The sequence below is a fragment of the Lathyrus oleraceus genome, chromosome 6 (assembly GCF_024323335.1).
Source record: "Lathyrus oleraceus cultivar Zhongwan6 chromosome 6, CAAS_Psat_ZW6_1.0, whole genome shotgun sequence".
NCBI lineage: Eukaryota > Viridiplantae > Streptophyta > Magnoliopsida > Fabales > Fabaceae > Lathyrus > Lathyrus oleraceus.
The window spans coordinates 423628718-423700806 of NC_066584.1; the positions used below are offsets into that span (position 1 = coordinate 423628718).

General features: G+C 36.1%; 2 protein-coding genes across 2 annotated transcripts; both read left to right on the forward strand.

Annotated features, from left to right (window-relative positions):
* The first annotated feature begins 29670 nt into the window (after window positions 1-29670).
* On the forward strand, window positions 29671-31449 carry LOC127097597 (transcription factor VIP1). Its single transcript, XM_051036099.1, has 4 exons — window positions 29671-30156; window positions 30470-30602; window positions 30798-30882; window positions 30996-31449. Exons 1-4 carry the CDS (start codon window positions 29708-29710, stop codon window positions 31364-31366), a joined length of 1038 nt encoding a protein of 345 aa, XP_050892056.1. The 5' UTR covers window positions 29671-29707; the 3' UTR covers window positions 31367-31449.
* Window positions 31450-50264: 18815 nt separating this feature from the next.
* LOC127097598 (uncharacterized) lies at window positions 50265-52244 on the forward strand. The gene is made up of 4 exons (XM_051036100.1): window positions 50265-50764; window positions 51077-51209; window positions 51395-51479; window positions 51556-52244. Exons 1-4 carry the CDS (start codon window positions 50301-50303, stop codon window positions 52023-52025), a joined length of 1152 nt encoding a protein of 383 aa, XP_050892057.1. The 5' UTR covers window positions 50265-50300; the 3' UTR covers window positions 52026-52244.
* The last annotated feature ends 19845 nt before the right edge of the window (window positions 52245-72089 follow it).

The window sequence follows — 72089 nt, forward strand, 5'->3', positions numbered from 1 at the left end:
CATTATTAATTAAAATAAATTACTTGAATAAAAAAAAATATTTAACATGTATTTTACATTCATATATACACCATAATCAATATTTTTTTTAATTATCCAAATTCACATACAAGAATAATTTATAAATTATACATATATATAAATTTATGGCACATGTTAAATTTAACATAAATAAATATTTTTTTCAACATATTTTACATTGATTTAAAACATCATATAAATGACATATTTATTTAATATAATTATGTATCTTTCACCATGGATATGAATAAACAAAGATGTATGTTTATCTTTCACCATCATTGAAAGTTGTTATCATCTTCTTTAAAGTTACATAGTTTAATAAAGTATGGATCAAAATCGAAAATCAAACCTAAAGAAGAAGATGAAAATGGTATGATAAAATTTGCACAAAATAAATTTCAAAGTGTGTTTTTACAGTAAATTTTAAGTTCAATTCGTTCTCACAAATTTAGATAAATTGGATGCAAAATTTAGACAAATTGGATGCAAATAGGTAAGCCGGTGAATCCACTTCAAGATATTTTGGAAACTTTAACATGAATCGCATATTCACATTAAACACATCGATCAACGATATTTTATAATTTTCGTGTTTTTTTATGTCTAACAAGTGTCTATTTATAGAAAACCTGAGGAGAAACAATGTTTTATATGGTTTCTAGATAACGTTCAACAATATTATGAAATAGTTGATTGATGTCTACACCACATAATCATCTATGATTTAAATGATTCATAAAATCAATTTAATCATTATTATTTATCAATTAAATATTTTGAAAATTTCTTCAACAAGGAGTTATTGAATCTTTGAACCCTTTAAAGATTCCTTACATGGCCAAAGAGAGGACACATGTAGGAGTTGTTGTGTCTTTGAGATTCCATGCATGACCAAAGAAAGAAGCACTGTTGGAGCACTTAGTGTGATTAGAAAATAAAATGGGTAAAGTTAATCAAAAGCATATAGTGAACCTGAAAATAAAATCATAAAATGGGTAAAGTTAATATTCAAATCAGTACTTTAACGTGATTAGAGAGGACAACTATAGTTATAATAACTTCAATATAAAAATCCATTTTATAATATTAATCAACCAAACAATTACCTTCCTCACACAAACCTGTTTCTCGTACTACTCCATTAACCCAAAATAATACCATAGTTGTAGTACAATTAAAACAAAGCATGATTGCCCAATGCGAAACTCATTATCATTAAATCTCAGTTGCTAAAATCATGATTGTGAAATGTGAAATTCATTATCATTGAAGACTAAATATAAAGGTCAACTTAAAACTATAAGTCAAAGCTTAACACAAGATAGTTAATACAAAAAAAAAATAGAGCAAATTAAAAGTAAAATATAAAGGTATATCTATGTTAGCTAGAAAGGATAAAATATAAGACATTAAGGAACAAATCTTACAGGCACTGACAACGCAAACTGAAAAATGAGAAAATTCAACACTAAACAATTTTCTATGAACTCTATTATCTGGTGTTCTAGTTCCCTCGTCATACTCTCTCCTTTCTATAAGATACCAGCTTTTAACAAATCTTCCAAAGACTTTTGACACGTCAAACAAGTGTAAACGAATTCTACAACATCCTTATTTCTACATGGCCACCAAAATATTTTGTTAAGAACTTAATAAATTTTTAGTAGCTCTGGAATGAATACTCAATTCCTCCCGAGGCTCTCTTCTATGATCGTCCTCTTAAGTTTCGCACACTTGTCGTATACTAAGAAATAGATAAAAATTAGAAAATCTGGACGAATGGACCGACCTACTCTGATACCACTATGTAACACCATAAATCCTGAATCTTAATATAAAAGATAGTTTTTCACAATATAGGATGATACTGAAAATAAATCATGCAACTTCAAGAGTATTTCTCAAAGACTTCGAAGCAGAACTCAAAATATCTCAAAACATAAAATAATTATTTAAAGAAAATACTCAAAGAAATAAATTCAAACAACAACTCAAACAAAACAATGCGTCATGTCCCCAATGTTACACATCAGAGCATATAAACAACTAAAAAGCAATAAATGTAAATATAAACGAAGACAACTTCAATGTCATCTTCCAACTTGCAAGCAACTACTCCTGCTGAGTACCTGATTGTCTGTATTCCAGGGGAGTACAAATGCCATAAAAAAGGGGTGAGAATACACCTTATAAATGATAATGGTGAAAATTAGGAACAATATAGTAATTAACAAATTCATAAGTGCATCATTCATACAAAAACACAATCAAAGTAAGATAATGATGCAATACTAATTCCACCATCTCCTCATAAAAAATGCATGTGGTACCGGGTTTTTGGGATCAGAGGTAAGTTACTAATTTACCCATGTCTCTAGTTCCTCTTAAACTGTGTCCCTCTCTGTACGTGAGACTATCATAGTCTCTCTCTGAACCAGGACATCACTGGTTCGAAGTCTTACCTAAATCTAAAATAAGTTCATGCATGGTCATGTACAATGTAAGCATGTAACATCATAAACATCATCAACCTCATAAACATTATAAATATCATCAACATCATAAGCATCATTAACATCATAAACATCATCAAAAACATCATCAGAAGGTTCAACTCTTGAACCTTTAAATTTCCAATCACAGTTCTTTACTATAATCCTTTCGGGTTACTAATCATAAAAAAACGTCAATTAAGTTCGTCACTATAATCTTTTCGGATTACTAAACATAAAACAAAATCAATTGAGGTCATCATTGTAATCCTTTCGGATTACTAAACGTCAAAAATCGTCAATTAAGGTCGTCATTATAATCCTTTCGGATTACTAAACATCAAAAATCGTCAATTAAGCCTGTCACTATAATCCTTTCAGATTACTAAACTCAAAAATATGTTTTAAAAATGTATTTATTTTTCATCAAAAAGAGTAAAGTTATTTTATTACTCAAAACTCTTACTCATCAAAAATTCTCAAAGAAACTCAAAAACAACTTGTCATACGGTGAACTGACTTGGTGCGTTTTGCTTTGGAAAGCAAATGTCGCGGTTAGCAAGAGTCGCCACCGACTTTTATTTTATCCAAAAGGAAAGGACATAAAAGAACAGGAAAGACCTTGATTAGATTTTGGGTTCGGGAGGTACATTATACAAAGGGAAGGTGTTAGCACCCTTTGTATCCATGGTTGTCCATGGGCTCTTAATTGCTGGATCACTTATGTTTTTGTCTGAAAAGGTGTTGGTGGATTGTTTAAAAATGTTTTTGAAAAGAGAGTTTAACTTTGTAATGATTCTTGTACGAATGTATACAAAGTGTTTATCTCGTTTAATTTTGCAAGCTGTTCAGAAAACTGTTTAGAAAAATATAACTTGGCAATGATTCTAATACGAATGTATACCAAGTGGCGATTTTCTAGTAGCTGTTTTGCAAAGTGTGAGGTGTGAAAAGTATTTTGAGTTGTGATTCAGCATTTAAGAGTTATACCTACCCAAGGTCGTTATAGGTATTTCCTGTCCTTAGGAGGGTAAAACTGTCCTTACTATTGAGAAGTAAGTAATTTTATCCTTTGGATGTAAAAGGGTCATCGTAGGGTCATCGATTGGTCATTGAAGGCAACATTTGTAAGGATACCTTAGCATTCGGAGGGACGATCATCATTTAACCGTAAGCTACACCGAAGGGTCATCGAGGGACAAAATCATATATTCGAAGGCAACATCCGAGGGACTATGATTTATTTTAGAGGGACATGATGATTTAATCGAAGGGTCTTGGCTAAGGGTACCCCCACATTCGCGGGACATGACCGTAATACCGTAAGGCAACAAAGAGAGGTCCAAGATCACATATTCAACGGCAATATTTTGCAATTAAGTATTTAAGATGAATTTCCGCATTATGATCAATTAGGATGAATCTCCACATTAAAATTAACTAAGTACTTAGGATGAATCTCCACATTAAAATTAATTAGACAATTAGGATGAATCTCCACATTAAAATTAATTAGGCAATTAGGATGAATCTCCACATTAAAATTAAGTAATTAGGATCAATCTCCATAAGGGTATCCCACACATAAAGTGGAATACCTAGCCGGCCGTTTCCTCGGGAATATGTAAGCCTTTACACAATTCAGCACACGGGTTAGAACATCGAGATAAAGTACAATTGAAAATTGCACCACAAAATAAACACAACAGTCATAAAGTCAGGCCAAATAATGCAGAATTATAATAAATCTTGATTAGATAAACATAAGGCAGAACAGAAAAGAAACAAAACAGCCACTGTCCCGTTCGCTCCTGCTTCGCCTAGCGAAGGCTTAGCGAGGGCTCGCTTAGCGATGTGCTAGCGAACTGCTACGGGTTTTGAGTTTAATAGCAGCATGATCTCCGGAACCCTGAACTTTATGGCATTTAATTACAGGAATAGTATGGACAAACATTCAGGATATTCAGGCATACTTAAATTCACATGTGAAATCAAATTACATATCCGAAAATTTAATCATGATGCCTTATGCATGTAGAGATTACCGATTAAAAGCGTAAAACAGTAGTGATGTGCCAACCTGTTTGCCACTGAGCTGCGATGTTGAAGGGATTGACCACTCTTGGTATCGGATGGAGTTGGGCGGCGGTAACTTCGGTGCGGATGAGCGGCCTTCAGGGTTTCTTTACTCGGAATTCTCTGAGTTAGTCTCCAGGGTTTCTATGCCAGGGTTTCTGTCCGTCTTCGTCTGTCCCTTTTCGTGACTGAAGTGGCGGTATTTATAGTGATTGTGGTGACCTAATGGGCTCAGAATGAAGCCCGAAAATTCTGATATATCGCAAGCTTCGCTAGGCGAAGGAGTTGCTCGCCTAGCGAGCAAGCTATTTTGGGCCTTTTTCTGGATTGGGTCTGTTGCGAGCTGGGCTTTTGTTCTTTTGGGATCAATGCTTTGAAAAATAAGTCGGAGTGCCTAAGAAATGCCTTGTAATATTAATGGGCAAATTTTGGGGTATGACAGCTGCCCCTGTTCAAAATTCTTGAACCGAGAGAGTTAGAATGGTATGTACGTCATTCGTGGTCTGGAGGCGGAAGATTATTGAACACTTAGAATGCCCCAAAAATTTGCACTTGTCAATTAGTCTTGACGGAGACGGGCTTAAAGATGCCATCCATGAGGTTTGATGAGGATATTTTCAGAGTGCGTCGTACATCAGACGATTTCTAAAGACATGGGTGTCATACCGGGTCGTACGCTAGACCGTATGGTGAGTCATCCATTCGGCTGTCGACTTCGCTGGGGAGTCAGAAGGTGTCTTACACTGCTGGGGATAAGGGATCAGAATGGATCATACACTAGATCGTATCTGAATAGCAGAGTGAACCGTCCCTTAGGCTGCATCTGGGGAGGTAAAGGTCCGACTGGATCGTACGCTAGATCGTGTCTGAGTAGCAGAATGAGTTGTCCATTAGGCGGGTGACTTTATTGAGGATGAAATATCAGAATGGGTCGTACGCTAGATCGTATCCGAGTTGCGGAATGAGCCGTCCATCAGGCCGGCGACTCCGCTGGGGATGAAATACCAGACTGGATCGTACGCTAGACTGTATCCGAGCTGCAGAATGGACCGTCCGTTAGGCAGTATCTGAGAGGGGTAGTCGTATGCTAGGCTACACGTCAGAATGTACCGTACGCTAGGTAGTCTCTGAGAAATGAAAGGTCCAATTGGGTCGTAAATTAGACCGTATTGGAGTAGTTGAAAGTCAGAATGGATCGTCCGTTAGATCGTATCTGAGTGGAAGGAGTCATATGTTTAGCTGAATCAGAATGAACCGTACGTTAGACTGTATCTGATCGTATTTGTAGATGCTGTATTTGCAATAAATGGCCGGGATGGGCTTAAAGATACCATCCTTAGGAGGATAATCAACCTGAAAAATAAAGTTAGCTTCATGCCATGTCATGATGCATGAGATGTTTTATGCTTTTGACAATAAATGCGAACAATGTATGCATGCGTATGCTGTGAAATGATGTAATGAAAGAATTGTGCATCTGAAAAGTTCTTCCCGAGGACTCTACTGGGGAAATAAATCTCAGTCTTCTGGTTGGAGATACTGGTATCGGTGATCCTTTCTTAGCTGGGGATACTTGATTCTTGTCTGATGGTAGAAATATTCGACAGAGCCTGGCTGGGGATGGAAGAGATGACCAGTCTGTCTAGTGATACCAATTTCTTCTGGGGAATAACTGGTTTTGTTGAGGAATAGAATTAGCACCCGGATTCATTGGAACGCATGGTTGGACCTTCTCCTCGATCCTGAAGTCTCGTAGTAATCGTTATTTCTATTTTATGCGCACATTTTTGGTAATCATTGATCATATTCCAATGCACATATTAATTCGAATTAAATCAATGGATGTTTATGCAAACAAAACAGAAAAAAGTAAAACAAAAGCATCTTTTGAAATAACATTGTATTGATTTTGAAAGAGGGCCTATAAAAGGCAATTTGTGTACAAAGAGACAGAAATCCTAGTAAGAGGAAATTGTCGAGAACATAAAGAAAAAGCTATGAAGGAAAAGTCCTATCGATTCTAATTCTGCTATTGTCATTATGTCTTCAAGCATCTCATCTCCTGCTGTCGGATAAAAGTGATTGGCTTGTTCAATCCCTTTGACTTGGGTGAAGCTGACTGAGAACGGGACATAGTCATACGCTTTTAATCCCTAATTTCTGCCTGGACCACCTTTTCAGGTTTTCAGTCCACCGGGATACCCTTTTTTGCCCGAGCCGCCTTTTCAGGTTTTCGACTCGTCGGGTGTACCTTCTTATATGTTTATCCCTAATTTTTGCCCGAACCCTTTTGGTTCGCCGGGATGCCCTTACTTTTGCCTAGGTACGTCGACCTAGCGGGTCTCTTTTATGCGTAGTATTTTTTGACTATGTCTGCGTTCACGGGATGCGGGAAGTCTTCGCCGTCCATCGTAGCAAGTATCATGGCTCCACCAGAGAATTCCTTCTTAACTACAAATGACCCTTCGTATGTGGGAGTCCATTTGCCTCTGGGGTCACCTTGTGGTAGAATGATACGCTTGATCACCAAGTCGCTGTTTTGATACACCTGTCTCTTGACCTTTTTGTTGAATGCCTGGGTCATGCGCTTCTGATATATCTGCCCATGACAAACAGCCGCAAGTCTCTTTTCATCAATCAAATTTATCTGATCGAGTCGAGTCTGAATCCATTCATCCTCGTCTAAACCTGTCTCTTTCATGATTCTTAGAGAGGGAATCTGAACTTCCACCGGTAAGACGGCTTCCATTCCGTAGGCTAAAGAGAAAGGAGTTGCCCCTGTCGAAGTGCGTACTGAAGTGCGATAACCATGAAGAGCAAGTGGTAACATCTCATGCCAGTCTTTGTACGTTACTGTCATCTTTTATATGATCTTTTTGATATTCTTATTAGCAGCTTCCACGACGCCGTTCATCTTTGGCCGGTACGGAGAAGAGTTATGGTGTTTTATGTTGAACTGCGTGCAGAGTTCAGTAATCATCTTGTTGTTCAAATTAGTGCCGTTATCAGTGATAACCCTTTCAGGGATGCCGTATCGACAGATGAGATTATTCTTGATGAATCGTGCCACCACATTCCTGGTAACAGAAGCGAATGAGGCTGCCTCTACCCACTTTGTAAAGTAATCAATAGCAACAAGGATGAAACGGTGTCCGTTAGAAGCGGTAGGTTTAATCTCTCCAATCATATCAATGCCCCACATTGCAAAGGGCCAAGGGGTTGTCAACACGTTTAATGGAGCAGGAGGCACATGTACTTTATCCGCATAGATCTGGCACTTGTGACACGTTCTGGCATGATGGTGGCAATCAGCTTCCATGGTAGACCAATAATACCCTGATCTCAGAATCTTCTTGGCCATTGTATGTCCACTAGAATGGGTCCCAAACATACCGTCATGCATGTCTTCCATAATCTTTTCGGCTTCCTTTTTGTCCACACAGCGAAGCAAGGTCGAATCATGATTACGTTTATATAATACTCCATTACTCAAAAAGAACTTAGCGGAGAACTTCCTCAGGAATTTTCTATCATTGATGGATGCCCCTTCAGGGTGTTCCTGAGTTTCTAAATATCTTTTCACTTCGTGGAACCAAGGTTTCTCTTCTACTTCAGCAGCGTTGAGTTCATAACAATATGCTGGTTCATCTAATCGTTCAATAGTGATCCTGGGAGCTTCATTATCCCATCTGACTCTGAACATAGATGATATGGTAGCCAATGCATCTGCCAACTGATTCTCTTCTCGTGGAATATGTTCGAATGTAATCTCTTCAAAGTATGGGATTAATGTCAACACCCGCTCTCGATAAGGGATGAGATTCGGATGTTTAGTGTCCCATTCTCCTTTGACCTGACTGATTACTAATGCTGAGTCTCCGTACACACTCAAAAACTTGATTCTCAGGTCTATAGCAGCTCTGAGTCCCAAAATACATGCTTCATACTTGGCCATATTGTTGGTACAATCGAAACATAGTCTAGCAGTAAAAGGAGTATGACAACCCTTGGGGGAAACGATTACAACACCAACACCATTGCCCAATGCATTAGAAGATCCATCAAAAACCATAGTCCATCGGGATCCCGGTTCGGGTCCTTCATCCGGTCCAGGTTCTTCATAATCAGTAACAAGCATGACATCCTCATCTGGGAACTCAAAATTAATAGATTGGTAATCATCCACTGCTTGATGAGCCAAATGATCGGCCAGCACGCTTCCTTTGATTGCTTTCTGGGTAGTATACTGGATATCATACTCTGTTAAAATCATCTGCCATCTCGCTATTCTTCCGGAGAGGGCAGGTTTCTCGAATATGTATTTGATGGGATCCATCTTAGAAATCAACAAAGTGGTATGATTCAACATATACTGTCTTAGTCGGCGAGCAGCCCAGGCCAAAACACAGCAAGTTCTCTCGAGCAGTGAGTATCTTGTTCCACAGTCGGTAAACTTTTTGCTAAGGTAGTATATGGCATGCTCTTTTCGACCAGACTCGTCATGTTGCCCCAACACGCACCCCATTGAACTTTCTAACACGGTTAAATACATGATTAGAGGTCTTCCTTCAACTGGTGGTATCAGGATTGGAGGTTCCTGGAGATACTTCTTGATTTTGTCAAAAGCTTCTTGACATTCACCATTCCATATCATCTCTTGATTTTTCCTCAGTAACTTGAAGATGGGTTTGCAAGTAGCGGTCAAATGGGAGATAAACCGGGCAATGTAATTCAAACGTCCCAAGAAACCTCTGACTTCTTTATCTGTACGGGGAACTGGCATTTCCTGAATAGCTCTCACCTTAGCCGGGTCAACCTCAATTCCCTTACCACTGACAATAAATCCCAAGAGTTTACCGGATCTTACTCCAAAGGTGCATTTGTTCGGGTTCAATCTCAACTTGTACCTCTTCAACCTCTCAAACAGTTTGTAAAAATGATCGAGATGTTCTTCTTCAGTATGAGATCTGGCTATCATGTCATCCACATATACCTCTATTTCATGATGGATCATATCATGGAACAAAACCACCATAGCACGTTGGTAAGTTGCCCCTGCATTCTTTAGACCGAATGGCATTCCTTTGTAACAGAAAGTGCCCCATCGCGTCACGAACGTAGTTTTCTCCCTGTCCTCAGGCGCCATCTTAATCTGGTTATAACCTGAGAATCCATCCATGAACGAGAATACCTTGTGTTGAGCGGTGTTATCTACCAGAACATCAATGTGCGGGAGTGGAAAGTCGTCTTTGGGACTCGCTTTATTCAAATCTCTGTAATCTACACACATTCACACCTTACCATCCTTCTTTGGCACTGGTACCACATTAGCAACCCATTGAGGATAAGAAGTAACAGCCAGAAAACCTGCATCAAATTGTTTCATAACCTCGGCTTTGATTTTCTCAGACATTTCAGGACGCATGCGACGAACCTTTTGCTTAACAAGACGAAAATCTTCCTTCATTGGCAGACGATGCACTACTATATCAGTATCCAGTCCTGGCATGTCTTCATAAGACCAAGCGAAAATCTCTACATAGTCATGTAACATCTGAATCAATCTTCCTTTGACACTGTTTTCCAAGCCTGCTCCTATTTTGACTTCTTTCTTGTCCACTTCGGTACCCAGATTTACAGTTTCAATTGGTTCCTCATGCGGCTGTATAGTCTTTTCTTCTTGCAGTAATAGTCTAGCAAGTTCTCCAGGTACTTCACAATCTTCCTCACTTCCATCCTCAGCTTGGTAGATCGGATTTTCAAAGTCATAATGAACCGTAGTAAAACTATTATCAACAGGATCCAGAGTGGGTATGGATCTGCAATTTGTTACGTGAGTGTGTGTAAGAAAACATAGCTTGTTTGGAAGATGACAGGAAAGATAAAGAGCGCAACATTTGAATGCAAAAAGTCCATCAATTTATTGAATGTGAATATGCTTATGAAAATGACAAAACCCTTAACAAATTAGCTATTGTGCCCCGGGCATAGACACAACGCCTAAAGAAGTTCAATTGTAAAAATTAAAAATGGCAACACTAAAATAGACAATAACAATTACTCCTGACTAAAAGAAATCGGGATAGTGTCTTCAGCCTTCCAATTATTGAGTCTGTCACCAATTGTTGGGTAGACCCAGCTATCCAGGTCGCAATCGCTGTCAGCATCCTCTATAGCATTAACCTGATCTTTGACTATCTTCTCAGAGTTAAACCCCAGGCCAAATTTATCAGACTTGTATGGCACGTTGATCAGTTGACCCCAGCCAGTACGATTACCATCTTCAACCACGGCTTGAGCGTCCTTCAGAGAAATCATAGCAGGAGGAGCACGAATAACCTTGGGCACACAGGAAGTTGGCTTAAGGACAGGACTAGTCGGAGGAACTACTTCAAATGATTGAGAAGGAGTCTCAAAGAATTCACCATCCATCTCGACGTATCTGAAGGCATGCACACTACTGACAATGTATTCTTCTTCTCCACACACGGTGACAATCTTGCCTTCTATTGGATACCTCAGCTTTTGATGGAGGGACGAAGCTACAACACTTGCCCCATGAATCCAAGGGCGTCCCAGCAAGCAGGAATAGGCAGGACGAATGTTCATTACGTGAAAGGTAGTGTTAAAGACTTGAGGTCCTATTTTGATAGGGAGCACTACTTTGCCACAGACAACACTCTTCGCACCATCGTAAGCACGCACCACAATGTCACTAGGCTTCAATTCAATGCTCTTGCAGTCAAGTTTATCGAGCACGGCTTTCGGTAGCACATTCAAAGAAGAGCCGTTATCGATCAGCACATGAGACAAAGTGATCCCCTTACACTCAACGGAGATATGCAGAGCTTTATTGTGATTCTTTCCGGCTGGTGTCAGGTCAGTATCAGAAAAGCCTAGGCCATTGTCAACAGTCAGGTTGGCAACATAGTTTTCAAACTGATCGACGGATGTCTCCTGGGGTACATGAGCGGTCTTCAGGAATTTTATCAATGCATTGGCATGAGATTCAGAAGATAACAATAAGGATAGCATTGAAATTTTAGACGGAGTATGTCCCAGTTGTTCTACCACGTCAAAATCGCTCTTACGGATGATTTTCAGCACTTCTTCCATTTCTTGTTTGGCAACATCTTCGGTAGTAACTTCGACCGGTGTCTCTGACTGAGAAGGGTTGATTGGTTCCTTTCCTCGGGTTTCAAGGACGGGAGGTGAGATTTCTGGAGAGAAGATCCTTCCACTTCGAGTAATTTTACTAGTCCCAACGATGCCACTAGGATTAGCAGCGTTATCCACTTGCTTCACGCCATGGACGTAAACATCACCTCCATAATTCCACGGAATGGCTTTGTTTGAGGAATACGGTACTGGGCCAGGTGCAGTAATGATTAAGGGAGCTACCTTGGGCTCAGCGGTAATCTTCACAGGTGCCCTAGTAGCGGTAATCTTCACTGGAACTTTGGACCTAGCAATCACAGATATCTCTTCAATAGGGTTCTCCGCCTTGGGAATCTTTTCGAAGAGAATTGTACGATCATCCATCAGTCGTTGAATACCCTTCCTCAACTTCAAGCAATCATTGGGTCGGAGTATGCAGAGATCGCAATTTTCAGCACAACCTGGAAATAAACCGGCTTGTACTAAATTCTTCTTGATGATCAGGAGAGGAGATGCTAAGTCAGCTACATCAGAAATGTGAGAATAGTCATCCACAGCATTAACAGTTTTGTCATGATTAGGCATAGGTGCAGTGATGACGTTAGGAGTCTCCGGAGGCTCAAATTCAATTTCTCCAGCTTCGATCATATCCTGAACCTTATTCTTCAATGACCAGCAATCGTTTGTATCATGCCCGGGGCTATCGGAGTGATATGCACACCTGGCATTGGGATTATAACGAAAAGAAGTAGTGTTGGGTTTCGTAGGAGGATCTCTGAGGGTGATCAAATTTGCCTTTAACATTCCCTGCAGTGCCTGTGCCAAGGTCATATTGATCCTGGTAAACTGCCTTCTTTGCTTGTCTTGTTTGGGCTGGAAGTTTTGAGATGGCGGTGCTGCAATCGTAACCGCTCCAATGGTATGGTCACGATTCTTCTTGTTACGACCCTTTTTACCGTACACAGCATTTGATTCATTCCTCCCCTGATAGGACCTTTTGGTGCTTGCAGAGGTAGCCGCCTGTATCTTTCCACTTCGGATGCCGCTTTCAACACGTTCACCTGTCAATGTAAGTTCAGTGAAACCTGATGAAGAACTTCCCAGTAGATGGTTGTAGAATGGGCCAGTCAGTGTGCCCATGAACATGTCCACTAATTCTCGGTCAGTCATAGGGGGTTTGACTCTGCCAGCCAAATCTCTCCATTTCTGAGCATATTCTTTGAAGCTTTCTTTGGATCCCATAGTCATATTCTGCAACTGTAGCCGAGTAGGCGCTAGTTCAGAGTTATACTGGTATTGTTTATAGAAAGCTGTTGCTAAATCAGTCCAGGTGCGGATGTCAGAGCTCTCAAGCTGATAATACCATTCCAACTGTGTGCCAGACAGACTCTCTTGGAAGAAATGGATCCATAGCTTCCTATCAGTGGTATGCGGCTGAATCTTTCTCACATAAGCTCTCAGATGCATCTGAGGACAAGACGCACCATCGTACTTAGTGAAAGTGGGGATCTTGAATTTGCGAGGAATGGTCACATCGGAGACCAGACCCAAACTTTCGAAATCCAGACCGGGCGCCTTCTGACCCTCCATAGCTAGCATACGTTCTTCCAGCAACTTGTACTTATCATCTCTTGGAGAGTACTGTTCATTTTCATAATCTTCATCGTCATCCTCAGGGTTGGAGAAATCAACATTCTCCTCCTCTGAATCATTCTCCGTCTCCTCCTCTGGACCATTCGGAATTCCAAACTTGACTCCCGCGGCCTGTCTTTTAAGCCTTCTTCCCGTGTTAATGTAACTCACAGCTTTCTTGTCTTTCTTCTGCTCGAGCAAGAGAGCCTTCAGTTCCTCTTGCCCCTTGGATAAGCTCAAGATCATCTCCTGGAATTGAGCGTTCTGAGCCTGGAGATCCTTGACAGTTTGTTCGAGGGCCATGTTTCTGTTTAAGAGGAAGATTGTGAGAATATGATCCTTTAGAGTACCTGTTATGCAATGTTATGTTATGTTATGCAATGCAATGTATGAAATGTTTTCAAGGACTTTTGGAATTTAACTTTGCGTAAACTACCAAAAAGAGAGGAACTTTTATTACTAATTTCTTAATCAATGTTCATTACAAAAAATAATAATAAAAATACAATGAAAACTCAAGTCTCCCAGGGACGACTTCTTTTTGGGCGAAGATATGCATTGAGTCTTCGTTCCTCATTAAGCTGGCTGGTAAATTCTAGCACTTTCTTCCTTTCAGCACAGAACTGGGCTTCAAAAGTATCCCTTTCCTCTCTCAACTGGGTCCAGGATCTCTTCAATTTTTCAACATCGGTAGGCATATCTGGATAAGGAATGATCTGAGGAGTACCTCCTTCAACTTCTGGTTCAACGATCAATGGTCCGACCGCAAGATATGGCATGCCAAGTTCACGAGCTCTGGTGCATACCCATCTGAGATAAGATTCCATAGGAATGGAGTTTTTCTGTCCTAAAGTACTTCTTTTCACCGTGCCCCAAGCTCGTACAAACCTTTGACGGAGACCTTGAGAGTCGTTGTCATAGTCAAACACGGTGCTTTGAAGGATTACTTCATGTGGACCATCTCTTCGAGCATAACCCAACTGACGTAGGGCTAAAGCTGGGTTATAAGTAATACCCCCTCTTATCCCCAGGAGTGGTACGTTAGAGAATTCTCCACAACGGTCAATGATGATAACATTTTCTTTGAGATGAGGACACCAGCGGATGTCTGAATGGGAGAGCGACATTATCCTTTGAGACCATTTCAAATTTTGATCATTCTTCAAGACTGATTGAGGGAGGTGCGAAATAAACCACCTAGACAACAAAGGTACGCAGCACATGAGAGTCCCTTGCCTTTTCATAGTACGAGTGTGAAGGGAATGCAAGATGTCTCCAAGCAAGGTAGGCACAGGGTTATGAGTGAGAAATATCTTAATAGCATTCATGTCTATGAATTGGTCTGGATTAGGGAATAACACCAAACCATAGATTAGTAATGCTAGGACATCCTTGAAAGCATGGACATCCATAACTTTTAGGAATTCTCGGGCCTTATTTATCAGAAATTTGGCAAGTAAACCCTTAACTCCACTTCTTGTTACCCAATTAGTTTCAATGTCGGACTTTGTCATGTGTAAAGCTGCGGCCACTTCTTCAGACTTCGGAATCTTTTCTAAACCAATGAAAGGTGTTTGATCAAGAATAGGTATCCCAAGCAACTTGGAGACTTCTTCTAATGTGGGTACCAACTGATAATCTGGGAAGGTGGAGCAATGATGTTTAGGGTCGAAGAACTGGAATAAAACTCTCATCATATCTTCTTTGAAACCGGTGGTAACCAAATTGAGGAGAGAACTATGTTTCTTGATGAACTGAGCATGATCGGGAAGTTCTGACACTAAATCTCTGAGTTGAGGAGAGATTGCTACAAAATTGATCTGGATAGTCTTCCTGGAAGCCATAACCTGCTTAACGAAGAAAAGCTAAATCCCTAAGTCCTTGAAATGGTTAGCACAATGTCATGATGTTATGATGTCATGATGTTATGATGTTATGATGTTATGCAAATAATAAGCATAAACAAGCCACACAATCATTCCTAGGTTTTGAGGCTCGCATGAGTTCCATAGGTAAGTACCCCTCCCACTGAAGTTTGGTTGGTTCAACCTGTCCTAGAATAGTAACCGGGTTCTAGAAGGATCTCCAATCATTGACCTTCCTTTAAGTCTACTTCAGTGCAACACCAAGTGGTTGACCGAAGCTTCCCTAAAGTCCAATCTCAAAGAGTGTAGTATCGAGTCTCAACCAACCCCAGTCGGAACCGAAGTCAGTTATCTCACTACTTTCTAATGGCTAGGATGAGTCAATTAGGGTTCTAAAGGTCTGGTTAATGCTTTGATGACACCACGCGGAAGCCAAATTTTTCCTCAAGTAAACATGAGGAACATCAGGACATCCAAAGTGTCACATTAACCGTAGCCATCATTTTAACCATTCCAGTATACGCCGGATAGTCGCGATGATCTATTGCTACTTACCTAAGATACACTAGATCCGGGTGTAGGATCTTTCACTCAAAAATACCCAAGCAATCCCTTAAAAGTAAATCAGACAATTTGAATAAGTGATCTTATTTTTAAGGTAACCTCTCTTTTTAAGGCTCCCCAGCAGAGTCGCCAGTTCTGTCATACGGTGAACTGACTTGGTGTGTTTTGCTTTGGAAAGTAAATGTCGCGGTTAGCAAGAGTCGCCACCGACTTTTATTTTATCCAAAAGGAAAGGACATAAAAGAACAGGAAAGACCTTGATTAGATTTTGGGTTCGGGAGGTACATTATACAAAGGGAAGGTGTTAGCACCCTTTGTATCCATGGTTGTCCATGGGCTCTTAATTGCTGGATCACTTATGTTTTTGTCTGAAAAGGTGTTGGTGGATTGTTTAAAAATGTTTTTGAAAAGAGAGTTTAACTTTGTAATGATTCTTGTACGAATGTATACAAAGTGTTTATCTCGTTTAATTTTGCAAGCTGTTCAGAAAACTGTTTAGAAAAATATCACTTGGCAATGATTCTAATACGAATGTATACCAAGTGGCGATTTTCTAGTAGCTGTTTTGCAAAGTGTGAGGTGTGAAAAGTATTTTGAGTTGTGATTCAGCATTTAAGAGTTATACCTACCCAAGGTCGTTATAGGTATTTCCTGTCCTTAGGAGGGTAAAACTGTCCTTACTATTGAGAAGTAAGTAATTTTATCCTTTGGATGTAAAAGGGTCATCGTAGGGTCATCGATTGGTCATTGAAGGCAACATTTGTAAGGATACCTTAGCATTCGGAGGGACGATCATCATTTAACCGTAAGCTACACCGAAGGGTCATCGAGGGACAAAATCATATATTCGAAGGCAACATCCGAGGGACTATGATTTATTTTAGAGGGACATGATGATTTAATCGAAGGGTCTTGGCTAAGGGTACCCCCACATTCGCGGGACATGACCGTAATACCGTAAGGCAACAAAGAGAGGTCCAAGATCACATATTCAACGGCAATATTTTGCAATTAAGTATTTAAGATGAATTTCCGCATTATGATCAATTAGGATGAATCTCCACATTAAAATTAACTAAGTACTTAGGATGAATCTCCACATTAAAATTAATTAGGCAATTAGGATGAATCTCCACATTAAAATTAATTAGGCAATTAGGATGAATCTCCACATTAAAATTAAGTAATTAGGATCAATCTCCATAAGGGTATCCCACACATAAAGTGGAATACCTAGCCGGCCGTTTCCTCGGGAATATGTAAGCCTTTACACAATTCAGCACACGGGTTAGAACATCGAGATAAAGTACAATTGAAAATTGCACCACAAAATAAACACAACAGTCATAAAGTCAGGCCAAATAATGCAGAATTATAATAAATCTTGATTAGATAAACATAAGGCAGAACAGAAAAGAAACAAAACAGCCACTGTCCCGTTCGCTCCTGCTTCGCCTAGCGAAGGCTTAGCGAGGGCTCGCTACTGGCTCGCTTAGCGATGTGCTAGTGAATTGCTACGGGTTTTGAGTTTAATAGCAACATGATCTCCAGAACCCTGAACTTTATGGCATTTAATTACAGGAATAGTATGGACAAACATTCAGGATATTCAGGCATACTTAAATTCACATGTGAAATCAAATTACATATCCGAAAATTTAATCATGATGCCTTATGCATGTAGAGATTACCGATTAAAAGCGTAAAACAGTAGTGATGTGCCAACCTGTTTGCCACTGAGCTGCGATGTTGAAGGGATTGACCACTCTTGGTATCGGATGGAGTTGGGCGGCGGTAACTTCGGTGCGGATGAGCGGCCTTCAGGGTTTCTTTACTCGGAATTCTCTGAGTTAGTCTCCAGGGTTTCTATGCCAGGGTTTCTGTCCGTCTTCGTCTGTCCCTTTTCGTGACTGAAGTGGCGGTATTTATAGTGATTGTGGTGACCTAATGGGCTCAGAATGAAGCCCGAAAATTCTGATATATCGCAAGCTTCGCTAGGCGAAGGAGTTGCTCGCCTAGCGAGCAAGCTAGTTTGGGCCTTTTTCTGGATTGGGTCTGTTGCGAGTTGGGCTTTTGTTCTTTTGGGATCAATGCTTTGAAAAATAAGTCGGAGTGCCTAAGAAATGCCTTGTAATATTAATTGGCAAATTTTGGGGTATGACACAACTCAATACCTTTCTGTCCTAAAAATGACTCTAGAGTATCCCAAAAGTACTCTAAAGTAGCCAAACATGCTCTAAGGGCAATTCTTCATAAGTGATAACTCTACTACCTCTAAGGACTGACAATTTAACTCAATTTTACTATTTTGACTTAACAACCTTCAACAAATAAAAATATTATTCAAAAGGTAACCTTATAATGTGGTCATCTAAATCTTTGTAGGGTTTTAATTATAATTGAGAATTAGAAGCAAATGATCCATGAGTGATTTCTTTGCATCTGATTATTTATTCACAATTTCTTGATCAATAAATCGATGCATTCCCAAGACATTTACATTATCTACTCATCATAGCATGCATTTCATTCCACACAATGCTTAAAATATCAACTAGAATAAATTTTTGGATATACAGACAAATCTGTTGAATCAATTTCCAAATGTACTTATAATCAACGAGCTAAAAATTTCGAAAGCAGACTTGTGTACCTTTATGTTATTAATCTACAGTTCGCGTAGTTTAACCTTGTATGCTCATTTTATATTTTTTCGGCCGCGTTTCAATCAGCTTAGCATGTTCAACCGGACATTTTTTTACTTCAAAATTTGATCAAAATTTGTCTCTCTTTCAAAAGTTTATGTTGCAATGATCATTTTAGTGCGTTCGCTTTAATTTTTCAGACATTTTTGCGGCCAATTTTTATTAATTTTTTTATTTTTGTTTTTTAGTAAAAAAAATAGTAGAATTAAACATAATTAAGTTTATATTTAGTTTGTTTTTTATTTTAAAGTATTTAATTTAAATTTAATTACTAAACTATTTTTTTATCATTTTTGAAAGTGTTAGAGGGCATTGTTGTTATTATGTATATATATTTAATGTTTGTTGAAAGATGGGGATATACTAAAAACTCAACTCCCACGACACTCATTGGCAGGGCAATTGTTGAAAGTTGAAAATCCAAAATGGAAGGATAAGGAGATTAAATTGAAAAAAAAAGCGAAAAAAAGGGAAAGGACAAAAAGGAAACGTGTTTTAAGTGGGAGAGAGGAGAGTCCGTTGTAGACCTTTTTCTGCAGAACTTCTTCATAAAACTCTTTTTTTGAATTTTTACTTCATCAAAAAAATACAAACACAACATCAACACACCACTTCATACAACATCTCACCACAAACTAAATACAACTAACTTTTTCTTTTCTTCCTCAATGCAACACTCTCTTCCTCACTTCATCATCAACATACTTTAAACACACAACATACACAACATGGATAACAACAACAACATCATCATCGGACCTTCAACCTCCTCTCAACTCCATTGTTCTTCACTCTAAACCCATACAACAACCATACCTTAACATCATTCTCTTCCACTCATACTCAAAAAACTGAAAAGATCATAAAACCAACCACCTTCATCCTCATAAAACCACAAACTAACCTCCATATTCATTCTTTCTCCACCTTCAAACAATAACAAACACATTTGATCAAAACAAACAAAAAAGAAGAAGCGCATAACGTTGGTGTAGCGGGGTTTTCGTTACCTTTAGGTTTATTGACTAAACCAAAAGTCAACATACAATTTGAGTCGCCACCGCACTTTTATTTGTCCAAAGGAAAGGCTAAATAGAGAACAAATGCCAAGTAAGAATTTTTTAAATCAAAAACTAATAAAAATGTCAGAGATCTAGGTAAGGGGTTTGGTTATGAAATGGGAAGGTTTTACGCACCCAAAACATCCTTAGTACTCTAAGGGAACCCTTTTTGCAAATATGTGTTGTAGGTTGGTATTTGTGAAAAGATTGGAGGGATGAGAAGATAATAGATTATATTTACAAATTTTGTTGTTTGAATGGATGAACCCATTGTCTACGTACCATCACAAAGGAGGATTAAAACCTCGTAGTTCAGGGTAAAAATCTCAAAGATTGGTGAATTGATTTGATCAAAATCCTTAAGGTCTTTTGTTATCAAAGGGAGAAAACTCAACCTAAACCAGCAATCCACCATGTGAGGAAGGCTTCAACATGCTAGTGAGGGGTTAACCCTATAATAAGCATGGAAGACTTATAATCCAATCACTAATGATGAGGTGAGATTTACATCAACCAATATGATAACTCAAACCTATGGCTAATGTTTTTGAAAAGTTTTAACAAGTGGCCATTGAAACCACAAAAACAACTTGAAGTGAGTTGTATTTACAAGTTAGAGTTATTTACAAAATGAGGTCAAAGTTGGATTAACGTCTATTTACAATGAGTATTTATGAAAAATAGTTTTGAAAAGTCAAAGGCTTAAGGCCTAGGTTTCTAATTTAAAACAAAGTCAAAGTTTTGAAAATGATTTTTGGCTTGGTTAGAGTGGGGAGAAGAAGAGAAGGGCTAGTCCTAAAGCATACAAAGATAAGAGAAGGAAAGATAAACCCTTGGAGTTCCTTTTCTTGGAATCATAGAGATGATTCAAGATGCTCCTTTCCTTTGGACTTAGCACACAAACAAGCAATCAAACAATTTGAATTCAAGCTCCTAGGATCTCCATTGACTTGGCTCTTTAACTTGGCTACTCATGACAATGGTCCTCTTTTCACAATCTCAAGGTGGGATCCCTATTCACACAAAAGCAAACATCAAAAAGTTCACAACACAATAAGGGGAATGGACAAAGAATAAGTTTGGAAAGAAGTCCTTTGAAGTCAACTTTGAATTTTTAGCATTCTAAAGGCATGAGGCCTAGTTGCTCTTCAACAAATTTTGCATTCTAAAGGCATGAGGCCTAGTTACTCTTGAACTCCTTTAAGCATAGGTAAATCTTAATTCTAGGTCATTTCTCTTTTTGCAATGTTCACATCAACACAAACACAAACAACACAAGATAGCAATATATGTACACAATAATTGGCTCAAATGAGCAAAAGAAAAATGACATAAACATAAAATATGTGCTCAAGTGAGCAAAGTGAAAATCAATATGAATATTGAGCAAGAAATAAATGACATTAAAAGTAAATGACAAGAAATTAAATGCTCAAATTAAAGTTAGTAGTTAGTAAAGTTATGTTAGCTTGTCATAAGACAATGTAGCGCTATGTTAAGCAATCGTAAGTGGACTAATGTAGTAGTCACACCTATCTGAGGTCGGTCAATAAGAATATAGGCAAATAACACAAGTTAGATATCATGACTAGTAAGCTAAGCTCCATAAACTTGTCATGCCAAAACAAAAGGGGAAGGGCCTTGTATTGACTTTAGATTATTTGCTTGACCAAGAAGCAACATATCTTTGACACAAAACAACTCACTTGATCATGGATCAAGTTGAGTTTGGTTTGGATCAAAGAAGGTCAAACCTCTCATTTGTCAAAACCAACCATAAGACTTTAACTCATTGGCCATTGATGGAAAGAAAGGGATGAAGATGAAAGGGAGGGAAAAAGAAGACAACCACCAAATCCAATTGATCAAATGTGAATCAAATCACTATTAATCAACACCAAACATAAGAGAAATGAAGATAACAAGTCAAAGAGTAAATGATATTTTTTTGGTATTTTTTGAATTAAAATAAAATGCAAAATAAAAACAAATGAATAAGGTCAAACCTCAAATTCAATTCAAATCAACTTCAAAGAGTCCAATTAAATTCTCATAGGTTCAACATAGTCAAACAAGCTTTGACTAATTTTCTCATCAATTTTTGAAACCAGAAAGTATTTAAAAACAATTTAAAACAATTAAAAATAGCACAATATGAATTAAAATCTCAAATAAATCTCAAATCAAATAAGAAATTGATGAGATTATTTTTCATTGACTTATCATGATCCATAGATACTAGGAAAATATTTTTGGATTTTTCAAAAGTCAGAAAGTATTTTAAAATGAATTAAAACTATTAAAAATCAAATAATCCATAAAAAATATCAAATGAAGTCACAAAAATAATTAAAAATCAAAATATGAAACTAGATTTTTTAAGAAATGTTTTGGAGTTGGTCTCATATTTTTATGACTTCAAATGAAATTTCTATGAATTTTTGAAAATAAAAGGAATTAACTGAAAATAAAATGAAAATAGAATAAATGGAAAAAAAACACAGTCGCGTGATGCAACTCATTAATTGATGTGGCATCAGTCAATGGTCCAGATGTGAGGGAACACGCTACATCCAAGTCAAACGTGCCACATAAGGTATTAAATGAAGTAAACACAATGGAGGATCAAGATTAAAACGTGGTATCCAGATCCAATGGCCAGGAGACAAGACACGTAGTGGTGGTGGTGGAAACCACCGTCTTCTCCGGCGAGTCAACAGAATCCGGCCACTAGTTGCAGAGAAAAAAAGTTTATTGAAAATGGAAAACAAGGACATGGAAATGAAGCTCGTGTGATGGAGATCATCACTGTATCCATGGATCTTCCTCACTCTTCCTATATTGAGAGAAATGTGAAGGAGAAGATCATGGTGTTCAAACTGAAAGTTCATGAAATGGAAAATTGATAGCATCACAAGCTTACCTCAAGTGTGAGGACTTCAGAAAACCACACAAACATAAGAATGTTACATTGAAATGAGAGTTCTAGATCCAAAAAGTTTGAATGTATACCTCTGAATTGAAGCACTTCAGGCCACGAATCCCTCAAGTTTCTTGCTCCTCTTTAATTTATGGATGCAGGGGAAGTGAAAGGCTAAGGAATTAGGCTTTGAAGATCAGCTAATGATGCTGAATTTCAAGCTCGAAAGTGAGAAAACTTTTGAACAATTCCTTTGGTATGGCTATGGTTTCAGTTCTGCAGCAATTCAGATCTCCAAAAGGTTGATGAATGAATGAGAAGGAACCTTTATTTATAGCTGAAGGTGGTTGTGCATCACACTTCCCTCATGTGCATGGCAATTTGAATTTTTCTTGCATGGGCCTATGCAAGCGTGTAGCAGGCCCAATGATGGTTGCAAAAGCTAGCTGAGATCATGTAGAGAGCAAATGGTCGTGTGCATTGGACTGAACAAGCTCGCATACCCAAGTTTCATCATAAAATACCAAAATGCACATAAATGAAGATAATTTCGAAACTCACAAATGGTAGGTCCAAATGAGTAATGTGAGTAATGGTTGGAAAGCCCTTGAAATAAGGAACAAAAGTAATATTGAGAAAAAATTCAGTTGGCATGTGAATATTAATGAAAACTGGCCTGGAAGATCTAAGTACAAAACATGTTTAAGTCACATTTGAAAACTTTCACCAAAAGCAAGCCTAATCAAACCCCTATGTTTTCATGATGAAAGCTTCAAATGGAAAAACCTCCAACATCAAAGTTGTATATCTTTTCAAGGTCATAAATTTAGAATCAAAGTTTGAATAATTTGGATTTTCTATGACAAAGTTATGGGCACTTGAATTTGGGTACTTTTTCAAATTCAATGAATTAGGTCCAAGATGACCTATAATATTTTGTATTATCAAATGTATTTATTTTAGGATTATGAAATTTTGTCCAACATAACATTTTAAGTAGACATCTCAATATTTCCAATGCATTTGGTCTCACCTCATAATCATAAAAATTAAGGAAGTTATGTCCTTGGTAAGTTGACCCAAAATTAGGGTTTCAGTCAAAATGACCTATAATGTTTTGAAATGAATGATGACCTTACAAGTTTCAAATGGATTTTTTATGAACATGAAAGTTGTTCATATGATTCTTAAGAACATTGTTTCTCTTGGGGTCATCTTCATTTGACAAACACATTAAAAGTTATATCTAAGTGATCCTCAGTTTAGTCAAATGACTTTACTGAGCAACTTTTCAAGGCCAAACTTTCAATCTTGATGAATAAATTATTGAGGATCCTCAAATAGGATCACATATGCATAAAATTATGAATGAAATAACTTCCCTTGATTAAATTTAATCTAGGTTGAGATTGCTTCATGGGCAAGGCATAGTCAAAGCATAGTGAAATTAGGGTTTCCTTGGGAAATAATCCTCAAGCCCTTTGGGTTATCTTGATCAAATTGGAAAATTGAGATACTTGGTTGGGGAAATGCTTTTCTATGAATGACATAGGTGAAGCATCCTATATATTAGGAATCAGGATCTATAGAGATAGATCACAGAAACTGTTTGGCCTAAGTCAGAGTACATACATAGACAAAGTGTTAAGACGCTTTAATATACATGATTCCAAGCAAGGATTCATACCTATGCAACATGGACAGTGTCTATCAAAAACACAATCCCCTTCAACTAAGGAAGAAAGGGATCGCATGAATAAGATTCCATATGCATCTGTAATAGGACTTATCATGTATGCTATGTTATGTACTCGACCAGATGTCTCGTATGCTTTAAGTGCAACGAGTAGGTACTGATCTGATCCCGGTGATGCTCATTGGGTAGCTGTCAAGAATATCCTTAAGTATTTGAGAAGGACTAAGGACTCATTCTTGATATATGGAGGTTAGGAAGAGCTTACTATAATTGGATACACTGATGCTAGCTTCCAGACTGATAAGGATGACTTTAGATCACAATCTGGTTATGTGTTCTACTTAAACGGTGGCGCTATGAGCTGTAAAAGTTCAAAGCAAGATACAGTTGTTGATTCTATAACCGAGGCCGAGTATATTGCTGCCTCAAGTTCAACAAAGGAAGTTGTTTGGATCAAAAAGTTCATTACTGAACTTGGCATGGTTCCTAGCATTGTGGATCCCATTGATCTATATTATGATAACAATGGTGTCATCACACAAGCTAAGGAGCCTAGATCTTACCAACGATCCAAACACATACTTAGGCGTTATCACCTCATTCGAGAGATAATAGATAGAAGAGATATGAAAATATGCAGAGTACCTACACTTGACAATATTGCTGACCCACTGACAAAGCCTCTTGCGTAGCAGAAGCATGATGATCATACTACATCTATGGGTATTAGGGGTATGCCTGATTGACTCTAGTGCTAGTGGTAGACTGTTGGTGTAATCCCTAAAGGCTAATACTTTTGGTACTTGTATCGAATTATTTATTAATAATAAAAGGCTTTTTCTTTATTATGTTTGTTTAATAAAGTCCATAGAATATCTAGTTCATTTAATGTATCAAGTGTGACTTAATCATTATACCCCATTAAGCATAAGGACAATATTCTTAAAGTATCCGTAGTCGAGCTTTGTTGTTAAGTGGGATATCATTAAAGCATTAAGACTATTATGTATATAGACTGATGATCACATCTCATGGGTCATGGATAAAGAGTTATCAAGTCTTAAACATAGGTATGAATATTAGGAGTAATATTTATACTGGATTGACCCGCTATGAGAATACTACATAGAATATTATGCAAAGTGTCATAAGTTATTCTCATGGTGATAATAACCCTTCGACCTGAAACCACTATGGACCCTAGATGTAGAGTCGAGTGCTTTACTGTTGATCAAACATTGTCCGTAACTGGATGACCATAAAGACAGTTGATGGGTACTCCACGAAGCATGCTGAGGGAAATGAGTGACCTAGATGGAATTTGTCCATCCTACATAACAATATAAATGTCTAAGGGCCCAATATTGAACTAGACAAGGATAACACAATTTATGCCTTGCGTTCAATATAGACATAAGGGCAAAAAGGATAATTGTACATACAAGTATTATCATAAATAGGGATTTGTCAGATCACATGACATTTTCGTGTCTTGGGTAGCAGTGATGTGTTTCTAGATACCGCTCAATGTTTATTATGTTAAATACGTGATTTAATATAATTGCCAATATCGCGAAAACCTACAGGGTCACACACAATTGACGGATTGATGAGAGATAGAGTAAATAAGGAACACCTTAAGGTACGGTACAATTAAGTTAATTGTAGAACATCGTAAGGTACGATACACTTAAGTAGAATACGAAATGTGGTAAGGTACCACGCGCTTAAGTGACTTTCGGTATACCATAAGATATGGGTCACATACACTTAAATGAGTGTTTTAGCTTGCAGCCCACACAAGTGGTTCTATAAGTAGAACCCTTATGCAGAAGCATTTCAATTAATGAAATTTTGTTTCTCTCTCTCTCTCTCTCTCTGTCACTCACTCACTCAAAGCCATCGTTTGTAGCAGTTAGCACTGAGACTGAAGGAATTCATTCGTGTGGACTGAGGTAGAGGCATTGTCACCATTCAACGCTTGTGATCACTCCTTAGATTTGCATTAAAGATTTCAATCGACACAAGAGGTAACGGTTTCTATCACTGATCATGACCATTCGTAAGGATCATTAAAGGAAAAAATTTAATTTTTGTTGTGTTTTGGATCGCAATTTTCCTTCACTTTTGCCATCTTTCCTCATAATAAAAACATCACTAATACCTTCAGTTGCTAGAGTATTGTCATTTTCAAATCTTACCATGTTCTTCATTGAGGGTTTCATGTTGACAAACCAATCTTTCCTACCATTCATGTGTGATGAGCATCCTAAGTCCAAGTACCATTGGTCCTAGAATCTTTCTTCATATCTTGTTATGACCATCAACAACATCTCTTCTTCTTCATGCTTTATAAACTTTGCATCATTATCTTGATTTTTTTTGTTTTTCAGGACAATCACTTGAGTAATGACCATACTTCTGACAATTGAAACATTGAATGTGACTTTTGTCAGGTTTTCGACCACCACCTCTTTCTCTACCTGCACTACCACCTCTTTGGTTTCTTTTGTATGAGGGTCTTCTCTGGTTCGATCATCCTCCTTCTTGCTGATTTCGACTAGTCGATTTGTTGTAGCCTTCTCTACCTTTGTTGTCGATCCACTTCTCTATTCATTTCTTTTCTCTTATTGATTGTGCCTGCAAAGTCATATCACTCATTGACTTTCCTGCAACTTTTTCAGTCATTCTTTATTCATGAGATTCAAGCGTCACTTGAAGCACTTCATTTGTCAAGCTTGATAAATCTTTCAATTCTTTTATAATTACTATCACATGGTCGAACTTTGGTGCCAATGACCTCAAGATCTTTGAAACAACTGATCTTGATGTCAACACTTCTCCATATACCTTGATTTGATTCACCAGTTTCGTAACTCTAGTGAAAAAATGAATTATGCTTTCATTGTCTTCCACCTGAAGCAATTCATATGTTCTTTTGTGAGTTTGTAACCTCACATCTTTCACCTTCTCATCGCATCCAAAAGATTTTTCCAGAATTCCCATGCTTCTTTCGCTGATTCAACATCACTAACCTTTTCAAAAATATCATAATCAACACATTGATGGATTATAAAGAGAGCTTTGTAATCTTTCTTCTTCAATTCTTTGTGTGCAGCTTTTTCTTCATCCGTCGTATTTTTTGCAAGCGGTGTCACTCCCTCCTTCACAAGATCTCGATAGCAAAAGACAATTTTTATTTGCTTGCCACCAATTCTCATAATTCTGATTCTTCAGAATTTGGAGGCTCGTCGGAAAATACTCGCTCAGATGATTCATCATGCTATACTTCCAAGAATCGTTCAACTAGTGCTCTAGATATCAGATGTTGGAATTAAAGTCAAAACTTTGAGTAATTCCAAATCAATTTTGACAAATAAGATTCAATCAATTGATTGAATTCTCTCTTGTTCTTCACTCTTCACTCAAGTGAATCAACCAACCTTGATTGCAAGATTGTATCGCTACACAATGATGATAAAAACAAGAAAAGAAAATTGAATAAGAAAGAAGATTAGGGTTTGACGTAAATTGGGGAAGAAAATGATTTCTCCAGAGTCTCTATCTGCCCACAGCCTGTTAAAAATCTCGTTAATTTTGCAACTGCAAGTGATTACAAAATTGTTATGAAAATAGGAGTTACCCCCTCTATTTATAATTAAACTAGCTTGCTCCTTAAGCTAAAACCTAAAAGTTACAAAGGTCCAAAATACCTATTTTAGTTTAAATCGAAATCATGTGTCAAACAACCTGCTTCGACACTTCGAAATCTAATACAACTCACTACATATTTTGACACATCCTTATTTCTATCGAATACTACCTGCTTAAGCACAAAGAATTACAATTCAACATTATATACAATTGAACTGACACCCATATACTTGTAAAGAATAAAACCACAAATCCATTTCGTATACATGAAGTAACAAAACCAAAATCAAATTCAAACAAAATACATGATCAAAGAACACGTTTTTCTTATGAAATTGAAATACTAAATGACAAAGTAAAAGAAGTTAATTCCTCAAATCACGTAAACCTGGTCAAATGTGTCTCTCTTTTAATTATACTTCATCACTTTATAAAGAAAATCATTTATGATTCATAAAAAATAAAATAAAAAATAAATAAAAATATTAATTTTAAAATAAAAGTAATATTATTTATTAAAATAAATATTAATTACATATTCTGAAATGAGAATTATTAAATAAAGAATATAATAATCTAAACATATTATTGTTGTACAAAAATTTTAAAGATAAATTTTATAAGACAAAAAATAATAGTATCATTCTTTTAGTGCTCCAATAATAAAAATATAATTTGGTAATATATATATATATATATATATATATATATATATATATATATATATATATATATATATATATATATATATATATATATAAACATTAATTGCTTTGTTTATTTTTTAAAATTTAAAGAGATAATGTTGTTTGAAAAATTAAACATAAAAGAAAAAGAGAATAAACAAACATAAATAACAAAAGAGAATAGTAATATACCAAAATTATTATAATATAAAAATTATATTAACAATTTTTTTTCAATTTTTCAAAATTGAAAAAAATCTTTGTCCAAATTATCGCAATTGAGAGGATTTAGTAAAGCTGTCACAATTGATGTCTCGCAAATCAGATTTTTTGTGTGTGTATCTTCAATCAGCTCCAAAAATTAAATACACATTCTTTAAAATAAATATTTAGCTACTCTTCAATATCTACAAATATAAGAAAAATTTAAATAACAAATTTTATTTAAATATATTTAACAGAGCATTTTATATTGAAAATTCGAATTTATTACATCATTTTATACTATCTCTTCTTTTACAGAATTAATGTAGAATAGAAAATGTATAAGTTACTCTATCTATCTTTGCAAGAAAATATCTATAAAGATATACTTTCTTTTAAATTACAACACAATTTGTTGATTTAATAAAAAAAACTATTAATTAATATCAATAAATGTTCAGAACATTTTAAAAATTATATATATATATATATATATATATATATATATATATATATATATATATAATTTTAACTAAATTTATATGTAAAATATAAACATCAATTACGCTTCCATTTTTCTTCCTTTACCAGAGTAAAATTTGAAAAAATATTTTTTTAATAAATAAAAGAAGATAAATTATACAGGAGTGAACAAACTCCTTACCGGTTAAGTCTACGTCGTAGGGATAAACAAACTACATTGATTGAGAAGTTTAATAAAGGCCGGGAATATGAACATTATGTTTCTTACCAAAATAAAAGCCTGAAATGTTGATGAACGAAACCTATCCTTCCCTCGTATTACTGAAAACCTGAAAGATACAAACAAAATTTAGTGTTTGCAAGATAAATTAATTTGTCGCCATTCTAGTCAAACGTCCTTTTTAAATTTGACTGTAAGTGCAAATTCATTTTAAACCAAGTTCATTTTTTATAAGCACTCAACTTAAACCAAATCACAAGCAAGGAAATGGATCCGAGCTTCATCGGAACTACTCCTGCTACGGCGGAGAACCACCACCACACTTCCATTTGTGCTGACACCATGGAGTTGGACGAAATGTTGGATAACTTGCTTCAGCGTGATCTTAGTGAGTTCGACTTCAACCTCTTTGACATTCCATTACCGCTTTCTTCACAGCAGCCGGTAACAGGTGGGATGCCTATTGATCCGGTTCCTGCACCTGCACAGCCGCCACAGTTTCAGAGCTTCTCTGAGGTATCTGATAATGTCAATTTGATAAAAACTAACAGTGCCCTAGCTGCATATGGCAGAAACCACGGTGGCGAGACTGTATTAGGCCACCCTGTTTGTCTTGGCAGCGGGTCCTCAGCACCATCGTCTTATAAGAAGAGGACGGTTATACCCCCAGAAGAGCTTGCGGAACTTGAAATTTCTGATCCCAAAAAAGCACAGAGGTTTAACAAAAATATATTATTATTTTTTATTATATTTTATTTATTTGTAATTATTTTAATATTTTTGTGAATCAATTTTTAACAAAATTTTAAGCTAAAAAGATTGATCTAATTTTTCTATCCATTAATAGTCTATTCATTATAAGTGTTTGGGTTTGATAGTACAAAAATTGAATTTTTGCAAAGATTTTGAATCAAGTTAGTAATTTTGCATGCAAGAACATTTGATTGTTTTCTTCTTTTTGTTTCAATTGTGATTTAATTTAACAAGACCGTAACCAAATTATGTGATGTTAATGTTTGGATCTTGTAGGATCATTGCTAATAGGGTTTCTGCTCAAAAATCCAAGGAGAAGAAAAGGAAATATGAAAAAGAGTTGAAAAAAAGAGTTGAGTTACTTAAAATTAAAGCTGATAACGTAACTGCTGAGCGCTTGACCGCGATGGTAAAAATTTAATTTTAAATTCTTTTTTCAAGACTTACATATTAGAAAGCTTATAATATGGCTATAGTAGTACTTTGATTTTAGAAAATGTTACCAAAAATAAAACATGGAAATAATTTAATTAAGCAGAAAGTAAATATAGTTCGTAAATATATCTAGGGCTAGTTAAAAGTATTAATATCTCATGTGATGCAGAATGAAGCTATGCAATTAGCTGCTGAGCACAAGAGGATCAAAGACCTGATACAGTCTACTTTACAGCATCAAGAAAAGCAAAGAGGTACTTTTGCCCTAATCACTTTCCTAAATTTAAAGCATTAATTTCAGATTATTTTTATAAAATTAGTGCGTAAATATTATAATTGATATATTATAAAACTCTTGTGCTTACAGCTGTCATTAAATTGATGAAGGATCAAGCAAATATCCTTGAGATGCAAATTCATGAAATGAATACAGCAATGGCTGATTTATCTTTTGGTGAACCAGTCTCTCAATCCCAGCAAGAACTCTACACACCGCCGCAGCCGCCTCTAGTTCCTCCTCCACAATCTCCCTTTGGCGACCCTTTACTTCCTTCCCCACCATCTTCCTTTGGCGAGGCGTTAGCTCCTCCTCCGCTGTCTTCCTTTGGCGAGCCGTTCGCTCCTCCTCTGCTATCTCCCTTTGGCGAGGCATTAGTTCCTCTGTCATCTCCCTTTGGGGAGCCTTTTCGTGATCATTTTATTGGCACCAACTTTTCAAACTACAGTCCATGGAACTAGTATATTTTTAGGGGTGGGGTAATCATCACCAGTAACATTTGTGTATTGGCATATATATGTACCGGTGAAGCTTGTGAAAGACATCTTTTTGTTGGTGCAAAGGTAGAATGAATGATGAACGGAAATATTCTATTAAGAGAATGACGGTTACAAAACATGATAAAAGTTACAATGATTGTCATCCTATTTATAAGCTAAAACTAGGGTTACTAGAATAGGATAAAATACTAAAATACCCTCTAACAAACTTAGGGGCTAAGAAAATAGTACAACTAATAAATATGAATTACTTCTAATACCATCCCTTAATTCATATTTCATCAAAACTTGTAACACCAATTTCATCCCTTAATCTGAGAAATTGATCAGTCTTGATAGCTTTCGTCAGAACATCTGCCAACTGTTTCTGAGTGCTGCAGTGTACAACTTCTAACACTCCCCTCTGAACTTGATGTCTCAGAAAATGATATTTGGTCTCAATGTGCTTGCTTCTCCCATGCAACACTGGGTTTCTGGCAAGATTGATTGCAGACTTGTTGTCAATCATCAGCTTTAGAGGTTTGTTTACTTTAATCTTCAGATCCTGCAATAGATTCAGAATCCACACAACTTGGCATGCAGTAACAGCACCTGCAATGTATTCAACTTCACAAGTTGACAACGCCACAACAGGTTGCTTCTTGGAACACCAAGAAATGGGACCTCCCAGAAATTTGAATAAGTACCCAGACGTACTTCTTCTGTCAACTCTGTCTCCACACCAATCAGAATCTGAATAACTCAAAAGTTTTGACTCATCCTTTCTTCCAGAAGGAAATAATACTCCATACTTCAGAGTTCCCTTGATATACCTCAGAATTCTGACAGCAGTTTGGTAATGGGACCACTTAGGTTTACTCATGAACCTACTAACCATCCCAACTGAATAGCAAATATCAGGTCTGGTATTGCACAAATACCTCAGAGAACCAACCAACTGTTTGAAGGTTGTAGCGTCCACATCCTTTCCATCAAAGTCAGAATCCAGTTTCTGATTTGTATCAGAAGGTGTGACAGCAATCTTACAATTCTTCAGATTAAATCTCTTCAGAAGTTCTAATTCATACTTGAGCTGATGCAAAATAATATCTTTCTCAGAGTATCTGAACTCCATCCCTAGAAAGTATGTCATTTTGCCTAGATCAGTCATTTCGAATTCATTCATCAGAACTTTCTTGAACTTGGCTATCTCTTGTTCAGAACTTCCAGTCAGCAGTATATCATCAACATATAAACATACCAGAGTCATATTTCCTTCAGAAGTATGCTGAACATAGACACCGTACTCCATCTCACATTTCTGAAAGCCTTGCTTCTTGAAAAATGAATCTATCTTCTGATTCCAAGCTCTGGGCGCTTGTTTCAATCCATATAGAGCTTTGTATAATCTGTACACCATCCCTTCCTGATTCTTTTTCACAAATCCAGGAGGTTGTGACACGTAAATTTCTTCTTCTAATGGACCATTCAGAAATGCAGATTTTACATCTAAATGCATCAGAGGCCAATTCCTGTTAGCAGCTATTGCAATCACCATTCTGATTGTTTCATGTCTTGCTACAGGTGAAAACACTTCAGAGTAATTCAGCCCAGGTTTCTGTAGGAATCCTCTGGCTACCAACCTTGTTTTATGTTTGCCAATTGAACCATCTGGCTTTAACTTCTGCTTGAAAACCCATTTGACGCTGATGGCTTTCTTGTCTTTTGGAAGTTCTGTCAGCTTCCAAGTCGTGTTTCTCTCTATAGCATCAAGTTCTTCTTTCATGGCCTTCAGTCAGAGCTTCTGCTTAAGAGCCTCTTCTGTACTTATGGGTTCAGAGTCTACTAACATGGCACATTGAATAACTTCTCCTTCAGAGTCTACTTCAGTGTCTTGCAGCATGTCAAATTCTGCATATCTTCTGGGGATGTTTCTGATTCTTTGTGGTCTCTGAACTTGTTCAGAGTCTTGAGCTTCAGAGTTTCTAGCTTCAGATGGTTGACTTCCTCCAGAGCTTTGACCATCTTCAGGGTCTGGCATATTTCCAGAGTCTGAATTGCCATCAGAATCTGGATTACCATCAGAGTCTGGGTCATCAGAGTCTGGATCATCAGAGTCACCTTCATCTTCTGAGTCTTCTCCAGAGTCAGAATCACTATCAGAATCAGAATCAACGTCAGAGTTTACTCCAACTTCAGAAATTCTTAACTCTGACCTTTCTTCAGAAGTTCTAACATCAGAATCAGATTGAGACTTATCCCAATTCCAAAATTCTGATTCCTTCACAATCACATCTCTGCTGAATTCAATTTTGTTGGTTTCTGGACAATAGAGCTTGTATGCACCTGTACTGTGGTACCCTATCAGAATCATCAATTTGCTTCTATCATCCAGCTTCTGTCTTCTGGCTTCTGGAACATGTTTATAGCAAACAGAACCAAACACCTTCAGATGACTAACACTTTGCTTATCTCCAGTCCACTTCTGTATTGGAACTATTTCCTTCAACTTCTTCGTAGGACATCGGTTGAGTACATACGTTGCAGTGGCAACAGCTTCTCCCCAGAGCTTCTGAGGAAGTTTCTTCTCCTTTAGCATGTTTCTCACCATATCAAGCAAGGTGCGGTTTCTTCTTTCAGCAAGACCATTGTGTTGAGGGGTATAAGGAGCAGTAACCTCGTGCTCAATTCCATTCTCCTCACAGAACTTCTGGAACTCTTTGGAGTTATACTCACCTCCACCGTCAGTTCTAAGAATCTTCAACTTCTGACCACTCTGATTCTCATCCTTCATTCTGAACTTCTTGAATTCATCAAACACCTCGTGTTTAAACTTAATAAGGGATACCCATGTCATTCTTGTGAATTCATCAACAAATAACACAAAGTATTTATTCCCTCCATTCGATGCTACTGGAAATGGACCACACACATCAGAATGTACAACTCCCAAGGCATGTTTTGCTCTTGGAGCAGTTTCTGACGCAAATGGCAATCGTGGTTGTTTTCCTTCCATGCAAACTTTGCATGACTTTTCAGGCTTCTTAATTGCAGGAATTCCATGTACCAACTTCTTTGAATTCAGATGTTTTAAGCTTCTGAAATTCAAATGACCAAATCTTCTGTGCCACAACTCACTCTCCTTCTCAGCACTTGTTGCACTAAGACATTCCGAGTCTGCAGTTCTGACATTCACCTTGAATGTTCTATTCCTTCCCTGTTCTGACTCCATAATCAACTTCTGATTGCAGTCATACAACTTTAGAAGATTGTCCTTCATGGTAACTGAAAAACCTTTCTCAATTAATTGTCCCACACTCATCAGATTGCTTCTGATGCCAGGTACATACCACACGTTCTGAATCAATGTTGTTTTCCCATTGTTCAGAATCACTCTGACATTTCCCATACCTTCTGCATTAAGATATTTCTCATCAGCACATCTGATCTTTGTCCTCTTTTCAGAGTCAAAGTCAACCAGCCATTTCTTGTTTCCAGTAAGATGATTCGAACAGCCAATGTCCATATACCACCAGTCTATCAGATCCATATCATCAGATTCAGAGGCCATCAATAGCACAGATTCGTCATCAGAACTTCTGGCTATATTTGCTTCTTCTGATTTTCTCTCCTTGTTTGACCAACAGTCTCTAGCAAAGTGACCAAACTTCTTACAACAGTAACATTGGATCTTCTTCTTGTCATACTTCTCTTTTCCCTTCTGAGCATTCTTTTGTCTATCAGAGATTGAGCTTTCTGACTTCTGACCACCATCAGATCTTCTCCTGGCTTCTGACTGCTTCTGATACCTCCTATCAGAAGTTACTTTCAGAGCCTGCTGCTCTACTTCCCTTTCAGAAGTTCTCTCAGTCAAACGCAACTCTTGCGCTTCTAGACTGCTCTGCAGCTCTTCAATTCTCATGGTGCTCATATATTTGGAATGTTCTATTGCTACCACAATGTAATCAAATTGAGAGGTAAGGGATCTCAATACCTTCTCCATGATTGTTTCTTCAGAAAGAGTTTCTCCACACGCTTTCATCTCATTAGTGATCAGAATCACTCTGGAGATGTATTCAGAAACTTTCTCATTATTCTTCATGTTGAGATTCTCATATTGCTTTCTCAAGGACTGAAGCTTCACCTTCTTCACTGATGCGTCACCACCATAACATCTAACTAGTGTGTCCCACGCAGCCTTTGCTGTCGTTGAATCTGCAATCTTCTCAAACACATTTACATCAACACATTGATGAATGAAGAACAATGCTTTCTGATCCTTCTTCCTTACTTCCTTCTGCGCGTTTTTCTGTTCATCCGTCGCATCTGCTGCTACCGGAACATAACCATCAGTGACAAGATCTAGAACATCTTGAGCACCGAACAGTACACGCATTTGGATCATCCAACGATTCCAGTTTTTACCGTCAAATACTGGAAGTTTGGTGTTCATGTTGCCGTTTCCGTTCATCTTTCTACCTTGCACAGTACACTCAGATTTCTCACAGTGTTTCCCAACCCACATAATTAAAATTCTGATCTGATTTTGTTCAAGATTCGACACGAATCTAAGAATCAAAATCAAACACACAAGACCTCACGTTCACTCGTGTTTCCCTAATGAATCCGAACCGGAGCTCTAGATACCAATTGTTGGTGCAAAGGTAGAATGAATGATGAACGGAAATATTCTATTAAGATAATGACGGCTACAAAACATGATAAAAGTTACAATGATTGCCATCCTATTTATAAGCTAAAACTAGGGTTACTAGAATAGGATAAAATACTAAAATACCCTCTAACAAACTTAGGGGCTAAGAAAATAGTACAACTAATAAATATGAATTACTTCTAATACTTTTCTGATGCACTTTGTTGTAGAATATCTGAGCATGAATAAGCTAAACATTAGAACTAGTAAGAGATTCTCTGATATTATATCAAGACTTTAAACTATTGAGTATATGAATGATTTTTTATATTTCTAACTGATCAGAGACTAATACCTTCGAGTTGAATTCCAACACACTTAAGTATATAGTCTAGTCTCTTTATTAACAGCAAAAGGATTTTTATATTTAAGAGCTAGAATACAAGGAGTATCTTCTCATTTCATATTCACTCAAGAATGTACGCAACTCCTCAATCTGAAAAATGTACCTCTGCATGACTCCTACCATCTGATATTTGGAAATTCCAACACCATTTTTTTCTCTTTATATGATCTCATTTCATTCACAGACCCATTTGGTTTAGAAGTCAAATTAAATAAAAATGGATAGGTTTCCATTACTGGTTCGGTGCCAACTCACTTGAATTTATAGAAGAGAATTTTGTCACATGTGCCTAACTTGCATGAAATACCATCTAGTAACTAATCATTGATAGTTCCCTCCTGCATACATCATAATCTGATATCCAATCACCAGAGTGATGCTCTCCTATATACCCCAATGCTCCCTACCACCCAATAAATTGGCTTCCAACATCTCGTATCTATGCTCTAAAATTCCTCTCCATATTGCTTCCCTGTCGGCTAGAACCTCACCTCCATTTGCATAACAATGACAAATTAAAAGCCTCCACATTTTTTATCTCCGCCCTCTTCTTTGGACTTACAAATGTCTTACACTCTTACCAACTAACAGAAGACATGTTTTCGTTTTCAATTACTCCATCCCACATAAATTTCCTCTTAATTTTGGTTATTTATTTATTTCTAGACATGTTGAAATATTAAATTTGATTTGGGTCTAATCTTATTATTTGATTTTTGGACTTAGTTTATTTTGGGTAATGTTTTTAAAAAACTCTGGTAGTATTTGGAATGTTTAGATATTTCTTAGGGTTATAATATTTTCTAGAATATTCTTTGAATGTCTAGAGTTGAGAACTCTCTAAAATTAGTGTGTCTAGAGTTCTCCTTAGAGTACTATAAATGGAGATGTAATCATACACTTTTACATCAAACAAAATTACAAAGTTCTATCTTCCATAAAAAATTCCCCTACCTATCAAATTTCTATTCAAACCTCTAATATTCCCACACACTTTTCCTAAATACAAAAAGGATTTATTTCCAACAAAATGGCATCAAAATTTTAAGGTCCTCAACAAAAGGCGAATGGAGGTTTCCCATTCCAAATGTCAATGCTCACAAAGAACAACTATGACAATTGGAGTATCAAGATGAAGGCGTTACTAGAAGCTCAAGATGTGTGGGATTTCGTCAAGAAAGACTTCAAGGAGAAAGATGAAGTCTCGCTAAGCCTGGGTATAAAGGAGACATTGAAGGAGTCAAGAAAAAGAGACAAGAAAGTTCTCTTCCTCATTTATCAATCAGTGGATGAAGATACATTTGAGAAGATCTTCAGCACAACAACGGCCAAAGAAGCATGGCACAAACTTCAAACTTGAAATAAAGGAGTAGAACAGGTGAAAAATATTCGTCTTCAAACTCTTAGAGGTGATTTTGAATGTTTATTTACGGAAGAGTCTGAATCAATTTCTGATTATTTTTCTCGAATATTGGTCATAGTCAATCAACTTAAAAGAAATGACGAAGATGTTGATGAGGTGAAAGTCATGGAGAAAATACTTCGCACTTTAAATCCAAGTTTTGACTTCATCGTTACCAACATTGAAGAAAACAGGGATTTAAAGACCATGACTATTGAGCAACTCATGGATTCCTTACAAGCATACAGAGAAAAACAAAAGAGAAAAATTAAACAAAAGGAGGCTATGAAGCAACTACCACAACTCAACATAAAGGAAACAAAGTATGCGAATTACAAGAGCCAAAGAGGCCGAGGTCGTGAGCAAGATCGTGGGCATGGACAAGAACACGGAGGAGAAGGAAGAGGTGGTTACAACAACTACTCTAACAATGTATAAAGAAGTTGGAATCCACAAGTAACAAAAGGTTATGGAAGAGGAAAATCTTGGTCGATTGTGATAAATCACAAATCAAGTGTTTTAACTGCAACAAGATCGATCACTATGCATCTGAGTGTAGATTCTCGAAGAATGTCGTGGAGAAAACTAACTTTGTTGAAGAAAAAGGTGGAGAAGAAGAAACTTTGTTGCTCGCGTGCCAAAACCAAGTTGAAGAGAAAAGAAACAAATGGTACCTCGACATCGGCGCAAGCAATCACATGTGCAGCAATCGAAGCATGTTCGTAGAGATCAATGAAGGGACAACTAGAAATGTCTCATTTGGAAATGACTCAAAGATACCGGTCAAAGGCAAAGGTAAAATTCTTATACGCTTGAAGAATGAGAGTCATCAACTCATATCCAATGTCTACTATGTTCCTAACAAGAAGAATAATATTTTGAGCTTGGGACAATTATTAGAGAGAGGTTATGACATCCACTTGAAAGAACATAGTCTTTTCTTAAGAGATTGTAGACATAACTTTTGATTTCTAAGGTGCCTATGTCAAAGAATAGAATGTTCCTCTTGAACATTCAAAATGATGTTGCAAAGTGTCTCAAGACTTTCTATGCCGACTCTTCGTGGCTATGGCATCTACGATTCAGACATCTCAACTTCGACAATCTAAAATGTTTGTCAAAGAAGGAGATGGTGAGAGGATTTCCTAGTATAAACCACCCAGACCAACTATGTGAAGGATCTCTAATTTGGAAGCAATTTCGGGAAAGCTTTCCAAAGGAATCAACGTCAAAAGCGACAAAACCGCTAGAGCTCATACACGCCGATGTCTGTGGACCAATCAATCCAAACTCTTTTGGTAAGAGTAAATACTTTATCCGCTCTATTTATGATTATTCTAGAAAACCATGGGTTTATTTCTTGAAGGAGAAGTCAAAAGTGTTTGAAAACTTTAAGAAGTTCAAAGTCCTTGTGAAGAAAGAAAGTTGTCTTTCCATTAAGGCCATGGGATCTGACCGAGGAGGAGAGTCCATTTAAAATGAGTTCCATAAATATTGTGAAGACCATGGAATCCGCCGCCCACTAACAGTGCCAGGATCACCACAACAAAATGGAGTTGCAGAGAGAAAGAACCGGACCATACTTAACATGGTGTGAAGCATGCTTAAGAGCAAGAAGATTCCGAAAGAGTTTTGGGTCAAAGCAGTGACATGTGCGGTTTACCTGACAAATTGTTCCCCAACAAGAAGCGTGCATGAGAAGACACCACAAGAAGCATGGAGTGGAAGGAAGCCTGGGATCTTTCACCTCAAAGTGTTTGGAAGCATTGTCTATATCCATGTTCTAGATTAAAGGAGAATAAAGCTTGATGATAAAAGTGAGAAGTATATATTTGTGGGTTACGACTCAAGCTCCAAAGGGTACATGCTCTATAATCCAAATAGTGGAAATATCGTCATAAACCGTGACGTGGACTTCGAAGAAGAAGATTGTTGGGATTAGAGTTTTCAAGAAGACGGGTACAATTTTCTTCCTTACTTGAAGAAGAAGAAGAAATGGAACAACCAGTGATAGAGGAACATACTACACCACCAACCTCACAGACACCAAGGTTGGATGAAACAAGCTCAAGTGAGAGGACACCATGACTAAGGAGTATTGAAGAGCTTTATAAGGTAACCAAAAACAGAAACGACATTAACCTCTTTTGCTTTTTGGGTAATTGTGAGCCTCTAAGCTATCAAGAAGCTTCTACCTCTGTCTCTTCCGGATCATTTCTAGGGCAACCCGAGCAAAACCCCAAGGGACATTTAAATTCTTCGATAACTCATAGTGGTAAGCAAGTGGATAGTTCTAGTGAGAGAGAAAAAGAGGTTGAAGAGAGTGTGGCAACACCATTTGAAAAAGAGATTGTTGAAGAGGTTGAGAAAGCACCATATGTTGCTCCTCCTCCCCACAAACCTATCTTCTTTCGAATCTTCATGATGTATTTCACATGTCTTAGCCGAGGAAGTATATTCTTGATTTGTCTCATGTGATTTAAGTGGGCGATGTGCAAGATAAAGAGAACTTAACCATTGAGGCATCTCCCTTAAGGATAGAGGATCGTGAAGTGAAACACTTGAGAAATAAGGATATTGCACTAGTGAAGGTGGTATAGGGAGGACCTGCCGATGGAAGCATAACGCGGGAGTTGGAGAGTCATATGAAAGAGTCGTATCTGACTCTATTTCCTTTAGGTAATTTTCGAGGGCGAAAATTCTCTAAGTGGAGGAGAGTTGTAACACACCAGAATTTAATTAATTAATTAAATCAAATATTTTGTATTTTATTTAATTAATTGGTATTTGACATGCTTCTAATTAAATATGTATGGTGATTTGTATGTGCATGTGGGGCATTGTTGGGGTATAGTGAGAGCGTTGTGAGACGGTAAAAGCATTAGTAGAATTGAAATAATTAAAATAATTAGAATTATAGTTATTTTTATTAATTAATTAAAATAAATTAGAAATAGAGATTTTGGATAGAAAGTAGGAAGTAGAGAATATGAGGGGAGTGATGAAAGTTGTAACATAAGTTGGGCCTTACTGTTATTTTTAAAAGATTAAAAATTAGGTTAGGGATAAATAGTGATTAGTAGAGCTTTCGAGAAAAAGGAGTACGTGAAAATAGATTTTTGGGAGAAAAAAACACAAGTTTAGGCTAGGGCTTAAAGAGGGAAGAAGAACCTTGAGCAATTCTGAATTTTTACAAGAAAACTAAGGTAAGGGGGAGAAAGGGATTTCTCTATGGGTGTATAACATGAAAGGGTAGAGAAGACAAGTTCATACTCTCTTTAGGGATTGTATGAATTGATTATGAATTGTTGTTGTTGTATGTTTTTCTAGAATTTGATGATTAAAGGTGCATTCATATATATTTTGTAGCTGGATTTGTGTACATATGGTTTTGTTTTTGTGTGTATGCTTGTGTGCCATTGTTGTAGTTGTTGAAAGCATGATCATAAACATGAATTGATGAAATTGAATGAATTAAATGGTGTGATTCTACGGTTTAACATGTCCTACTGATGTTATAACTTGTGACATAATTTTTTGGACATTTGAGGAAGGTTGGGGCTGAATTGGGGAAGGATTGGAGGTTCTATAGTGAAAAAATCGTGTTCCTCGTGCTGCAGGTGTAACACCCCTTTTTCTACCCCAAATTATTTAGCATATAATCAGAGTAAATAAGCACGCATATAAAGAAAGGGGCGTCACAACGACGTTTTCGAAACTTAAAACTTTCAAAAACCAACAATACTCCTGGCCATTTGAAGTAACACCTTTCACTCCTCATGAGTATTCAAGCAATATGCGTTCGCAGCAGAAAATAAAGAATACTCATGTATTTCATAATATGATCCATGTCCCATACCATGATCATCTCTCAATAATCACTTCAAATAAAATAACACAATTAATGACATAAAGCATATCAAAATAAGATATGAGTTCAATACCACTAATCTACCCAGTGTTACATGACCAGAGCATTGACTCATTACCTAATTTCAAACTAAATACGGAAACTCTCCAGCTATTCTTGAGCGAGCTACCGTCCTCTTACTTCAATAATACTACTCTGTAGTATCTGCACGATACCCATGTAAAGGTAACATTCAAACAGAAAGGGTGAGAATTCAAATAATCATGAAATAGCATAATAAGGCACAATGAATTAAAACACAATTTAAGAATTCATCACACTTGGTATAATCACGTCAATAATATTAACCAACAATCATCTCACATATTTCAAACGTACATCGCATCCACATCAATACATGCATTCAATGATCACATAATTATAGACGACTCAATGCAAGACAATGTGACTCTATGCATGTGGTACCTCAATGTGAACTCAAAGTTCCACCGCTTTCCGATTCAATATCTAGAATCCAAGCCACGCTTTCGATCCGGACAAGACCAAAGCCCTACGTCTGTTTCCAATGAAGGATCACCGCTTAATACTACGCCTAATCCCAATTAAGGATTAACGTCTGCTACGTCTGTTTCCAATGAAGGATCACCGCTTAATACTACGCCTAATCCCAATTAAGGATTAACGTCTGCTACGTCTGTTTCCAATGAAGGATCACCGCTTAACCACTTCCACAATGAAGTCAACCATGCTATGAATGAATGCACACATACCAACACATATGCAATTAAGACCATCTATATACCGTCTTAACATCCCACATATCACCATGACTCACAATTGGTACATATACACATTCATCATAACACATCAATTACGATTACATATACACATCCATAACCATAAATCATTCACAATTCAATAATGGTATACATACACATTCATACAATATATTATTCACCGATATAGGCCAATCATCAAATATGTACACATAGATTTCATTCCAAAACGCACATAATATTTAAATATCAGTTTTTCACTTTTCAAACAGTGTTAACCGGTTAACGTCCTGGGTTAATCGGTTAACGCAAAACAGAATGCGCTTCTTAGCAATTTATAACAGTGTTAACCGGTTAACGCCCTGGGTTAACCGGTTAATGCAAGACAGAATGTTGTTTTTTCAATATTATAACAGTGTTAACCGGTTAACGCCCTGGGTTAACCGGTTAACGCAAAACAGAAAGCTGTTCCTGCGCTAACACGAAACAGAATGCAGATTTCCCCGCATTTTTCATCGTTGGAGGACTTCCGTACCTCCGATTTCGATTCCGTAAAAAGCTACACGTTCAGAAAATTATGACTCATCCAAATATATATTCATTCACAGTTTTAGCATAATTTAATCGTCACAATTCAAGAGTATTTATCAAGACCTAATAATTCCAAAACCATGTCGATTAAGGATTTCAACCTAAAACATGTTCCTACCCATTGACCCAATCATACTAACCCATAATGATAAGGATTTCCCCCCTTACCTTGTCAATTTGATGGAAACCTTGACTCCTCTCGCTTTTCCTCTCCTCTTTCTCTATTGCCTTCAGTGCTCAAGTGAATTCTAATTCTCACTTCCTTCACTCTTACTATTTATAATAGTATTCTAGTTGGGCTTAAATCATCTAATTTAATCACTAGGCCCAATAATACCTAATATTTAAATACCTCTATTTAAATTCAAATAATTAACCACTCACTATGCACACTAGGTTAATTAATAATTATTTAATTATATCTCATATCAACTAAATAATTAATTACCACACTAATTAAATTAATTAATCCATTATTATACTACCTCACAACCGCTTAATTACTTAACGCTCCAAATAATTAAATTAAAATTATAATAATAATAGTATAAGAACTAATTACTAAAAATTGGGCTGTTACAGCAGGTATGGGAGACCTCGCCCAACGAGCTAGCCCGATGAGCTTGGCCCTGTGAACTTTGCCCAACGAGCTGTTGTTAGATGCCCAAAAGTGCTTATTTGAGCTATCATATGTGGGCATCTTTCACTCTTTTTCGTTGCTAAAATTGTCAAAATCACATTTATTTTACATGGAATGCGTTACATTGATAAACAAGCTTGGTGCCTTTGATGTGTGTGTTATTGTGCAGGAAAGGCATGAATTAATTGATAATAAAGACACAAAAGAATTGGCAAAGGAACCAAAGAATAGGAGCATTTCATCTGCCTGCTCGCTAGGCGAGGCTGAGGCGAAGAATGGGTTCGCTAGGCGAGCTCCTGGCGAACAGCTCCAGTAAATTAGCAAATTAATTCGCTAGGCGAGCTCAAGGCGAAGTCTGCAGCGAATTCATTCTGTTTTGGTGAAAAGTGCAGCCAACACTCACTCGCTAGGCGAGGCTCTAGCGAGTCCCCAGCGAGCATTCCAGTAGCAAAACCTCTCAACCTCGCTGGGGCGAAGGTTGAAGCGTGTCCTTCGCTAGGCGAAGGTATGTTCGCTAGGCGAACATGACAGTTCAGCAGGCCCTGTTTGCTCTGGGCGCAGGGGCTTTTTGTGCTCATATTTGACCTTCGCTAGGCGAGCCATTCTGCTCGCCTAGCGAACATGACAGTTCTGCACTTGTCTATAAGTAGCAGGTGCCACTTTTGGGCACCATACCTCATTTTTACCAACTTTTCCATTTTTTGTACTTTCTTCTAGATATTTTACAGCATTGTTTTGTGGGAGCTTTTATGCCCTAATTTCATTTCTCTTCATCTAGCAACCATCTTCCACAAAAAGAAGGTGGATTCCCATCCAACTTCGATTATCCGACTTGGATGTTGATCAACCTTCTTTCCTTACTTGCCGACCAAGCTACCATGAAAATGAGTAGCTAAGTCATCCATTTGTCAAGGTTAGATGTAGGTGATTTCTAGCTTTGTGTGTAAATGTAAGGATCCTCATATGTAAACTCTTTAACGGTAAATATATGATGAAAACTTTGTTTCTATTTAAAACTCTTTGTGTTGGTATTTGATCGAGAGATGTTTACCGATTCTTGACCTAGGTTTTCATCCAAACTTGTTTGTTAGCTAGAGATAGTAACGAATGATTTTGTTCACCATAAGGTTGAACCAAAAAGTTGTCATTTTGATAGATTGTGTTCGAGAGAAACAATGGATCAAAATGGCAAAACTCACAATGGGTGTTCGAGAGAAACGCATTGAGAGGACCTTGTGAAATTATTTATCATCTAAAGGAGTTTATAAGATTGTTGACCGAGCAAATATATGCAAAGCAATGTAATCATTGAAACCTAACTTTGACAATATTTCTCATATTAATCAAAACATAACTTTTTCCGCAATTAATTACTTTGTATGCAAGATAACTTGATTAAAACCAAAACCCTAGTGTTACATTAAGTTAAGATTAATTCAACCATTGAACGGCAGTGATATCTTACAATCTCTGTGGATACGATAACAAAAACCCGACACTTAAAAACTGTCTCAACAGCTGTTGTGCTCCTCTGGCGAGGATGACAACATATAGTTGTTGTTCGCGACTCGAATTGTCGTAACTTGAGTTTCGTGACTCAGATTGAGGCGCAGTTCAAGTGTTGGAAAGCTAACGCACAAAGCTACATTATGGTATTGCCTTATGAGATGAATTTTCGTGTTTGAATGATGTGTGAGTATATGCTTTGAAGTGTGTATATAATTGCGTGACTTATTATACATGTTTGATGATGAATCAGTGTTGAGATGATCTAACATGATTGAGTGTTGTACGTGAATATATATTTGACGTGGTGTTACTGTTTGATCACTATTTGGAAGTATTTTGGTGTCGTTATTATTTATTTTGGAATTAATCAATTATTTTTTATTGATAATGATGTTGTGCATACTTGTGGTAAACGCATGGTGATAATTGTGGTGATATTGCATGTTGTTAAAAATCATGCATCATGGCGTACAAACTTTTGTCCAGTTTTGGTATGCTCTAGTCTGATGGTGTGGATTCAGGAGCAAGTAGCTGGTTCTAGATGGGAATCGATGAAGCGTTACTAAAGGTGTTAGTAGCGAATTTGTGTGCTCTTATCCGATGGTGTGGATTCAGGAGTGAGTAGTTGGTTCTAGATGGGAATCAGTGAAGAGTTACTGAAGGTGTTAGTAGCAAATTGGTGTGCTCTAGTCCGATAGTGGGGATTCAGGAGTGAGATGGACTAGGATTGTCCATAATGGTACCACATACATAAGTGCCATGTTATATCGTGATGGCATTACATACATATATATGTGCATGTTATTGTGAATGAGTGTGAGATCGCTGTGATGTTGATTGTGTATTGAATGTGTGTTATGTTGTATGTTTCTCTACCTTCACATTATTTACACTGTTCATATTGAATGTTTTTTCTCAGCCTTTTGCTTCATATTGTCCACGATGGACATCTTGTAGATAACCAAGAGTGAGCATTATTGATGTGTGTGGAAGGTGGCTTGTTGGAGTTACTTTTCATTTTTTTGTCGCTTTATCGCAGTTTAGTGGTTTTAGTTCTCTGATCGTGTAACATCGGGACATGAGTTTGTTATGTTTTTGTGTTAACGTATTCATTGGTACTTGAGAAGTTTATTAAATATTTATGAGGTTTTATTAAGGTTTTTATGATATGATTTCCGTTGCATGTTGGTAATTGTTGATTTGTGTTTTGGGATGTCGTTGGTGACACCTTAAATTGTCGAGTAATGCTTTACATATAAGTTTAAGGGTTTAGGATGTTCAACTAACTATGTCGACTAAGATGATTCGACCAACCTATCAGATGATTCGAGGCAAAGACTGATTTGAAGGAGGCTCGGGAACAGATCCACAAGATTAGGATCACTCTCTCTTCAAAACATGTTCAGATTCTAAAAAATGGTTAAACAAATTAGCTCTTCGACAAAGGTCAAGATCGACACGTCCACCAGATGTTAGGGACTCAGGATATTCTTAAGTCTAAAGACTATGTAATATAGAGATGTCTCAACAACACTATAGGAGTCGACAAAAGACTCTCGACAGAGGCATTTAAGAGGTTTAAAGTAGTTATCAACGGAGTTATCAGAATGATATTTGGTTTTCAGCAATTTTACCTTTGAAGAAGCGTGGAAGTAAGTAAGAGAGATGACGCCTATATAGTGGGATACATGTTAGATCTTGGGGATCTATTTGTTGTTGACAGTTACTATTGTATTAGTATATAAGTCAATCTCAGTGTATGGGATTGAAGTCATAAATTTCCATACATTCTCTGTAGAACTAAAGTATCAAAGTCATAGAGAGAAACAGTTTGTGAGAGATGTATGAGTCTGCGTCCATCTTTTAAATTTATTTAAGTCTTTTCAATTAAAATATTTATTTTATGACATTTATTATGCATTCTCTTTACTTTATTTCTTCAAATTAATTATGAATTTACATTCAGTTCGTTAATTTTCAAGCATTTATGTATCATCTATAAACACTTTTCTTTTCCTTGTCTTTGAGATTTTTTCAAGTTAAGTCTCTTAAGTGAACCAAACTTGTGATTGTTTTCTAAAAATATCAGTAAACACATACAAAGAATATGATAAAATATAAAAATGATATTTGTTGATTTCTCTATAGAATTAAAAAAATATATAATGGCATGTATGATTTCGTAACATTATGCGGTTTGATTCAGTTTGGTTCAATTTATAAAATACAAACCGCAAACTGAACTGATTCGCGTTGTTTTGTTAGAAAAAGACTCAAACACATCCAAACCAAATGTGTTTTTTTTTGTTGCGGTTTCCAGTTTGGACCAGTTTGATTTACGATTTTCTATTGGGGTGGATCAGATTTGAACACATCTAACTACAACAACCAAAAGTAACCAAAATTAAGACAAAGGTAGAGGTTTCCAACTCAGGACCAGCAACAACAACACCAAAATCTGACTAAACATAACAATAACACAACCATGGGAGGCCTAAGACACTCATACCACTATTTACTCAAGAGCATAATTGGGTTCTCAGGTCAAGCCGAGAAAGTACAAAAGTTGACCATAGAACTACCAAGATATATTTTTAAGCCAATAGGATGCTCGTGTCATCCACGTCTTTCACTGTCACCGAAGAGCTAGAGAACATAATATTGTTATGATATTTTTAAATCGACCATATCATGGCGTTCCAAATCATCAAGAAATCCCCTAATCATAGTTGCTCCATTAAGCGGGAAAAACATATGGAAAATGGTGAAAATATATCTAGGTAAAACTTCACACCGCACCAACCAAATGAATATCATATACCTGATAGTAGCCACAAACTTACAAGTCACAAAGAGATGAGAAGATGACTCAATGAATGAAAACATAAAGGTCAAGAAAAGGTCCCCGAGCCTAAAAAGACCCCCCTATTAAGCAAGTTTTCTCTTGTGGGATTATGGTCTTGCAAGAGCTGATAGGAGAATACAATTACTTTAGAGAGAGCCCAACTACTCTAGATGTTAGTATATAAAGTGTGATTATGAGTCCCACATCGTATGAAAAAGTGAATGTTGAATACTTTATAAGTTAGAAGGTCCATAAATCCAACACCTTAAGGTATTGGGTCAGTATGTGGTATCTCTCTCACTTGCGTGGTTACTCATAAAGCTCGATATGATGATCCTTGGACCCCCTTATGACCCAAAAGTGGTATCTAGCCGATTTTGACTAGGGCTTATTGTATCAAAATCCTTCTTGGAATGGGTGTTCAGGCGGTGTGTGTCGTTGAGGCCATCCAACAACGGTGCAAGTAGATATGGATGAAAAAAACTTCCATTTGAGAGGGAGTATACCCATAAGAATGGATGGGATCACACTTGAGGAGGAGATTATTGATATATCAAGTGTGAGTATGAGTCATACAGCGGATGAAAAAGTGAATGTTGGACACTTTATAAGTGAGGAGACCCATAAACTCAATGCCTTAAGCTTTTGGGTTAATATGTGATGTCTCTCTCACTTAGCGACTATCAAAAAATAAATAAAGATTTACTCAATATAGGTCATTAGTGCAACATCACCAACTCGAATACGAGTCTGAAGTTACCTGGTGTACCCACCAGCTCTATCCTCACGCAACACAGTGTATGTTCATGTCACACTTAACTATCATAAAATGGTGATTGAAATTACATCAAGTTTAATACTCACTTGTACCTATAAGCCAGTTTTGTAAATAACTTGTGAATGATATCGTATCCTTGCACGAAACTAGAAGCATAATGGCTGATAGTGGAAAACGACAATCATGTCAAACAAATGTAAACTCTAACAACAAACAAGCATGTCCAAAATGTACGAGTTCTAAAGAGAAAGAAAATAGAAAATGAGGATCCTTACTTGTCAATATTTTCTAATAGTGGTATAAAGAAAAGAAGAAAAGTCTTAAAAGAAAACATTGATGTACGCGCATAAAAGATTGAGATATAACTAGTCCCAAACAATGAAGCCAAGATACTTAAATTTCTTGAGTTGTAGTTTGCGTAAATGTTTATATATGGTATTGCTAACATCAACTTGTAAATGGAATCCTCAGCCGATTGATAAATTGGGCAAAGGCCCAACATATTCATTTCATAATTTAATTATTTAATGTTTTAAAAAACTTAATAAAAATGCTAGAATGATTACTTATTAATTAATCATGTAAAAACAAAATTATCCTATTCATCCATGCCACGTCATTAAAAATTTATTTTTAGTCCTAATCATTAAATAATTAAATTAAAAAGATTAAAACTGCATTTAAACCAAAAAATTAAATAAAATTTAAAATATTTTTGACAAATATATTTTATAACGAAGAATTCAAATTCATTATATAATCTTATACTCTCTCCCTTTATAAAATTAAATAATGTGAAATAGAAAAGGTATCGATTACTCGTTCTATCTTGACCCAAAAAAATTACAAGATAAATTTGTTGTTTTAATAAATAAACTATTAATTAATATCAATAAATGTTTTGAAAATATGATAAATTCAATATATATATATATATATATATATATATATATATATATATATATATATATATATATATATATATATATATATATATATATATATATAAACATCAATTACTCTTCCAATTTTCTTAATTAAAAAGAGTAAATTTTGAAAATAGATTATCTTTTTAATATAAAAAAAGTAGATAAATTATACTTGAGTAAAAAAAACTCCTTGCCAGTTAAGTCTACATTGTACTAGGGATAAACAAGCCTGGATTGAGAAGTTTTAATAAAGACCATGAATTTGAACATTATGTTTTCCATTTTTCACTCGTACGAAAATAAAAGCCTCGAAATCTTGATGTACGAAACCTAACCTTTCCTGGTATTACTGAAAAGCGGAAAGATACAAACAAAATTTAGTGTTTGTGAGATAAATTAATTTGTCGCCATTCTAGTCAAAAGTCCGTTTTAAATTTGACTGTAAGTGCAAATTCATTTTAAACCAAGTTCATTTTTTATAAGCACACAACTTAAACCAAATCACAAGCAAGGAAATGGATCCGAGCTTCATCGGAACTACTCCTTCTACTGCGGAGAACCACCACCACACTTCCAATTGTGCTGACACCATGGAGTTCGACGAAAGGTTGGATAACTTGCTTCGGCGGGATCTTAGTGAGTTCGACTTCAGCCTCTTTGACATCCCATTACCGCTTTCTTCACAGCAGCCGGTAACAGGTGGGATGCCTATTGATCCGGTTCCTGCACCTGCACAGCCGCCACAGTTTCAGAGCTTCTCTAAGGTATCTGATAATGTCAATTTGATAAAAACTAACCGTGCCCTGGCTGCATATGGTAGAAACCGCGGGGGCGAGACTGTATTAGGCCACCGCCATGACAGTAACCGTGTTTGTCTCAGCAGCGGGTCCTCAGCGCCATCGTCTTACAAGAAGAGGATGGTTATTCCCGCAGAAAAGCTTGCGGAACTTGAAATTGCTGATCCCAGAAAAGCACAGAGGTTAACAAAACTATATTATTATTTTTAATTTAATTTAATTTATTTATTTTTAATTATTATAATACTTCTGTGAATCAATTTTTAACAAAATTTTAAACTAAAAGATTGATCTAATTTTTTTATCCATTAATAGTCTCTTCACTATAAGTGTTTGGGATTGATGGTACAAAAATTGAATTTTTGCGAAGATTTTGAATCTAGTAATTTTGCATGCATGAAAATTTGATTGTTTTCTTGCTTTTTGTTTCAATTGTGATTTATTTTAACAAGATTGTAACCAAATTTTGCGATGTTAATGCTTGAATCATGTAGGATTATTGCTAATCGGATCTCGGCAAAAAAATCCAAGGAAAAGAAAAAAAATTATGAAAAAGAGTTAGAAAAGAGGGTTGAGTTGCTTCAGATCAAAGCAGATACTGTAACTGCCGAGCGTATGATGGCAATGGTAAAAATCTAATTTTAAATTTGTTTTTAGAGATCTATATATTATAATGTTTATGATATGAGTATGAAGTTATGCAATTAAATATACACACATAAGATATGAAAAAGGAATTATAATCAAAAAGGAATATGAATTTCATTTCTAGGGTTTGTTAAAAATATTAATTAATATCTCATGTGATGTAGAATGAAGCTATGGAATTAACTGCTGAGTACAAGAGAATCAAAGACCTCATACAATCTAAATTACAGCATCAAGAACAACAAAGAGGTATTTTTTCCCTAAGCATTTCACATTCAATTTAATATTGTCATGGATATAATATAAACACTCTTTGTACTTGTAGCTGTCATTGAATTGATGAAGGATGAAGCAAATATTCTTGAGATGCAAATTCATGAACTCAATACAGCAATGGCTGATTTATCTTTTGGTGAACCAGCCTCTCAATCCCAGCTTCAGATTCCTCCTCAGCCAGAATTCTACACACCGCCGCAGCCGCCTCTGGTTCCTCCTCCACCATCTTCATTTGGCGAGCCTTTACTTCCTCCTCTACCATCTTCCCTTGGCGAGCCTTTACTTCCTCCTCTACCATCTTCCTTTAGCGAGCCTTTACTTCCTCCTCCACCATTTCCGATTGGCGAGCCTTTAGAGCCTTTAGTTCCTCCTCCGCAATCTCTCTTTGGTGAGCCTTTAGTTCCTCCTCAGACATCTCCCTTTGGTGAGCATTTACTTCCTCCTCCGTTAACTCCCTTTGGTGAGCCTTTTAGTGATCATTTTATTGGCACCAGCTTTTCAAACAATCCATGGAACTAGTATAATCTTGGGGGCAGGGGTAATCATCATTCATCACTAGTGACATCTTTTGTGTATTGGCATATATATGTATGGGTGAAGCTTGTGAATGACATCTTTTCTGATGCACTTTGTTGGAGCATGAATAAGCCAAATATTAGAACTCGTAAGAGATTCTGATATTATTGTAACCTCAAAATTTTAAATTATTAAGTAAATGAATTGCTTTTACATTTCTAATTATTAGAGACTAATAACTCAGAGTAAACTCTAACACACTTTTATGCATTTTTAGATTACACCATTGCTACAATTTTTTTTTAAATATAATGTGTATGAAAATGGTAGAAGAAGTTAGAACCGTAATGTATATGAAAATGGTATAAGAACCTAGAACTATTATGATACTAATCTAATAAAACATCCCGAAAGAATTAAAATAATATAGAAATATTCATCACCATTGAGAAGAAGTTAGAACTATAATGTATATGAAAATGGTATAAGAACCTAGAACCATTATGATTTTTATCATGTTAAATTGGAGACAATTTTTTCATCTCAAGATTTATGAGATATAGTATAAGAAATCTTCACTGCTCCCTATATACTTTCGCTTTTAATGCAACTCAACAAAAAGAGTTAAAGAAAAATAAAAATAAAATTCAAACACGTTGTTCACTTTGAAATAAGCGGTGATTGATGCAATTTTAAACTATTAAAGATGAAGGAGTTTGTGACAATTAAAGATTACTATTCTAGAGTTAAATAAATAGTTAATCAAATGAGAGCTTCTAGGCAGGATATTCTTGACAAGAAAATCATTCAGAAAATTTTAATTATTATATCCCAAAAGTTTGACCCAATCGTGACAAAAATTGAGGAAACAAAAGAATTGACCACTTTATTAGTGACATGACTATTAGGCTCTCTTGAAGCATATGAGTAAAGATTGTATGAGCATAAAGAAGATACACTTGAAAATATTGTCTAGTAAGTTGTTGTACTGCTTCACATTAGTGGGGCTCCTCATATTGATGATCGTCTAAAACTTGTCCGAATTGGCTTCAATACCCCCTCCTTATCAACATGAATCCAAAAATATCCCGTACTTGTACTCTAAAAGAGCATTTGACAGGATTTAGACGCATGGCATACCTTCTCGCTGATTATGGGATGTCCTTCAGGTCGTCGGCATGATTATGTCCTTTTGCCATCTTAATAATCATGTCGTCGACATATACCTTCAGAATTTTCCCAATCTGATGGGCGAACACAGCGTCAGCGTCCATGAGTCGCTATTATGTGTCATTTTTTATACCCCAATTTTATCATACATTTACCCTAACTTGTCATATATTACATAGTACTACTTGCATTCATATGCATCCACACTTGCATACTCAATAAACCATCTGACCTATGACCATGACATTCTCATTTTTTACTTAAGATATGAATTTGTTTGAGGCTCTCATCTCATCCTAAAACCTTGACCTTGTTCTTGATCTTTGGTTTAAGTGTTTGGTTTAAGGCTCATTAGATTTATGGTTTGTTTTTGTTAACATTTGGATCATGATTTGGGGTTAGATTAAGGTTTTATTAGAATTTTTGCATTCATATACATTCGTTTTAAGGTTTGAAGCTAAATAGATTTTATATTGAAATTGTATTGCATTTTTTTCCTTTTACTAGCATATACCACATGTTTAAAAAAAAGTACAAATTTGCATTACATAATTTCATAAAATAAAAATAAAAGGAAGATTTTTTTATTACATAGTTTGGCTAAATAAAGTGTAAGTCTTTTACATTTTGATTGAATATTAAGAAAATAAAAAAAATAAAAAAATAAATTGGTTTTATAATAAAAGTACAAAAAAAAAATAGTGAGACTTTAATATTGATGGAGGGATCATTCCTTCCACGCACTTCATCTTTCCATAAGAATGATCATTCCTTCATGCCCTCATCTTTACTGTGTTCACGCATCCCTCGTCATCATCATCTTTTGACCTCATGTTATTTCATCCTGCAACAACCAACAATACATTAATACACCATACACATATACACTATCATATGGAAAACTAAATGAGATGAGTAACCAAGCCAAAATGAAGAACATGTGAATTAACAACCATATACCATCCATCATGACACACATACCATCCATAACACTTAAATAAAAATATTTAAAAAATTCAAATAAACACCCAGTGAAAAAGCACGTGAGTTTTATGGCCATGTATCTCTCATATTCACATATGCATACATCAAAAATCAATATAACAGAAAATATTTATAATATTTTTTTCCTTTCCACTCCCCATGATCGACAGAAGCAGGAAAGTGTCCAACCATCTAATGTGTTGAGTAGTGTTAGTTATTTTTGATCTTTTATAATTTTGGGCTTTTATAGTTTTGGGCATTGACTTGAGGTCCAAGTTAACCTAAATCTATAAATAGAGAGAGTAACCCTTATTTTTGTAATAGAGGTGAATAGAGTATTCATAACATTGTATTCACAGTATTTTGCAGTTATAAAGTGAATAAGAAGTTTTCCACAATTTGTGGGCAGAGAGAAACTCTGCAGAATTATATTACTCTTCTCCTTTGTCGTTTTATACACTCTCTTTCTCCATTGTTATTTATTTTCATTGCCATTGTGTGGGTGATAACAATCTTGTTCATCAAGATTGATTGAAATTCTCCATAGATTTTGGGGGATTTTCAACATCTGGTATCAGAGCTCCGGTTAATCGATTTGTGGAAAGAAAGTCACCATGTCAACAAATCATCCAAACGGATATTTTCCAGCAAATCTTCTGATTCTCAAGAACAACAACTATGAGAATTGGTGCAAGCAGATAAATGTTGTGTTCTGTTATCAAGATCTTTGGGATCTTTTGAAGGAAGGAGTAGCAACGGTTGCAGAAGCCGCGGCGGATCAAGAAAAGGCTGCACATAAAGAATTGAAGAAGAAAGATTATAAAGCTCTCTTTATAATCCATCAATGTGTTGATGCAGATAACTTTGAAAAAGAGTGATGCAGAGTCAGCGAAAGAAGCATGGGAAATTCTGAAGAAATCGTTTGGAGGCGCGGAGAAGGTGAAAGAGGTGGGGTTACAAACTCACAAAAGAACGTATAAACTACTTCAGATGGAAGATAATGAAAGCATAACTGATTTCTTCATCAAGGTTACGAAACTGGTGAATCAAATCAAGATATGTGGAGAAGTGTTGACATCAAGATCTGTTGTTGGAAAGATCTTGAGGTCGTTGGCTCCAAAGTTCGACCACGTGGTAGTAGCCATAAAAGAGTCGAAAGATTTGTCAAAACTGACAAAGGAAGAGCTTCAAGGGACGCTTGAATCTCATGAACAAAGAATGGCTGAAAGAGCTGTAGGAAAGTCGAAGAGTGATATGGCTTTGCAGGCTCAATCATCAAAAGAAAGAAAAGGCAAAGGTAGCTGGAATGGCAACAAAGGCAGAGGAGGTTACAATAATTCGACTGGTCGAAATCAGCAAGAAGGAAACTGGTCGAATCAGAGAAAACCCTGGAACCAAGGCAACCAAAGAGATGGTGTTGTAGGTAAAGGAAGACGTGGTGGTCAAAAGCCAAACAAGAGTCACATTCAGTGTTACAATTGTCAAAGGCATGGTCACTATTCTAGTGATTGTCCAGAAAAGCAAAAGAATCAAGAAACTTATGCAAAGCTGGCGAAACATGAAGAAGAAGAGATGTCGTTGATGGTTACAACAAGAGAAGAAGAGAGATTCAAGGACCAGTGGTACTTGGACTCAGGATGCTCATCACACATGTCTGGAAGAAAAGATTGGTTTGTCAACATAAGCCCTCAATGAAGAACATGGTGAAATTTGCAAATGATAACACTCTAGCAGCTGAAGGTGTTGGTGATGTTTTGATTATGAGGAAAGATGGCAAGAGGTCAGTAATTTCAAATGTGTTGTACACACCAGGCATGAAGAGTAATTTGCTCATCATATGGAAATTGGTCGAAAAGAACTACAAGGTGTTGATCGAAGACAAGATGATGAGAGTTCTCGACTCAAATGGAAGGTTGATCTTGAAGGCTTCAATGTCTCATAATAGAACCTTCAAGATTGAACTAAATGTGATTGAGCATAAGTGCCTTGCAACAGCAGCCAGCAGAGATGAATGGATATGGCATTACAGACTTGGCCATCTCAATTTCAAAGACATCAGAAATTTGAAGAGAAGAGATGTGGTTTCAGGATTACCAGAAATCGACATTCCAAACGAAGTCTGTGAAGAATGTGTGCAAGCAAAGCAGCATAAGAACAACTTCAGTAAGGATGCAGGAAGCAAGTCGAAGGTAATTCTTGAAGTCATATACTCTAATGTATGTGGTCCTCTCCAGGTGGATTCTATTGGAGGTAACAAATACTTTGTTACATTCATAAATGATTTCAGTCGAAAACTATGGTCTTACCTGATCCAGAAGAAAAATGAAGTGATATAGGTATTTTCCAAGTTTAAATATATGGTCGAAAGACAGAGCGGTCGAAAGATCAAGATTTTGAGAATTGATGATGGTGGAGAATATGTGTCAAAAGACTTCGATGTATTATGTGTGAAGGAAGGGATTGTGCATTAAGTGGTGCCACCCTACACTTCACAGTAGAATGGAGTCGCGGAAAGGAAGAATATAACCATTATGAATATGGTTAGAAGTATGTTGAAAGGCAAGCATCTACCCAAAGAATTATGGGGAGAAGTTGTGTCGACTGCGACATATATCCTGAATAGATGTCCGATGAAGAAGCTAGAAGGAATCACGCCAGAAGAATGTTAGTCTGGTGTCAAGCCTAGCTTGAGTCATCTGAGGGTGTTTGGATCTATAGCACATAGACATGTGCCAGATCAGTTGAGAAGAAAACTTAATGACAAGTCCAGTCAGATGATCCTAATAGTATATCATTCTATGGAGGATACAAGTTGTTCGACCCAGTGAATAAGCAAGTAGTGATCAGCAAGGACGTGATCATAGATGAGCTTAAGGAGTGGGATTGGACTGAGAATGTCAAGAAAGATTCAGTAAGAGTCTTTTGTGATGAGCTAGCTAGTGAAGTCGAAAGAGAAGTTCGACAAGAAGAAGTCAGAGGTGAAGCAAGTACAAGCAGACCTCAAAGAACAATACACATGCCTACAAGGTTGTAAGAATGTATGATTACATCAGATGATGTGGTCGATGAAGAAGGTGAGCTGGTACATTATGCTTTCTACGCAGATGTCGAACCTGTCAATGCAGCTGAGGCATTGAAAGATTCAAAGTGGATGAAAGCAATGGACGAAGAGTTGAAGTCAATTGAAGTCAACAACACTTGGTCACTTGTCGAATTGCCCCAAAATAAGAAGGCAGTCGATGTGAAGTGGGTATACAAGGTGAAGTTGAATCCCAAAGGATAAGTGACTCGACACAAGGCGAGACTTATGGCGAAAGGATTTCTTCAGAAAGAAGGAATCGACTTCGATGAAGTTTTTGCACCTGTTGCTAGGATCGAAACAATTAGGTTAGTTGTTGGTCTAGCAAACATGAACAACTGGCAAATGTGCCAGATGGACGTGAAATGTGAATTCCTTAATGGCCCCTTAGAATAAGAAGTTTATGTTGCACAACCAGTTGGGTTTATGAAACATGACGAAGAAAGAAAGGTGTGCAGGTTGCATAAAGCCCTGTACGGACTTAAACAAGCTCCAAGAGCTTGGAACAAGAAAATAGATGGCTTCATAAGGGAGAAGAAATTTGTGAAGTGAAAATCCGAACATGGAGTATATGTAAGAAGAAGCAATAGTAAATTGCTTATACTATGTCTCTATGTCGATGACCTATTGATAACAAGTAGCTGCAAGAAGGAGATCGAAGACTTCAAAGGTGATCTCAACAAGGAATTCGAAATGTTAGATCTGGGTGACATTTCATATTTCCTTGGCATTGAATTCTACAAGAGTGGTAGAGGTTTGATGATGCACCAAAGAAGGTATACAGGCGAAATTCTCAAGAGATTTGAGATACAAGATTGCAACCCAACTTCGACTCCAATTGAACCCAGATTACAATTGTCGAAAGACTCAGATAAAGATGATGTAGACCCAACCCAATATAGAAGACTTATTGGGTCACTTTGATACCTTTGTCACACAAGGCCTGACTTAGGATACAGTGTAGGTATGGTAAGTAGGTTCATGCAGAAGCCAAAGGTATCACATCTAGCAGCAGCGAAGAGGATACTAAGGTATCTGAAAGGAACTCTCGACTATGGCATTTTGTTTCCTGCAGTTGATGAAGGAAAAGAATGCAAATTAGTGGGATACACAAACTCAAGTTGGTGTAGTGATGTTGAGGATCGAAAATCCACAGCTGGTTATGTGTTTATGCTAGGTGGTGCACCAGTTTCTTGGAGTTCGAGAAAAGAGCCAGTAGTGGCATTATCGTCATGCAAAGCAGAATACATAGTTGTTTCTCTTTGTGCATGTCAAGCAACATGGATGGTGAATCTGGTCGAAGAGATAACATCGAAGAGTCATGGAGCAATTACCATGAAGATCGACATCATGTCAGTTATCAATCTGGAAAAGAATTCGATAGCACATGGTCGAAGCAAGCACATCGAGATGAGGTTCCATTATCTTCGAGAGCAGGTAGCAGATGGAAAGATGAATGTGGAACACTGTAGAACTAAGAATCAGATTACAGACATCATGACGAAGGGAATGCAGGTCAAAGTGTTCAGAAGGCTAAGAGTTATGATGAATGTAGATAGCTTAGACACAATGAATTAGGTGGTGTGTTGAATTGTAATTCCTTGTGTCTAAGCAGGTTGCTCGACAGAAGTAGGGAAGTGTCCAACCACCTAGTGTGTTGAGTAGTGTTAGCTATTTTTGGGCTTTTATAATTTTGGGATTTTATAGTTTTGGGCTTTGGCTTGAGGTCCAAGTTAAACTAAATCTATAAATAGATGGAGTAACCCTTATTTTTGTAATAGAGGTGAATAGAGTATTCATAACATTGTATTCACAATATTTTACAGTTGCAAATTGAATAAGAAGTTTTCCACAGTTTGTGGGCAGAGAGAAACTCTGCAGAATTATATTACTCTTCTCCTTCATCGTTCTATACACTCTCTTTCTCCCTTGTTCTTTCTTTTCATTACCATTGTATGGGTGATAACAATCTTGTTCACCAAGATTGATTGAAATTCTCCATAGATTTTGGGGGATTTCCAACAGATATCAGGGATTAAGCATTTCTCTCTAACAACTCACAAATGATTCACCCTTATCCCATTTTTGTTTTACAGCAAAATTTACACACGTGGCATAAAAATGTCTTCCTAATATTCCTCTCTCACACGTATCAAGATTTGTGAAAAAACTTCATCTCACTCCTCTCATTTTTATCCTAAAAATACAATCCTCTTCTATCTCAATTTCATGAAGAATCAATGCATCAAACCTCTGCAAAAATATTTCCCTAAACCATTCCCTCAAAGCACACTAAACCTAAACCTTATTAGAGCTTCAATGTCAATAAGGTGAGACCGGCAAGCACAGTACAGAGAGAAGGAAAACACAAAGTGTTCAAAGAAATGAAGAAGAAGGAATAAGCATCAAAAGAGTATTCAGAGCCCTAAAATCCAATTTCGTAAGATTTAAAATATTTAATTCTATCATAAAAAATAAAAAACATGATAAAATATGTATTAAATATTATAATGAGATAATTATTATAAAGATAATATTATATATTAATATTTAAAATAACACTTTTATAAATTCAAATATTTAAAATAAGATAATAGTAAACTAGATTGTTACATTAGTCTTAAAATTACCTACTTAATAAAATACCAAATTAGTGACAAAATACATCTTGCATTATCTTTTAATTGTTATAAAATCTTAACTGCTAACTCAATCAAAATCATGAAATAATAATATTTCAAACAAGTTTCAATCTCTTGATACAATAATAAATATAAGGATTAATAAATTCCGGTATTTTAAAAATAACAACTAATAATCTAGAGTGTTTACTTAAAAAAAATTCTTAACTTCCTTCTTTATGAGAAATAAAAAATTTCTTACTCCATCTTAAAGGAAAAATAGCAAATATAGCGTTACAAGTTATTCAGGAATTATACAATGTTATTTTGTTATCCTTCAGTGATGTTCTTCTTTATGAGTTCTTCAGAAACTATATAAATGATTTGTTACAAACAATTATCTAAAAATCATAATCATCCTTCTGGGATGCGTTAAAATTATTTGTGTCATTCTTCTGGAATGACAATCTTTTTAAAATTACAAAAAATCATAAATAATAGTATACTTTTCTAATGTTAAATAAATTATATCACATACTCAACTATTTTTTCTTATTTCCATGATTCTATACAAATGATGGTTCAAGATTAATTCGAGATGGAAGTGAAAGAATCATACCTGAGAGCTTCGTGCTAATAATGTGTTATAAAACTAAATAAAACAATATACATATCAAAGATAGGAGGAGAAGAGAGAAAGTAATATTATAATCTCTTCTTCAAAAATACACTTTACATTGAAATGTGGATCTTATTTATAGGACCTAAGGGAGATGGAAAATCACAGTTATTAATAGGGAATAGGAAGATGAAAAAAAGAATAAGGATGGACATTACTTTTATCTTTATTCATAATATATATAAACATTAATTACTTTGTCTTTTTAAAAAAAATATTATAAGAGAGAACTTTTTTGAGAAAATTAAACATAAGAAAAAAGATAACACAAAACAAACGGTAAATAAGATATAAATATATAAATAAAAGACACAAAAGTCTAAGATACAATAAGTATGGTCAAGAAAATGCATAAGATGTATCTAACTCATCCAGATACATAAAATGATAAAACAACTTAAATCAACAACCACCATAAAACAAGGAAGAAAATAAAACTACTACATAAACCAAAAGTAGTCAAAATCTGAACAAAATTATGCCTTTCCAAGTTAAGACCAGCAGCAATAACACAAAAATTTGAAGAAACGCAACCTAGGTATGTCAAAGACACTTATATCGCTATTTTCTCAAAAGTGGAATAGGTTTATCAAGGTAAGCTGGTAAAATACACGAGTTACTTATTTAGTAGATAAGTTAGTTAGTTGTATATAAATACATATCATGTAAATCAGTAACACAATCATTCTTCAATAATAGTAATTCTTATTTCCTTATTCTCTCTCTCTTTCTCTCCTCACTAAAAGTGCCTTACGCACTAACAAATTGGTATCTATAGCACCTGTTAGGTTTCTGATCGTGTTTTTAAGAATCATATGTCGGTGATCGTATTTTTGGGATCGTGGGCTGTTAATTAATTGCTGCAAAAATGAATGGTACTAATGGCATTCTGAATTCTCTTCCAATTCTTGATGGCAAGAATTGGATCCGATGGAGAAAACAGATGCAATCTCTGTTTGACTTTCATGAAACCCTTGAAGTGGTTACTAATGGTGTCCTTGAGCTTGCTAAGAATGCAATTGATGCTCAAAAAGTCACGAAAAAAGGAAGCTTAGAAGAAAGATTGCAAGACTGCATATTGCATTCAATCGATGATAGATTCGATAAATTTTGACAAGATCTCTCATGCTGAATCGGAGAAGGAGGCATGGAATATTCTTATGAAGTACTATGAAGGATATGAGAAAGTCAAAGTTTTCAAATTGCAGACTTTGCGACGGTAGTATGAATTGCTGCAAGTGGGGGAAGATGAAAAGATTGCAGGTTATATGTCGAATGTGCAGAATCACATTCATCTCATGAAAGGTTGTGGTGAAACCCTAACTGAGAAGATGATAGTTGAGAAGGTAATGTGTATGTTGACCTCTCACTTTGATCACGTTATCATAGCTACTCAAGAATCCAACAATCTTGAAACTATGAAAATGGAAGATTTGGTTGGTTCGTTGGACGCGCATGAGATTAAGATTGTCGAAAGGAAGGGGTTCAAGATTCGACAAAAGTACTGCAGGCTCAAGCTTGGAAGAAGTATGGTGGTTCCAGCAAGTTCAAAGGTAAAGAAGACGACTCAGGATAAGAAGTCTTAGTCGAACCCTTAAAAGCAGAAGGTCAATGATAGAGATTCTGAATCCTCGAAAAGAGGAGGAGGAAAACCTTATCAAAAAAAGAAGAAAAAAAAGGTGTGCAATGCTATAACTGTGAAAAGTGAGGTCACTTGGCCAAGCATTGTTGGTACAATAAAGACAATGGAACAACAAAAGGTAAGGAGGAAGGAGTGAACCTTGCACACAAAGATTCAGATGATTATGAAGATATGATGGTTATGGCTGCAATTATAGATGACCATGTCGACTCAAAGATCTGGTTCCTCGACTCGGGTTGCTCGAATCACAGGATTGGTCAAAAAGTGTGTGTTAGTAGATTTCAACTCGTCAAAGAAGAGCAAGGTTAAACTTGTTAATAATAGCTCGTTGCAAGCAGAAGGTACTAGCGACATAGTTATTAAAAGGACCAATTGAGGAAAGCATATGATCAAATATGTACTTTTTGTACCTTGAATGAAGTGAAATATGTTATGTGTTGGACAACTGGTCGAAATGGTTTCTCAGTTATTAAGAAATATGAAGTCTTAGAATTGTTTGACACTTAGAATAATTTGGTCTTGAAATATCCTTTGTCAAAGAATATGACATTCAAGACCATGATCATTTTGACTGAAGTACAATGTCTAAAAGCCATTGTCGACCTCAAGAATAGTTGGTTATGGCATTTGAGGTTTGGACATCTGAACTTTCGATCACTCAATCAACTTATCACTCAAGATATGGTAACTAGCATACCAAGTTCGAAGATGCCCGACAAACTCTATGTAGGTTGTCTAGTCGGAATACAATCCATAAAGTCTTTCGTTTTGACTATGCCAGTGAGATCCTCATGCATACTTGAAGTTTTACATTCAGATGTATGTGGACTTTTTGAAGAGTATACCATTGGTGAAAACAGGTATTTTGTTTCATTTGTCAATGAGTTTAGTCAAAAGTTGTGAATCTATGTGATCAAGCGAAAGGATGAAGTATTCAAAAATTTAAGAGATTCAAGATGCTTGTAAAAAATTAGAGTGAGAAGAAGATCAAAGTTTTGCGACCAAATAAAGGTGATGAAAACACATCCAAGATGTTTGAAGACTATTGTGCAGAACATGGTGTCAATCATGAGGTAACTTCTATTTACACACCTCAACATAATGGAATATCATAAATAAGAAACATGAACATATTGGACTTAGCAAGATGCATGCTGAAGCAGAAGAATTGATCAAAATCCTTATGGGGTAAAGTTGTTCCCACTACTGTTTATATTCTGACCAAGTTCCCTACCAAGAAGATGAAGAATAAGGTTTCTTAAGAATTGTGGAGTGGAAAACAACCATTAGTAAGTCATTTGAAGTTGTTTGGCTCTATTTGTTACAAGCATCTTCCCTACTAGAAGAATGAAGCTTGATGACAAGAGTGAACCTATGATTCTGGTAGGATATCATAAAGCTGGTGCATACAGGTTATTCAATCCAATTAACCAGAAGATCGTGATGAGTCGAGATATTGTGATTGATGAAAATTCTGTCTGGGATTGGAATTCTAGTAGTGCAATTGAAAAGCCATTAAAGAGCTATGATTTTGACGAAGCAAGTAATGATATCGAAGTCGAAGATATTATCTATATTCTATTCAAAGTCGAAGCAGTTGCTGACACGTCCGACACAGTCTAAGTCAAAGATAGTGTAGCTAGTACTAGTCAAATACCTCAAAGAACTAGATATTGTCCAACAAGACTTCAATACTATGAAGTGGTTGGTGATGATGAAGTCACACAAGATGGAGAATTAGTTCATTTTCCTTACTTGCAGGTGTTGAACCAAGCAACTATAGTGAAGCCTTAAACGATAAATAATGGAAGTTAGTTATGGTCAAAGAGTTACAAGCAATCGAAATAAACAACACATGGGGTTTATTTGAATTCCCAACGCATACAAAAGATATCAAAATGAAATGGGTATTCAAGTTGAAGCACAATGTTGATGGGTCAATAGAAAGACATAAAGCGATATTGGTAGCTCGAGGTTTTCTTCAGAGAGCAGGTGTCGACTACCTGAGTTATACGCACCAGTAGCAAGATTGTATACTATTCGATTAGTTGTTGCCTTGACATGCAATCAAGGCTGGTGTACATTTCACTTAGATGTAAAATCAGCACTTTTGAATGGTCCACTAGTTGAAGAGGTATATGTCACACAACCTTATGGTTGTTATTAAGGAGGAAGCAAGGAAAGTATACAAGTTACATAAAGTTTTCTACGGTCTCAAGCAGGGACCTAGGGCATGGAACAAGAAGATCGACTCATACTTAGTCGAATTAGGATTTGTCAAATGTAAATATAAGTATGGTGTCTATGTTCAGGTTGTGCACCAGATATAAACTCATCTGCTTATATGTCGATGGCTTGCTAGTGACTGAAAATAGCTTGGAGAACATGTCGAAGTTCAAAGAGCTGATGAAGAAGTAACTCGAAATGTCGCATCTGGGAAAGTTGTCGTATTTCCTAGGCATGGAATTTCAAATTTCAAAGAAAGGTATGGTGCTATATCAAAGAAAGTATGTTAAAGAGATACTCAAGAGATTCCGGATGGATGATTCCACTCCTGCATCGTCACCTGTCGAACCAAATTTGAAGTTTGAGAAGCATGGAGAGGAAGACAAAGTCGATGCAACATTGTTCAAACAAAATGTCGGATCTCTAAGATATGTGTGCAATAATCGACCTGTTATTGGTTTCTCAGTCGTGAGTAGATACATGAGTGAACCAAGGGTGTCACGTATGAAGGTTGCAAGAAGAATCCTGAGATGCTTAAAAGGATCGATGAACTATAGAATTCTATTTCGACGAGACTCTGATACCAAATAAGTTATGGTTACTTGATATTCAGATGTTGATTGATGTGGAGATAAGGAAGATTGAAGAAGCACAACTAGTTATTTCTTTCAAGTCATTGGTTCCTCGATCTCATGGTGCTCGAGAAAGCAACCTATTGTGGCATTATCATCGTGTGAGGCTGAATATATAGAAGGATTTTATGATGTTTGTCAAGCAATTTGGATCATATATGTGCTTGAAGAAATGGAGGTCGAAGTGAATAAACCTCTGGTGCTGCAGATCGACAATAAGTAAACCATAAATCTTGCGAAGAATCTAATTTTGCATGGAAGGAGTAAGCACATCGAAACTAGATTTCACTTATTAAGGGAGAAGGTAAATTGAGGTGAACTTGAAGTAAGGCATTGCTGAAGTGAATCACAGTTGGCTGACATTTTCACCAAATGATTGAAGATCGACAGATTCCTGAATTTGGGAAAGAAATTATGAATAGTTCAGTTAGACTATAATTAGTGTTTATTCGACAACTTGGATTATAAGGGCTACGTTAAGATATAATATAATCCAAATTATGTGTGGCCCAAGCTAAAAGTTAAATAGGGATTAGTGTTTGTTACTTACTTAGTAGAAAAGTTAGTTAGTTGTATATAGATGCATATCATATAAATCAGTAACACAATCATTCTTCAATAATAGTAATCCTTATTTCCTTATTATCTCTCTCTCTCTCTCTCTCTCTCTCTCTCTCTCTCCTTACTAAATGTGTCTCATGCACTAACAATAAGAGAAGAATATGTGGTAAACACAGAATAAGACCCATCATTAGAATGGCATCGCCTTCATTCATCTCTCTCAAAAGAATGAGTAAAATCTCTAATCAGTAACTTAAGATCAACAATAAGAACATCCACGTAATCAAAGAGGAATTTCCTCTTCCACTTAAGATTCCAAACACACACACAAAATAACACGATACAAAAAAGTTTATAATATAAAAATTATTCTAAACCACCCCTAAAAATTAAATAAAACTCATTAAAATTAATATTTAACTATTCTTGACTACATAAGAAAAAATATAAAACATTAAATAAAATTTAAAATATTTTTGACAAATGAACTTTATAATAAATTTAGACTCATTATATAATCTTATACTCTTTCTTACTTTATAAAACTAAATAAAAATGTGGAATAGAAAACATATTGGTTACTCTCTCTATCTTGACAAAAAATAATTATCTATAAAACACAAATCTAGGTTGCAGAGGGAATGCATGAGAATGAATTATTAACACATAAAAAGAAAAGATTTTTATTATTGCGGTTGCTTAGGCTTTGCAACCCAATGCCTATGTATCCCGAAAGAATTAAAGCACCGTAGTTATTCTCAAAAAAATTGGTTTGTTGGTATTATTTATGGGTAACAACCCTTATTAAAAAATTTCAAAAGAAAATCCACTTGGCAAAAGGAGTCTTGATTGGTTAAGTGTTTTTGTTGAAAAAATACATCAGATGGTCCCTCAGAAGGCGAGGGTATCTATGTACTTATATCTTAATAACAAAAGAGTTTCGATAGTGTTAGATTTTTTTTGAATTTTTGATTAAGAAAAGGTTTTAGTTTTAGAATGGATGCAAAAGAGAAAAAGACTAACAAAAGGGGAATCTCAATCTTACTTGTTGTCGTGCAATGTGGACCTAAAGTTAGGATCAAGGGAACTTCTACCTAATGTTGTCATGCATGGATATCAATCTTAAGGTCTACTTAGTTCAATATTGACCAAGAAAGAACTAAAGAATCATATGAGGAGCATGTAATCCCAAAAGGAAAGAAGAATGAAGAAGAGGAAAGAAAACAAACAATTAAACACTTAAACAAGGTAATGAAAGCAAGCAAACATCACATGAGAAGTAACCACCCACTCAACAATTAGGAACTTAAACAAGATACCTAAATCATACCAACTTAACCAAACAAGTATCAAAGAAGAAATAACATGCAATTAGGTAAACACATATGCAAGTAACAAACCATGACCACAGATAACACAAAGAGAACTTAAACAAGTAGCATTCATGTCATCAAGGCAAAATAAGAGAAGAGATGGAAATTAAACAATCACACATCAAATTAGAAATAAACACTTACTCACACATAGGAACTTAAATAATATACCTAAAACATATCTACTTAAACAAGCAAGCATCAAAGATGAAAGAACATGTCATTAGGTGAATACCTAAGCAAGCAACAAGTAAGGAAGCAAAGCATACAAACAAAGGTTAACCAACCAAATGAAAATGTTATGAGAACACAATAAAACAACTTGAAGCTACTGGTCCTAACATTTTATCAACCTATTCATACCTTAAACAAGGCAACATAGGTCAAGAAGAAGAGAAAAACACTTAACTAGGCAAGTAGAAGAGCAAATAAGCAATTAGAAGTCACAACTTTAAATAATGCCAAAGCAAGCAAACAAATAAAAGACAATAGGTAAAGAACTAAGTCTAAACATGATTTAATATATCTCAACTTATCACAAACTTTTCATTTTACACATCAAAACTCAACTAGTCATGGTAATGGGGGCCAAGGCTTAAGCAAATTGCAAACAAAACTCAAGCAAGGAGCATGTCATCAAACATTCATAGAGCAGTAACTTATCATCAAAGTAAACATTTAGACATATCAGACAAAACCCTAAGGGTCATGCACAATAGGTTTTGTCATTAGAAGGCCCAAAAGAAAGTAAGCACTTAAGCAAGCTAACATACAAGGCTATAAGTGTTGAGTGCTTAACTTAGCGTGGCATAAGAAGGTGAATTGAAGTGAAAAATATGAGAATACATACAAGTCAGCAATCAATCATGCTTGGGAAAAATATATCACAAATTTGCACAAATGTAGGGTCACAAACAACTCTAATTGGAAACTAGTCCTCTAATCTAGGTGCTAACAAACAAAGACAAAAGAGAAGGGACATGGTGAATAAAAAGAGACAAATATGAACAAGATATTCAACTTAAACATGTCTCTATGGCATACAAAGATTCAAACAAGAATTGAGTTCAAGAGCATAAGCATCAAAGTAAACAATCATTCATCCATGTCAACAAGAGAAGTCAACTATTCTTAACAAGGAATGATGGGTATAAGGCATAGAATTAGGCAATTAAACAAGAGAGTTCAGTATCTTAGACATGGCATATTGACACATAAAAGATTTATAATCATCACAAAGGTATCATACCAAACATACTCAAAAATGGGAACAAAATATGAACATAGTGAACCCTAAACATGCCTCTAAATTTAACATAGCATTATGTTAAAAAAATGAGAATGGAGCATGGAAATGAGGTATCAAAAAACAACAAGTCATAAGCAAATGGCACTTTACATCAATCATATAGATCACCCAAGCATTAAGAAGTAATAGCATAAGATATGCTCAAGGAAAGATCACAAGATGGGCAAACAAACATTAGGAGTGCCACTCAATTGTAAGCACAATCAAAAGTACATGGAATGACCTATAAAATATAGTAAAGAGTCTCTACCTCATGGTATCTCAATCAAGAACAAGAGGGAAAAACAAACCATAAATGGTTGCACAAGTGCATCCTCTACACAAACAAACAATGCAAGCAAAAGTTAATCAATTAGGCATGCATTGTACCATACAACAGAAATATTTAGGAGGCTTAAAAAATGGGTGAAAAACTAACAAAGCATCATGAAGTCATCCACTTACAAGTGTCTTAAAATGTTCCCAAGAGAGTGGTCAAGAAACAACTCAAACAATCAACAATTGTCCATAAGTACCTTAATAAGTAAGCATGTAATCGAGGCTCATTAAAACACAATATACATGTATAAATTTAATACCAAAGGACCTCAAATACACACTCAAATCCTAAGTATATACGTGTCTAAAAATTCCCAAAAGATTCGCTCAAGAACAAGTTCAAAATGGTATCAAACATTAAGCACCATAAACCATTATTGATCATACAAGTCAGGCATCAAAAATAAATTCAAACATAAACCAAAATAAATGATCAAGTCGTCAAATTAACATTCAAAGGTCCTATATACATGTGTATAAGTGTGTGCAAAAATTGGGACCAAAACTCAAAAGGAAACATCAAAAATCAAACCCTAATTCATAAACTAGATCAAACAAAACACATTTCATGGTAAAATTAAAATAAAATACCAAAACAATTATAAACATAAAATAAAAAGTATAGGAAATTAAATAACATCCTAAAATATATTCATGCATTTTTGGGGAATTTTTGGAGTATTGGAAGTATTAAAGTAAAACCATAAAAAAAAGAAATAAAATGGAATTAAGTGGCACAAGGGGGTGCATCAGCAAAATAAACACGAACTTGAGAATAGTTAAAACACGCAAATGGGCCCAAAAGATGGGGTAGGAAAAGCATGCGCGTCAGGCCCAAGATCCACTTCCAATTAAAATATAATTTAATTAAAGTGTAACAAAAAAAATATGTGAACATGGCATCAACGGTCACGCCTCACTTAAGTCACAAAAGGACAAAAACATGACCAACCAATCAGAAAAAGGCAACCATCATCTTCAACCCCACATCAATTCATGCATCGACCTAAAACCCTAGTTCCATGCATTTCTACATAGCAACTTCAAGCTTACATAACTCTCTCTACAATCCATGAAATCAAATGAAATAAAAAGCAAAAATGTAGATCTCATAGAGTAGAACACAACCATGCCAAATAAATCTCAAAACAATGGATTAAACATGGAGATAATCGGCACGAAAGTCAAGCAATCACAATTGTTTTCAAAATTTTAACAATTTCATTTATCAAGTATTCAAGCAAACTAACATTATCATCTTAAGCCTATCAGATGCAATGTATATGACATGCTCATGACATTTTCAGACCTAGAATGAAGGAGATGAAAAGAAGAGAGGTTTACCAAGTGAAGAAGGTCCACTGCCTCTTGTGCTTGCTTAAAGCTTCAGAAACCCCACCAAAAATATTTTATGATCTTCAACTAATAAGAATGAATCAAGAGAAATAAGGAGAAGAGAGCTTTGAATGAGAAAATTGCTTGAATGCTTGAAATGATCAGATATGGTTTCTCTCTCTTCAAGGGCGTGTGTCCATGAAATAAGGGCAAGAGAGTGTAATATAAAGTGTGTAGAGTAAGGTGAAATGGTAACCAAGGTTAAAAATTTGTTAAGTGGCAAGTTTGGAAAATTAAATGAAAATGAGAGTGAGGTAAGTTGGTGTATTTCATGCTGATTCAAGGGGTGTTTTGGTGCGTTTTGGACAAGGAAAATGGAGTGGAGAGAGCATGAACAAGCTGGCACGTGAGAGAGAGTAGAGTCAGCAAGTTTGTACACTTTTTCTATTTTCCTCTTTTGGCCAAATGCACGGTATATGGGCATGCATGAAATGCTTTTTGTTTGGGATTTTAAGGGAAAGAAATGAATGGTGTCTGTGATTGTGATGGTGATCTTGTTTGGCCTTTTGAAGAAAATTGTGCAGAATAGGTCAATGCATGGTTTCATCTCAAGGTCAATGCATGCCCATGCAGTCATCTATGCATGACTATATCTTGATGCGTGTTCACCCAAACTTCACAAACTTGGTATCAAAAAAAGAGGAAAGATCAAAGAACATCTTCCATGTTGAAGATATTTTGAAAAAAGGCCTCTAACACACCTTAAAACTTCCACGAACTTGTTTGCAAATTTCTGACTTGGAACACTTAGAAAAAATTCTAAGTGTTGAGCACTTGATGAACTTGAAACATCCATCTTCAAATGTTCATAACTTGAACCATGGTGCTTCAAATGCTACAAACTTGATATCTCCTTAAAGATTAAAGAAAGGAGAATAGTGTTTATGTTAAGACCAACTCGATTTGAAACTTTGAACATAGGGAAAATTGGCCATGAAAACAGATGATCATGCACACAAAACTTGCCAAAAATAGTAAGTTCTCATAAACTCCCAATTCCCAAATTAGGCAATCTTGACAAATCTCTTGATTTCCTTGATTCTTGTGATTCCACTTGGACAAAACTCAACCATTGGCCATATTTGACTCATGAGACATAATTTTGACCCTAAAAAGTCAGGAGTTGACTTTTTGGTTGCACGGTTGACTTTTGTTCTACACAATTAATTCATCATCTCTTTTGATCAATTGAACATCTTCTGATTAAATCCAATGATCAATACTTCACACATGAATTCTTTGAGACACATTTAGGACCATGGAAACATTTTTTTCTCAAAAAGTCAGTCACAAACTGACTTTGACCAAAACCTTAGTTGATAGCCAAAAGATAGGAGAATGATGATCATCTTCAAATCCCTTGCCAATCTCAATCATCTGAGGATACAATGAACATGTTAAAACCTCTTGAGGCATATGGAACCCTGGTGGCTTGAGTGAAACATGAGATTGAGGACATCTCTTCACCATTGACTTGAATACTAGTCTTTCTTCTTTCTTGCTAGAAATAAACCAATAGAACAAGATACCTTAATCCCATAACCATAGAACCAATGATATGCATGAGTATTGTAGCGGGGTATTCGTTACCATTAGAGATATTGACTAAATCCAAGGTAAAGCATACAAGTCGAGTCGTCACCGCACTTCTATTTATCCAAAGGAATGGTTAGAAAGCGAACAAAAACCTAAAAGTTTTATCAAATCAAAAACTAGTAAAAATGTCAGAGATCTGGGTAAGGGGGTTGGTTATGCAATGGGAAGGTGTTAGGCACCCAAAGCATCCTAGGTACTCCTAGGGAGCCCTTTTCACATTTGTTGTAAGGTTGTTGTTTTTTTTTTGAAAATTTATTTGTGCAAACATGATTGAAGGGATGAGAAAAGAATATACAAATTTATTTACATTTTGTGTTTGAATGGATGAACCCATTGCATACGTACCATCTTAAAAAAAGATTAGGATCAAAACCTCGTAGTTCGGGGTAAAAAAATTCAAAAAAAAGTTGGTGAATTGATTGGTCCAAAAACCTTAAGGTCTTTTGTTATCAAAGGGAGAAAACTCAACCTAAAACCACAAA

What these genes read in the sequence shown, in the direction of transcription:
- LOC127097597 (XM_051036099.1), top strand. Translation starts at nt 29,708, where the DNA reads ATGGATCCGAGCTTCATCGGAACTACTCCTGCTACGGCGGAGAACCAC. An exon ending in CTGAGCGCTTGACCGCGATG is followed by an intron (nt 30,603 to 30,797) that starts GTAAAAATTTAA and finishes CATGTGATGCAG; the next exon opens with AATGAAGCTATGCAATTAGC. An exon ending in GCATCAAGAAAAGCAAAGAG is followed by an intron (nt 30,883 to 30,995) that starts GTACTTTTGCCC and finishes TTGTGCTTACAG; the next exon opens with CTGTCATTAAATTGATGAAG.
- LOC127097598 (XM_051036100.1), top strand. Translation starts at nt 50,301, where the DNA reads ATGGATCCGAGCTTCATCGGAACTACTCCTTCTACTGCGGAGAACCAC. An exon ending in GATCCCAGAAAAGCACAGAG is followed by an intron (nt 50,765 to 51,076) that starts GTTAACAAAACT and finishes TGAATCATGTAG; the next exon opens with GATTATTGCTAATCGGATCT. An exon ending in GCATCAAGAACAACAAAGAG is followed by an intron (nt 51,480 to 51,555) that starts GTATTTTTTCCC and finishes TTGTACTTGTAG; the next exon opens with CTGTCATTGAATTGATGAAG.